The 72,089-nt window shown below is 42.4% G+C and overlaps 2 protein-coding genes across 2 annotated transcripts; both read left to right on the forward strand.

Moving 5' to 3' along the window:
- The first annotated feature begins 9,163 nt into the window (after positions 1-9,163).
- On the forward strand, positions 9,164-38,071 carry LOC120020346 (glutamate decarboxylase 1-like). Its single transcript, XM_038963937.1, has 17 exons — positions 9,164-9,395; positions 10,672-10,816; positions 12,613-12,666; positions 22,707-22,859; positions 23,066-23,308; positions 26,428-26,518; positions 33,525-33,637; positions 34,023-34,138; positions 34,265-34,344; positions 34,438-34,492; positions 34,701-34,817; positions 35,004-35,068; positions 35,158-35,236; positions 35,327-35,476; positions 35,647-35,754; positions 35,921-36,013; positions 36,105-38,071. Exons 2-17 carry the CDS (start codon positions 10,741-10,743, stop codon positions 36,276-36,278), a joined length of 1,767 nt encoding a protein of 588 aa, XP_038819865.1. The 5' UTR covers positions 9,164-9,395; positions 10,672-10,740; the 3' UTR covers positions 36,279-38,071.
- Positions 38,072-53,169: 15,098 nt separating this feature from the next.
- On the forward strand, positions 53,170-60,249 carry LOC120020180 (Golgi reassembly-stacking protein 2-like). The gene is made up of 10 exons (XM_038963668.1): positions 53,170-53,328; positions 54,076-54,156; positions 54,715-54,918; positions 55,001-55,087; positions 55,220-55,350; positions 55,430-55,565; positions 57,647-57,770; positions 58,117-58,215; positions 58,327-58,422; positions 58,592-60,249. The coding sequence occupies exons 1-10, from the start codon at positions 53,266-53,268 to the stop codon at positions 58,855-58,857; spliced, it is 1,287 nt and encodes a 428-aa protein (XP_038819596.1). The 5' UTR covers positions 53,170-53,265; the 3' UTR covers positions 58,858-60,249.
- The last annotated feature ends 11,840 nt before the right edge of the window (positions 60,250-72,089 follow it).

Genomic DNA, 72,089 nt, shown 5'->3' on the forward strand with positions numbered 1-72,089 from the left:
GCTTAATCCAGTATAAACTAATGTATAGAATTTAGTATACAACATTTTTTTTTTAAACACAAATTCTACAGCCCAAAGGCAGAGTCATGTCTTTAGTGTAAAGTTAGAAAGTTAGTTAGGAAGTTAGATTGGCTGTCGGACCTCCCGAGTGGCGCAGCGGTTTAAGGCTGCGCCTTAAAACCCGAACCCAAGTCACTACAGACCTGGGTTCGATCCCGGGCTGTATCATAACCGGCTGTTATCGCAAGTCTCATAGGGAGGTGCACAACTGTCCCAGCATCGTCCGGGTTAGGGGAGGGTTTGCCCGGGGGGGCTTTACTTGGCTCATCATGCTCTAGTGTCCCCTTGTGGCAGGCCGGGCGCCCGCCGACTGACCTCGGTCGTCAGTTGAACGGTATTTCCTCCGACACATTGGTGTGGCTGGCTTCTGGGTTAAGCTGGTGGGTGTTAAGAAGCGTGGTTTGGCGGGTCATATTTCGGAGGACACATGACTCGACCTTCGCCTCCCGGGTCTGTTGGGGAGTTGCAGCGATGAGACAACATTGAAAAAGGGGGTAAAAACCATAATAATAATACAAAAAGCTGTCTGTCAGAAGTTTTACAATTTAAGATTTATTTGAATCCGTCTATCTGCATTTTTCATGGCACATGAGGGCAAGGTGTTCAGTTCAACCCAATGGGTTGGACCATACTTTTCTCATCAATCATTTTGAAGAAACGTTTACTTAAAAACTGGAAATCAAATGATCCTCCATTGTTAAGACAGTGGATGAATCAAATGCATTATAATTTAAATATTGGAAAAGAAGGGCTTCAGAGGGAAATAGAATAGCGCAATTTGATTCGAGGGGAACAATGGAAAAATGCAGTGGAACTGGCTTCAAGGTCCAGAGTTGGTGTTTAAGGGGCATAGAGTGTTACAAGCACTGGAAACGGCCAAGGTATGAACAATGAGAGGGAATGTTGGAGTGAGACCAACGGAATGGGTATGGATGCTGTGGGAACATGTGGGTTTGAACAGGTGTGATGTCATTGATGTTTGTTGGCATTTGTGTCCATCTGTCTATTATATTCTGTCTATCTATGTTTTCTGTTGTTTGAAATTGAATCGAACGTTCTGGTAATGGTACAGGATACTTGCTTGGCTTAAAAACATTCTCAGCACATTTAAGGATTTGACAGAATAACATTATTTGCTGGGTATTTCATTACTTTAATAGAACGTTTCCTAAAAGTTCAAACATGGTTACATTTCATCACATTTGAGTAACGCTCCAACTGGTTTGACATTGGGAATGTGCTCAGATAGTTCACAGGTCTTTAAAAACAACGTTCTTCTGTGGGAAGTTCAGTTCTTCAGCATCAAGTCAAATCCAATCTTATTAGTCACATGTGCCGAATACAACAGGTGTTCCCAGAACCACAGGAAACCAAAAATGTACGTTCCCACAGCTTCCAAGGAACCAACATAACTGATATGTTGGATTCAAGTTAAAGAATAGGACTAAATTAAATCAAACTTTAAATGCACTTTAAAAGGTACTGTATGTAATTAGCCTACTCCGTGTGTAAAGATCTGGTATGCAGGGTGAAACAAACAACCTGTGCTTTCCATTCTACCCTGACCTGGATGAGTTGGTTTCAGACTGATGACTCCCTTAACTTATTTTTTTGTTCTAGAAACAGTGGAAGCAAAACTTATTGTTGCCACACCCATGTAAGGATTCACCAGTTCTAACTACACCATTCAACATCCGACATGGTGTTGAATTCCCATGTGATGCATAAATGTGTTTTTTGTTTTTCAGAAGGAACCTTCCTACACAAGCAGTATCACATCCTGTGAAGGTAGGTAATCGACACTAAGAAAGCACACACAAAAATACTAAGCTATTGCATTTATCATTTAATAGACTGCATATGTCATGTGTTATTCTCTCACTCAGGACTCTCCACCTGTGAGATTGGAAGTGCTCTGTGCAGGAGGTGAGAATGAAATTAGTGTTGATTCCGCTGGATCGCCTGTGATCCTCAGCCATGACCTGAAGATGAAGGACATTAAGAAACCCCAACAGTCGGCTTCAGCTGTAACGGGTGAGTGGAGTATGACAGGAACAGTAGTAGAGCTTAGCCTTGGCTATAGATAGTTCAGCTGTAACGGGTGAGTGGAGTATGACAGGAACAGTAGTAGAGCTTAGCCTTGGCTATAGATAGATTGGTAGATTGGAACATCTGAACAATCTGTTGTCCACCAATGTTTTTAATACGTTTTGCATGACTGCTGAAAAAATGTAATTACCTTTGAAGTTCAGTTCAGACCAAGTCCCACATTGCGCTGATTGGAAATGAATAGATTAATATCAGCCAGAGATGTAATTGTCCCTGATTAATCGAGGAATCACGATTTCTGGTAAAAAATGAGTGGGGGGGGGGGGGGTCTACCTGGATGCACTGTGACTTACATCTGTGTCTGTGACTTCAGTTCCTCAAGTCTGTGATGGAGAAAGACGTTGTGCTGGCAAAGAAACTGTGTCAAATGAGTCAGCCTGTTTGTCAAATAAGTTCTGTCATTCATTGTTTGATTCTTTCCGTGCCTTTTGTTCACTTCTCTCTCATTGTGTAAATCAATCAATCAATCAATACATTTATTAATTAGCCAACCTGTGAACGATTAATGTATCTGTGCTTTGTTGTTCCAGTTCTGATCTATGAACCAGAGAATCCAGAGACCAGACAGTTCATTCCTCTCATCCAGGAGAACCTGCAGAGAGGCAAGTGGCTCAGGCCAACACACACACACACACACACACACACACACACACACACACACACACACACACACACACACACACACACAAAGGTTATTGCGGAAAGAAGACTTGGCTGTGTGACAATGGTTTCAGGTTGGATTCAAGTGGTCACATCTCTGGTTCTGAAGAGTACAATGTATACAAGCTTTTGTTCGAGCCCAGCACTGACACACCTGATATAGCTTATCAAAGTGGTAATGAGTAATTGATTAGTTAAATTATGTGTGTAGTGGATACTCTCAAACATACCCTTGACTTTGCTTTGTTCCTATATAATGTTCCCTCAGAGCAAAAGGAGAAAAGCCAAGATGAGGAAACGTATTATGGTGATGATGGTTCAGACTCTAGTGATGAAGATGACTCAGAGGATTCTGGGAGCTATGAAGACTCTGTACAGAGCTCCGACAGCTCTTCTTCCCTCTCCTCATCAAATTAAGAAGAGGAAAAGAAGCTGGGGAGACATAAACCATGTTCACCCTCTCACCTTACCCCATAGCTGTCACCAGCACACTGCCCAGTCTGACAGTCAAAACACCCGGTAGTTACTTTCCCTTTTATATGAATATATAAAAACGTAAATGTAGTTGTTTTTTATTTCACATTCTTATATTGTCTTGGTGAGGCAGTCACAGCACACACATGTTTGTACCTGTTTAATCTTCATGTGCACTGTCACGACTCCCGCTGAAGGTGGCTCCCCTGCCTGTTCGGGCGGTGCTCGGCGGTCGTCGTCACCGTCCTACTAGCCGCCACCGATCCCTTTTCCCTTTTCTGTTAGTTTTGTCTTATTAGTTGCACCTGTTCCGTTTTGTGTTTTCTTGATTTGCTTCCCTATGTAAGCGTGTGGAACCCGCCCTTTGTTGTGCGGGATTATTTTTGTGTTCACGTTTGTGTCGTAGGTGTTGTTGTGCTCCGGACCGTGTTGACCCTGTGTTTGGGTTGGTCAGTGTTTTGTGCCCTGTGTTTTGGGCATTACCATTTTCGGTGCCGGAATAAAGTGCATTTTCCCCCTGGAACTCTCTGCTCTCTGCACCTGATTCCTACCAACACACCTAGTCAGCCGTGACATGCAGTGCCTTCAGAAAGTATTCACATCCCTTGACTTTTCCCACATTTTGTTGTGTTACGGCCTGAATTTAAAATGGATTGAGACTTTGTGTTACCCGTCTACACACAATACCCCATAATACCCCAATGTCAAACTGGAATTAGGTTTTTAGAAATTATTACAAATGAATTACAAATGAAAAGCTGAAATGTCTTTAGTAAATAAGTATTAAACCCCTTTGTTATGGCAAGCCTAAATCAGTTCAGGGATAAAAATGTACTTACAAAGTCACATAATAAGTTAAATGGACTCACTCTGTGTGCAATAATAGCGTTTAACGTGATTTTTGAATGACCTGCCTATATTCAGCCCAAACATCGATGTCTATAATTGGTTCAAATTTGGTCCAGTACAGACCGGCCTTGATTTGGCCCAAACAGACAACGATGATTGGTTCAGGATTGGTCCGGTCCAGACTGGACTAAGTTTGGACAGCGCAGTACAGTAGATCACAGGAGAGTACAGTAAAGAAAAGTAAAGACAAATATAGTACAGCACAGTAGAGTAGAGTATAGTACAGTATAATATACTGTATTGTACCCTCCTTTACTCTAATGTACTCTCTACTGTACTGAACTAAACTGTACTGTACTCTTACTGAATTAAACTCTACTGTACTGTACTCTACTAAATTAAATACTGCTGTACCGTACTATACTCTACTGTACTCTACTGTGCTCTAGTGTACTGAACTGTGCAGTACTGTACTGAACTGTGCAGTACTATACTGTGCTGTTCAAACTTGTGAAACATAGCTTTCTAGGCAGAGTTGCAAAGAGAAAAAGCCATATCTCAGACTGGCCAATAAAAAGAAAAGATTAAGATGGACAAAAGAACACAGACACTGGACAGGGTAACTCTGCCTAGAAGGCCAGCATCCCGGAATCGCCTCTTCACTGTTGACGTTAAGACTGGTGTTTTTCGGGTACTATTTAATGAAGCTGCCAGTTGAGGACTTGTTCACATCTCTGTATCCCACACATGCAATGATCTGTAAGGTCAGTGGAGCAGTGCATTTCAAAAACAGATTAAACCACAAAGGCCAGCGAGGTTCTCAAATCCCTCGCAAAGAAGGGCATCTATTGGTTGATGGGTAAAAATAAGAAAGACAGACATTGAATATCCCATTGAGCATGGTGAAGTTATTAATTACACTTTGGATGGTGTATCAACACACCCAGTCACTACAAAGAAACAGCTGTCATTCCTAACTCAGTTGCCAGAGTGGAAGGAAACCGCTCAAGGATTTCACTATGAGGCCAATGGTGACTTTAAAACAGTTACAGATACAGTGGATCAACCACATTGTAGTTACTCCACAATACTAACTTAAATGACAGAGTGGAAAGGAAGCCTGTACATAATGAAAATATTCAAAAACATGCATCCTGTTTGCAATAAGGTACTAAAGTAAAACTGTAAACATTGTGGCGAAGAAATTTACTTTATGTCCTGAATACAAACCGTTATGTTTGGGGCAAATCCAACACAACACATCCCTGAGTACCACACTTCATATTTTCAAGCATGGTGGTGGCTGCATCATGTTATGGGTATGCTTGTCATCAGCAAGGACTAGGGAGTTGTTATGGATAAAAAATAAATGGAATAGAGCTAAGCACAGGCAAAAACCTAGAGGAAAACCTGTTTCAGTCTGCTTTCCAACAGACACTGGGAGACAAATGAACCTTTCAGCAGGACAATAACCTAAAAGAAAAGGCTAAATATACACTGGAGTTGTTTACCAAGACGACGTTGAATGTTCCTGAGTGGCCTACTTAGAGTTTTGACTTAAATCGGCTTCAAAATCTATGGCAAGACTTAAAAATGGCTGTCTAGCAATGATCAACAGCCACCTTGGTAGAGCTTGAAGAATTTTAAAGTGAATAATGTGCAAATATTGTACAATCCAGGTTTGCAAAGCTCTTAGATATTTACCCAGAAAGACTCACAGCTGTAATCACCGCCAAAGGTGATTCTAACGTGTATTGACTCAGGGGTGTGATTACTTATGTAAATGAGATATTTCTGTATTTTATTTTCAATGCATTTGCAAAAATTTCTAAAAACATGTTTTCACTTTGTCATTATGGGGTGTTGTGTGTAGATAGGTGAGAAAAAAATAGATTTAATCAATTTTGAATTCAGGCTGTAACACAACATAATGTGAAAGAAGTCAAGGAGTATGACTACTTTCTGAAGGCACTGTAAATAACACAAAGTTCACTGTTCTAATATCTGTGTCTTTCCGGCTTCTTCAACACAAAGGGTTAATTTCGCAGTAACTACTCCTGTACTATGTCGAAACTTGCTCTTTAGATTTCTGCAAGTAGAACCGGAATCATTAAAACAATCACATCCCACTCAGTATGGACCGGCACCTACGTCTTTTGGGGGTCTTTTCTTTGGTCCTGACGTCTTCTGGACCAGCTGTCTTTTTTTGGTCATGACCAGCCTTGATTTTGGTGCGGTGCGGACCAACATAGACGTCTATGTTTGGTTCAGATTTTGTCTGGATCGGCCTTGATTTGGCCCTGTTTTATTTGGCCCCAGATTTAGTATTTAGTATTTTATGAGGATCCCCATTAGCTGTTGCCAAGACAGAAGCTACTCTTCCTGGGGTCCAAGTAGAAATAAATATTACAAGACATTGTGCATCAATTGGACTTGATTTCAACGTCCACAGACGTCCGGTCCGGACCTGCCTATATTCAGCCCACACATAGATGTCTATAATTGGTTCAAATTTGGTCCAGTACAGACCGGCCTTGATTTGGCCCAAACAGACAACGATGATTGGTTCAGGATTGGTCCGGTCCAGACTGGACTAAGTTTGGACAGCACAGTACAGTAGATCACAGGAGAGTACAGTAAAGAAAAGTAAAGACAAATATAGTACAGCACAGTAGAGTAGAGTATAGTACAGTATAATATACTGTATTGTACCCTCCTTTACTCTAATGTACTCTCTACTGTACTGAACTAAACTGTATTGTACTCTTACTGAATTAAACTCTACTGTACTGTACTCTACTAAATTAAATACTGCTGTACCGTACTATACTCTACTGTGCTCTAGTGTACTGAACTGTGCAGTACTGTACTGTGCTGTTCAAACTTGTGAAACATAGCCTTCTAGGCAGAGTTGCAAAGAGAAAAAGCCATATCTCAGACTGGCCAATAAAAAGAAAAGATTAAGATGGACAAAAGAACACAGACACTGGACAGGGTAACTCTGCCTAGAAGGCTAGCATCCCGGAATCGCCTCTTCACTGTTGACGTTAAGACTGGTGTTTTTCGGGTACTATTTAATGAAGCTGCCAGTTGAGGACTTGTTCTGTTTCTCAAACTAGACACTCTAATGTACTTGTCCTCTTGTTCCATTGTGCACCGGGGCCTCCCACTTCTCTTTCTATTCTGGTTAGAGACAGTTTGCTCTGTTCTGTGAAGGGAGTAGTACACAGCGTTGTATGAGATCTTCAGATTCTTGGCAATTTCTCACATGGAATAGCCTTCATTTCTCAGAACAAGAATAGACTGATGAGTTTCAGAAGAAAGTTATTTGTTTCTGGCCATTTTGAGCCTGTAATCGAACCCACAAATGCTGATGCTCCAGATACTCAACTAGTCTAAAGAAGGCCAGTTTTATTGCTTCTTTAATCAGAACAACAGTTTTCAGCTGTGCTAACATAATTGCAAAAGGGTTTTCTAATGATCAATTAGCCTTTTAAAATTATAAACTTGGATTAGCTAACACAACATGCCATTGGAACACAGGAGTGATGGTTGCTGATAATGGGCCTCTGTACACCTATGGAGATATTCCATTAAAAATCAGCCATTTCCAGCTACAATAGTAATTTATATTGTATAGTCATATATATTGCTATATTGCAATTATTTCGTCACTATGTCCTATTTATTGCCTTACCTCTCTTATCCTACCTCATTTGCACACACTGTATATAGACTTTTCTATTGTATTATTGACTGTATGTTTGTTTATTCCATGTGTAACTCTGTGTTGTTGTTTGTGTTGCACTGCTTTGCTTTATCTTGGCCAGGTCGCAGTTGTAAATGAGAACTTGTTCTCAACTGACGAAATAAAAAATATTTAACATTAACAATGTCTACACTGTATTTCTGATCAATTTGATGTTATTTTAATGGACAAAAAAATTGCTTTTCTTTTAAAAAACAAGGACATTTCTAAGTGACCCCAAACTGTTCAACGGTAGTGCAATTTAATCCATTTTAGAACAAGGCTGTAAGGTAGAAAATGGGGAAAAGGGGAAGGGGTCTCAATACTTTCCAAATGCACTGTTTATAAAGGTCTGTTCTGACAGGGTGAAGAGAGAACAAGTGGAAAGGAAGAGAAAATCCCAAAAGAAGGGGAGCGGTGAAAGACGAAAGAGAGAGTGAAAGCAGGGGCATTAGGCAGGGGAGTGGACTGTGGAGAGAACACTTCCCATTGGAGCCCTGCTGCTTGGGATAATGGGGTTGATAGGTCAATTCCCTAAACTTCCTCAGGTGTGTATACCATGCTAATATTTTTCTTGTTTTACTATTCAGCCTATATAGGCTAGGAGGTATAGGATATTTATTTGGACATGTTCCAAACAATATGTTGTTCAGCACAGCATAGGCAAGAGATTACATGGTTTTCACCATTTTGGAAATAAATTCCATCAACGCTGCCTGACCACAGAGATCTGTGAACGCAGTCGAGGCGCCCCCTCGTGTCTAGAGTCATCATATCAGTCTAGCGTCGCAATCCACAAAACTACATCTGGACAACAGCACAGAAGAAAATGAATAGGCTAGCACTTGTCCATTTCTTTGTGATAACATTTCATCGATATGCCTAGCCTTCTGAGCAAAATGGAGTCCATCTTAAGTCCATATCTGCTAGGCTACTAGTGTTGGCCAACACAATTTTGTCACATTTTTCCTTTGATTGACAGGTGCCAGTGACGCAAATAAAACCTCCGTTGTTATTTTTGGTCGTGTTGAACATCACCTAGGTTAGTAAGTAGGCTATTGAGGACTTGATTGCTATCAAACTTCCTAAGAGTGACACTTCGTGATTGGGGATCGTAATGGAGCTATGCATTTCTCATGACAATCAAACCTGCTGAAATAAAGTATCCCACTCACAGAAAAGGGGACACGTCAGTGGTCGTGAAGAAGCTTAATTTCGTGCCAGAGGGAGGTAATGCTATGACTCACGTGTGCGTGCGTAAAAGTGGATAAATAGGCGATTCAGGCGCTCAGAAATAAAATTAAAAAATGAAACATTCTTGAGGGAAAAAAAGGTCACTCGCACGCTGCTGGATGGAATTTTTCGTACTCCATTGGTATTCCGGTGTTGTTGGTTTTGGACTGTCTTGCGTCTCAGAACGTTGGGTGGATAGAGAACTGTAATTCGGTTCTTTGGTGATAGTTTCTGGACACGACAACCTGTGCACCCGCAGACGGTAAGGTAGCCTATAGTCTCATAGCGCGAGCGCTCTCACGTTTCCGAACAGCCTATATTGTAATATTGATTTATTTTTCCATAATATAACAGTGAGTTTATGTTTTTTAATGCTGCACAGCGCTCAACAACTGCTACATTGTTGCGATGCTCATTCTTATTGGAGTCGAAAAAAGTATGAGATTGGTTTAGAAAAGCATAAATATTTTTGCAAAAGACCTGTCACTTGAATGTTCAGATTTCCATATCTCTCTCGTTCAAACGTTTGTAATTAAGAAACAATTAACATGTTATGAGCAATGGTAGGCTATTGTTATTTATAGCCTATATGAGTAGCACGATTCCATCATTAGCCTAACTATTCCTTATTAACAATGACATTGACTGATGCTGGCTTCGCCGTGGTTATTCAAAGATCATCATAATTAAAAATCGATATGCTATGTCAATCCATTTTCCAACGGATTTCAGTAGGCTGCCCAATCAATTATATATGTATCTTACTAAACCAATAATTATTTGGCAAAATGTGTCAAATAATTCCATTGCACATCATTGTGATAGGGTTTTTCGTTTAGCATATTCCTCATTATGAATAGGTCTGTTAAGGATGATTTGTTTGTGGATTAGACCTAGGCCTATTTATTTGATTTATATTGAAGGCACGAAAATCCTTTGTTTTCGTGCTCTTTGATCTAATTAAGTAGACTGAACGGTCTGGTGCTCATCGCTTAGCTCGAGCGCCCAAGACTGATGGCTCCGAGATGGGGATGATTTCGCTTTAACGACCCATAAAAACTTCACTAGGGACAGTTTTTCGTTGGTGTTTATAGGCTAAGCTTAGAATAGCGTAGCCTTAAATTTCTGTCAGATTTGCAGACTATATTTGTGTCCAGTATTGAATGCCCGCGATGTTATCGTCCGAATGCATTTCTGCATTTGACAGAGGGACCCACGCGCCCGGGTAGGCCTACGTGTGTGGCGCGAGACAAATCTTCTCAAAACGATCACCACTGATTTATCTCCCTTCGATCGGCAAATGCTAGCCATGTTCTAGAATAAATTATTCCCGTCAAAGAGGCAGATAATACAGCAAATGATGCATCATCCTCTTCGTTTATGGTCACTGCACGGATATTTAAAGCTCAATTTCATTGATCAAATTCAACTAATGTTGCCTATTTTAGGCTATGTAAATAGACAAACTTTCAAACATGAATGTTATTTAGTTGTTTAATATTAGCCATCTATCTTAACACTGGGCCGTTTGTTTGCAGCAACCGGTTGGTTGTTTTCGTTGATAATCTGATAAGAGTCCCGGAGCGCACGGGAATAACGGAGGACTGATGGCCACGTCTGAACCGACAGCCGCCGGCGGGGACCAGGACCCCAACTCCGCCAATTTACGACCTTCATCCACAAGTAGGTCTCTTTCTTCTCATTCCTCTCTCTCCCTCTCCCTACCTCACTCCCTCTCTGCCTGATAAAAACGAGTCTCACTCTGGCTATTTACCGTGTGGGCGACGTCGTTAATCATTCCGGTTAAAAACAGAGCTATCACAGCTGCCTGCCGCTGTCTAACGGATCAGCGGCGCGCACTGAGAAACGGACCTCCTGTAATTGCCTCATAGAGCGTCGTTATGTATTCAGCACATGGCATCGGGAAGGAATTATTTTTGGAATAGAAAACACAATTATTTGGAATAAGCCTATCGAATTTCCTTAGGTTATGCCTTTTTTAAATTTGGCCTATCAAATAATGTTTAAAATATTCTCGATTTCAAAATAGGCCTAATAACCTAAACACTAAATGTAGGCCTATGCTATTATTTATTGGCAAAATATATATTCTGAATATTAGCATTCAAATTCGTGATACATTTTTTAAATAATTTCAATTATTTCTCCTCAAAATCTTTCCAATGTGTGGTCCTGCATCACTAAGAGAGCTCTTACCAGCGCAATTACGCAGGGAAATGGCTGATAATTGCAGGCACTCCGTTGCTCGTGATGATGGCTTGCTTTCGTTTTCTATGACATTGGCGAAGTGTACGCGGAGGAGGGATGTCAATGTGTTGGCCAATTTTACCATCGAACACTGAAAGAAGAGGGCATTCAGTAGGTATTACTGAAATTAGCCTTTTAGTCTACCACCGACAGTTACATTTTAGTTAAGAAAAAACCCCAAACCCTCTTCTCTTTAGACCTAGGCCAAGTCATATTTGTTTTAGAAAATGGAAGCCTAGGCCTTGTTAATCAGCCTAAAATTTCTGCCAGTAAAGCCATTGGCCTTATATGGAAAATTTACTTCATTTGATAGGCTATTTGACAGAGGAAGAATGTGTTTGACAGGTTTTACAGAATGCATAACCGTTTCAAAAAGCCTGTGATGTTGTTTATACTCTGCCTGTTTCTCTGCTGCTACTGTTGATTGTTGCCATTATCTCGCTGCCACGCTCTGTCTCGCACACATACCTGAGGCTGCCTGTGGTTCCTGTGTGCGAGTGTGTCTCGGGCAGCGCTTACCTTGCGCTCTGAGTGACACCTCGAGACAAATATCACCACCATAAGGCTCATATTCATATAGATGTGCCTTGATACCGTCCCATTGCTTGACTCTGTGTGCTTGTGTTTTTGTGTGGCTATGATGCCATTTTCCATCTGTATGTTCATGCAATACCAAAATACGAAGCCTATAGGTTGTTTTCCCTATGCTGCAGTAGTTCTCCCTATACTGCCTGGTGTGTGCGTGCGCGTGTGTGTGTCCAAACGGCCAGCCAGACATCACCATCTCGCGCCAGTCAAAATACTGTGTTTCACCCAATTAATTTCTGCTCTCCTTCGCGAGCTAATTTCACGGGTGTTTGTTTAAAACGTCCCCTTTGCCGGGTGCGTGCCAGTGTGGGCCTCTAATGGCCCATTTTGTTTGGACTGTGTGGATTCGGAACAATTCGAATGTTCAGGAATAGGCTAATAACCGCACTGATCTAAGGTCAGCGCTGCTTTGTTTCCTCCCAATGGGGTTTGAGAAGGGGTGGCGTGAGGTGTAGAGGCTGCTGCTTCTTCTGCATGATAGTCTGCTTCGTGCTTCTTCACTCCGTTGTGCCATACACTGCCACCATACGCTTTATAAAAACGAATCCACTGTCACCCAAATCACACCATTCATTATTCCAGAATCGAATTTTCAAACATTCTCCCCAAACATTCTGTTTTAGACTATGACGCGTGGATGCAAGGATGCACGCGGAAACTGGGGATGAAGATATGTGGTAAGTTTTAGACCTATGAACCATAAACAACGGCAATCTAATTTGATTCACTGCAATAGCCTACGCGAAACGTTGTCATTTGACTTTGTAGGCATATGAAGCCTCATAGGCCCGTCTCCATACCCAGCATAATGATGCTATAATATGCTAATATTAGGGCAAGGCCGTCGCTGACTGTCACTCCACGTTCTCATCTCCTAAAGGTCAGTTGGCAATTAGCTTTAGGCCAAGCACGACGCGCCGGGGTTCCCGCCCCGACCCCGCGAGGCACCCCATGTCCCTTCCTATCCATATCTCTGCAGTTGGCAAAGGATAGGATACAGGCCTACACTACAGCAAGTAACAATTCGCCTCAGAAATGTAGAAAATGCCTAAACATTGAATATTTGTCGAGATAGAGCTGTCCAATAGGTTTTTAATGCAGAATTAGCTGCCAACATGGTGTGTGCATAAACTAGGGCTATAGACGAAATAATAAATGTTCTAATTCCAGTTTTGTATTTTATTTTATCAACGACTTATTATTTTTTTAAACATTAATTTCCTCGCCTTTCCGTTTGGAGGTGGTATGGATTTGGGTCCCTTTATGCAAAACGTATTTTTTTATATACCTTATAAAATGAGATGTGATGACGTCGATGAGATGACGTGGGAGGGCGTGGGTTTGGTAAATCTGGGAGGTTCCATAAAGCCTCTGTTATGTTAGCCAATCCAGCTAAAACAAGGTGAAACGATTGAATCCAGTATTTTTCCAACAGGAATCTTAGAGGACCTTTTTTCCCTGGACACTGTATATTTAATCGTTTTTCGATTACATCTAGGATTGGTTTGACGTCATCACACATTGAGAAAAATATATTTGCTTTTAGAAATCCTTCCTACTTTCATTGATTTCAGTCCAACATGTTTTGGTGGCAGGGTTTTGATAATGTCAAGTTAACATTTAATTGCAAAAGTATGCATTGTCCTACCATTGGTTCAATCCAAAAACAAAGAAGAGGATGTCATTAGCCTAAGAATAAATGGGTTTTAGCTCGAGAGTTACGATGCAGAACTATAATTCGTACCGAGGGCCCAAATAATTAGGTAACCTGCCCCGTAATGAGGACGCCCCCTGCCGGATAAAATTAACACAATTTAACCTCCCTTACAACCCTGCAAATAACCTTAATAACGAAATAATTTACCGCAATGTACGAGGAAACATGTTTATTCAATAAACTGACTGATTCATTTTATAGAGGACATTGCTTTGGCCTTATGAGTCATTTTCAAATGTCTGTTCATTATGCACCAGGCCCAATAATTTACCCTCGTTTCTATAATATCCCCTTTGGGCTGATAAGGAATCGCTTTGTGCTCGGGGTTGAAATAAAAAAAATTGTGGGGAGGAGAAAACTGAAAAATCCCTCTGTGACAACAGTCTTCAGAAAATTGTGCTGAGTTGTTAGATGTTGGCCTATGTCAGTGTTGGATTTACAGGCCGTTACAGTCGTCAGCTCCTTTCAGTAAAGAGACGCGTCCTGTGGATGAGAGGGAAGATTAACGAGAACCAACCAGCAGTTGTCGAGGCTGCTGATCTTGTCAAATAATCAGTGCCAATTTGCCATCCAAGATTAGGGGAGTACATTTAAATGAAAGGATCTCTGAAGCTCTGAAACAGAAAAAGGGTTCTGTTTGAGAGAGCCTTGTCTGTTCGATATTGAGGGTCTTGTCTGTTCGATATTGCAAAACATTTTAACATCCGATTTTGATATAATTTACTTAAAACTGTATGACGTGAAAATAAATGTTTAAATCCTTCCATTATGACCTTTTCTGATGGTAGTCTGCTATAGTTTTTTCTCTAAAATCAATGGGCTATTAATACACACGGACTTTAGTAAAAAAAATAGACTAGCCTATCCAGAGCCCGTTAAATGTCTCTCATCCATCATTAACCCCAGTCTGATTCGAATGAGTTGGCCTAAATGCGGAGACACATTTTGGTAGAATCAATTCAGTTGTTCAGATAACTAGTTATCCCCTTTCCCTTCCATAATGTCTCCTCTACACAAACATTTTTGGCTGCCTTTAGGATTGCTCTATCATATTTTGTTAACATTACACGAACAATTCATGTTTTATGGCGGAATGTAATTGTTTCTTGTAGAATTTACTGATTTAACTCGGTGGAATTGGATGTGCACCAGATTCATTCACGTAGAAATTAACTGAGCAAATTTTGTTTGGTCAAAGAGTTTGTCTTTTTAGGGGGCAGAGCTCATTAGATTAATCGTCAGCATGCTTTCCACAACTGTACATTTGTACATTTACATTTTGGAAATTTGGCAGACGCTTTTATTGAGAGCGACTTCAGTCAGTGCGTTCAACTAAGGTAGATTTTAACAACCACATGTTCTAAGTTTATGTAACCGTAACTGATTATGTCAGTGTAGATAAACTGGTCTGTAGGTTAGTTCAATTGACAGACTGCAGGCTCAGGAACTGGCAATGCACTTCATGGTTGAGTAAGAAGTAGATGGGACCACAAAGCTCCCTACTGACCTCTTCACTGTACCATTGTTAATTGGAAATTAAACTTTGTAATGTATTGGTGTTTTTTATTTCATTAAGTAGTTATGACAAATGCAACTAAAAAAGAGCTAGAGCTGACACAATTGATTCATTTGGGAGGTACTTGTTCAAATTCAACTGAAACGTGATTACCTGAATACATTTTGTCAATCTGACATAATACTTTCTAATACTTTTTTCTCAATAGTGTTTCAATAGAACAATTAAATTAAGTAGATATGTATTAATAATTTCATATACAAATACCCTGTTTCCAATAGGTGTAACTACCATACAAAATAACGTGTTTCCATTAGGTGTAACTACTGTCCGAAATGACAGATTTCCATTAGGTGTAACTACTGTCCTAAAGAACCTGTTTCCATTAGGTGTAACTACTGTCCAAAATCACCTGTTTCAATTACGTGTAACTACTGTCCAACATAACCTGTTTCCATCAGGTTTGACAATTGGTCAAAATAACCTGTTTCCGTTAGTTGTAAATACTGTCCAAAAATAACTTGGTAGCATTAGGTGTACCTACTGTCCAAAATAACCTGCTTCCATTAGGTGTGACTACTGGCCAAAATAACCAGCTTCCATTATGTGGAACTACTGTCCTAAATAACCTGCTTCCATTAGGTGTAACAAGTGTCCAAAACAACCTGTTTCCATTAGGTGTAACTACCGTCCAAAACAACTTGCTTCCATTAGGTGTAACTACTGTCCAAAATAACCTGCTTCAATTAGATTTGACAATTGTCCAAAACAACCAGCTTCCATTAGGTGGAACTACTGTCCAAAATAACCTGGTAGCATTAGGTGTACCTACTGTCCAAAATAACATGTTTCCATTAGGTGCAACTACTGTCCAAAATAGCCTGCTTCCATTGGGTGTAACTACTGGCCAAAATAACCAGCTTCCATTAGTTGTAAATACTGTCCAAAATAATCTGTTTCCATTAGGTGTAAATACTGTCCAAAACAACCTGCTTCCATTAGGTGTGACAAATGTCCAAAATAACCAGCTTCCATTAGGTGTACCTAGTGTTCAAAATAACCTGTTTCCATTAGGTGTAACTACCGTCCAAATCAACTTGCTTCCAATAGGTTTGACTACTGTCCAAAATAACCTGCTTCAATTAGATTTGACAATTGTCCAAAATAACCTGTTGCCATTATGTGCAACTACTGTCCAAAATAACCTGCTTCAATTAGGTTTGACAATTGTCCAAAATATTCTGTTTCCATTAGGTGTAAATACTGTCCAAAATAACATGTTTCTATTTGGTGTAAATACTGTTTAAAACAACCTGCTTCCATTAGGTGTAATTACTGCCCAAAATAACCTGTTTCCATTAGTTGTAAATACTGTCCAAAATAACCTGTTTTCATTAGGTGTAAAAACTGTCCATAATAACCTGTTTCCATTAGGTGTACCTACTGTCCAAAATAACCTGTTTCCATTAGGTGTAACCACCGTCCAAAACAACTTGCTTCCATTAGGTGTGACTACTGTCCAAAATAACCTGCTTCAATTAGGTTTGACAATTGTCCAAAATAACCTGTTTCCGTTAGTTTTAAATACTGTCCAAAATAATCTGTTTCTATTAGGTGTAAATACTGTCCAAAATAACCTGTTTCCATTAGGTGTACCTACTGTCCAAAATAACATGTTTCCGATAGGTTTGACAATAGTCCAAAATAACCTGTATCCATTAGGAGTAAATCATGTCCATAATAACATGTTTCCATTAGGTGTAACTACTGTCCTAAAGAACCTGCTTCCATTGGGAGTAACTACTGTCCAAAATAACCTGTTTCAATTCGGTGTAACTACTGTCCAAAATAACCTGTTTCCATCAGGTTTGACAATTGTCCAAAATAACCTGTTTCCGTTAGTTGTAAATACTGTCCAAAATAACCTGTTTCCATCAGGTTTGACAATTGTCCAAAATAACCTGTTTCGGTTAGTTGTAAATACTGTCCAAAATAACCTGGTAGCATTAGGTGTACCTACTGTCCAAAATAACATGTTTCCATTAGGTGTAACAATTGTCCAAAATAACCTGTTTCCATTAGGTGCAACTACTGTCCAAAATAGCCTACTTCCATTAGGTGTAACTTCTGTCCAAAACAACCTGCTTCCATTAGGTGTGACTATTGGCCAAAATAACCAGCTTCCATTTGGTGTAACTACTGTCCAAAATAACCTGGTAGCATTAGGTGTACCTACTGTCCAAAATAGCCTGCTTCCATTAGGTGTAACTACTGTCCAAAACAACCTGCTTCCATTAGGTGTAACAATAATCTGAAAAACCTGTTTCCATTAGGTGTAACTGCTAGCCAAAATAACATGTTTCCATTAGGTGTAACCACCGTCCAAAACAACTTGCTTCCATTAGGTGTGTCTACTGTCCAAAATAACCTGCTTCAATTAGGTTTGACAATTGTCCAAAATAACCTGTTTCCATCAGGTTTGACAATTGTCCAAAATAACCTGTTTCGGTTAGTTGTAAATACTGTCCAAAATAACCTGGTAGCATTAGGTGTACCTACTGTCCAAAATAACATGTTTCCAATAGGTGTAACAATAGTCCAAAATAACCTGTTTCCATTAGGTGCAACTACTGTCCAAAATAGCCTACTTCCATTAGGTGTAACTTCTGTCCAAAACAACCTGCTTCCATTAGGTGTAACTACTGTCCAAAATAACCTGGTAGCATTAGGTGTACCTACTGTCCAAAATAGCCTGCTTCCATTAGGTGTAACTACTGTCCAAAATAACATGTTTCCATTCGGTGTGACTAATGTCAAAAATAACATGTTTCCATTAGGTGTAACCACCGTCCAAAACAACTTGCTTCCATTAGGTGTGACTACTGTCCAAAATAACCTGCTTCAATTAGGTTTGACAAATGTCCAAAATAACCTGTTTCCGTTAGTTTTAAATACTGTCCAAAATAACCTGTTTCCATTAGGTGTAACTACTGTCCAAAATAACCTGCTTCAATTAGGTTTGACAATTGTCCAAAATAACCTGTTTCCGTTAGTTGTAAATACTGTCCCAAAAAAATCTGTTTCTATTAGGTGTAAATACTGTCCAAAATAACCTGTTTCCATTAGGTGTACCTACTGTCCAAAATAACATGTTTCCGATAGGTTTGACAATAGTCCAAAATAACCTGTTTCCATTAGGAGTAAATACTGTCCAAAATAACCTGTTTCTATTTGGTGTAAATACTGTCCAAAATAACCTGTTTCCATTAGGTGTAATTGCTGCCCAAAATAACCTGTTTCCATTAGTTGTAAATACTGTACAAAATAACCTGTTTCCATTAGGTGTACCTACTGTCCAAAATAACCTGTTTCCATTCGGTGTGACTACTGTCAAAAATAACATGTTTCCATTAGGTGTAACCACAGTCCAAAACAACTTGCTTCCATTAGGTGTGACTACTGTCCAAAATTAACTGCGCTTCAATTAGGTTTGACAATTGTCCAAAATAACCTGTTTCCGTTAGTTTTAAATACTGTCCAAAATAACCTGTTTCCATTAGGTGTAACTACTGTCCAAAATAACCTGCTTCAATTAGGTTTGACAATTGTCCAGAATAACCTGTTTCCGTTAGTTGTAAATACTGTCCCAAAAAAATCTGTTTCTATTAGGTGTAAATACTGTCCAAAATAACCTGTTTCCATTAGGTGTAATTGCTGCCCAAAATAACCTGTTTCCATTAGTTGTAAATACTGTACAAAATAACCTGTTTCCATTAGGTGTACCTACTGTCCAAAATAACATGTTTCCATTCGGTGTGACTACTGTCAAAAATAACATGTTTCCATTAGGTGTAACCACAGTCCAAAACAACTTGCTTCCATTAGGTGTGACTACTGTCCAAAATAACCTGCTTCAATTAGGTTTGACAATTGTCCAAAATAACCTGTTTCCGTTAGTTTTAAATACTGTCCAAAATAACCTGTTTCCATTAGGTGTAAATACTGTCCAAAATAACCTGTTTCTATTTGGTGTAAATACTGTCCAAAATAACCTGTTTCCATTAGGTGTACCTACTGTCCAAAATAACATGTTTCCGATAGGTTTGACAATAGTCCAAAATAACCTGTTTCCATTAGGAGTAAATCATGTCCATAATAACATGTTTCCATTAGGTGTAACTACTGTCCTAAAGAACCTGCTTCCATTGGGAGTAACTACTGTCCAAAATAACCTGTTTCAATTACGTGTAACTACTGTCCAAAATAACCTGTTTCCATCAGGTTTGACAATTGTCCAAAATAACCTGTTTCCATTAGTTGTAAATACTGTCCAAAATAACCTGTTTCCATTAGGTGTACCTACTGTCCAAAATAACATGTTTCCATTCGGTGTGACTACTGTCAAAAATAACCTGTTTCCATTAGTTTTGACAACTGTCCAAAATAACCTGTTTCCTTTAGGAGTAAATACTGTCCATAAGAACATGTTTCCATTAGGTGTAATTACTGTCCAAAATAACCTGTTTCCATCAGGTTTGACAATTGTCCAAAAGAACCTGTTTCTGTTAGTTGTAAATACTGTCCAAAATAACCTGGTAGCATTAGGTGTACCTACTGTCCAAAATAACCTGCTTCCACTAGGTGTAACAATTGTCCAAAACAACCTGCTTCCATTAGGTGTGACTACTGGCCAAAATGACCAGCTTCCATTAGGTGTACCTACTGTCCAAAATAGCCTGCTTCCATTCGGTGTAACTACTGTCCAAAACAACCTGCTTCCATTAGGTGTAACAATTGTTCAAAATAACCAGCTTCCATTAGGTGTAACAATTGTCCGAAAAACCTGTTTCCATTAGGTGTAACTTCTAGCCAAAATAATGTGTATCTACTGTTCATAATAACCTGTTTCCATTAGGTGTAACTACCGTCCAAAACAACTTGCTTCCATTAGGTGTGACTACTGTCCATAATAACCTGCTTCAATTAGGTTTGACAATTGTCCAAAATAACCTGTTTCCGTTAGTTGTAAATACAGTCCAAAATAATCTGTTTCCATTAGGTGTAAATACTGTCCAAAATAACCTGTTTCCGTTAGGTGTAAATACTGTCCAAAATAACCTGGTAGCATTAGGTGTACCTTCTGTCCAAAATAACATGTTTCCATTAGGTGTAACAATTGTCCAAAATAACCTGTTTCCTTTAGGTGCAACTACTGTCCAAAATAGCCTGCTTCCATTAGGTGTAACTACTGTCCAAAACAACCTGCTTCCATTAGGTGTGACTACTGGCCAAAATAACCAGCTTTCATTAGGTATAACTACTGTCCAACATAACGTGTTTCCATTAGGTGTAATTACTGTCCAAAATAACCTGCTTCAATTAGGTTTGACAATTGTCCAAAATAACCTGTTTCCGTCAGTTGTAAATACTGTCCAAAATAATCTGTTTCCATTAGGTGTAAATACTGTCCATAATAACCTGTTTCCATTAGGTGTAAATACTGTCCAAAATAACCTTTTTCTATTAGGGGTAAATACTGTCCAAAATAACCTGTTTCAATTACGTTAAACTACTGTCCAAAATAACCTGTTTCCATCAGGTTTGACAATTGTCCAAAATAACCTGTTTCCGTTAGTTGTAAATACTGTCCAAAATAACCTGGTAGCATTAGGTGTACCTACTGTTCAAAATAACCTGTTTCCATTAGGGGTAACTACCATTAAAACAACCTGTTTCCATTAGGTGCAACTATTGTCCAAAATAGCCTACTTCCATTAGGTGTAACTACTGTCCAAAATAACCTGCTTCCATTAGGTGTGACTACTGGCCAAAATATCCAGCTTCCATTTGGTGTAACTACTGTCCAAAATAACCTGGTGGCATTATGTGTACCTACTGTCCAAAATAACATGTTTCCATTAGGTGTAACTACTGTCCAAAATAGCCTGCTTCCATTAGGTGTAACTACTGTCCAAAACAACCTGCTTCCATTAGGTGTAACAATAATCAGAAAAACTTGTTTCCATTAGGTGTAACTACTGTCCTAAAGAACCTGCTTCCATTAGGTGTAACTACTGTCCAAAATAACCTGCTTCAATTAGGTTTGACAATTATCCAAAATAACCTGTTTCTGTTAGTTTTAAATACTGTCCAAAATAATCTGTTTCCATTAGGTGTAAATACTGTCCAAAATAACCTGTTTCTATTTGGTGTAAATACTGTCCAAAATAACCTGTTTCCATTAGGTGCAACTACTGTCCAAAATAGCCTGCTTCCACTAGGTGTAACAATTGTCCAAAACAACCTGCTTCCATTAGGTGTGACTACTGGCCAAAATGACCAGCTTCCATTAGGTGCAACTACTGTCCAAAATAGCCTGCTTCCACTAGGTGTAACAATTGTCCAAAACAACCTGTTTCCGTTAGTTGTAAATACTGTCCAAAATAACCTGTTTCCATTAGGTGTAAATACTGTCCAAAAACAACTGTTTCCAATAGTTGTAAATACTGTCCATAATAACCTGTTTCCATTAGGTTTAACTACTGTCCATAATAACCTGTTTCCATTAGGTGTACCTACTGTCCAAAATAACATGTTTCCATTAGGTGTGACTACTGTCAAAATTAACCTGTTTCCTTTAGGTTTAACTGCTCGCCAAAATAACATGTTTCCATTAAGTGTATCTATTGTTCAAAATATCCTGTTTCCATTAGGGTTAACTACCGTCCAAAACAACTTGCTTCCATTAGGTGTGACTACTGTCCAAAATAACCTGCTTCAATTAGGTTTGACAATTGTCCAAAATAACCTGTTTCTGTTAGTTGTAAATACTGTCCAAAATAACCTGTTTCCATTAGGTGTAAATACTGTCCATATGAACCTGTTTCCATTAGGTGTACCTATTGTCCAAAATTGCCTGCTTCCATTAGGTGTAACTACTGTCCAAAACAACCTGCTTCTATTAGGTATTGCTACTGTCCAAAATACCTTGTTTCCATTGGGTTTGACAATTGTCAAAAATAACCTGTTTCTATTAGATGTAAATACTGTCCATAAGAACCTGTTTCCATTAGGTGTACCGACTATCCAAAACGACCTGTTTCTGTTAGGTGTAACTACTGTCCAAAAAAAACAATTTCCAGCATGGCTGGGTTATGGGTTGATGTCACTGTGCAGAGTTGGGCAGGGCACCCATGCAAGCATACACACACACTCACATACACATACACACAGAAATACACAGGCAACCCTCATCCATACATTGATCCATAACCCTCCTGCTATATGGGGATTACCACCCGGGTATATAAGCGCTGTCTGAGAGAGGACACCACAAGACCTGTGTTGCATTTGTAACTGATAACAAGGATAGATATAACTCAGGTCTTTGAATAAAAGTTATTATCAAGTTATTTATCTAGCGATGTTGGGCAGTGGTAACCAAGCGTGTTCCCCCACTCTTGCCCCTCCGTGCAACACCCTAGGGTTCCTGCAGAAGAATAACAGTCTAGGGGAGGAAGGCCGGCTCGCAGGCTCGCTCTCAGAACGCCAGAAGAACCTGTTCTCCTGTGTCAACAGCGACCGGGATACGCGCTTCCGCCGCACTGAGACCGATTTCTCCAACATGTTTGCGAGAGGTAAGAGAAGCTTATTCTTGCCAGACTTTCAATATAGGCCTACTCTTTTTTATCTTTCATTTTCTAGACATGTAGTGAATGCTGGTCTAGACCTACAATGTTGCTAGTTTGTTATAGCCGTTACAGGCCCCCTTATCTATGAGGGAATCCAGCCTCTACATACATTTGTTTTCGTTTTGTAAATGCTTTTCCCCTAATTCTACTAGATTTACTTCCCGCCAAAAATGGAGAAGAGGCGACTATGCAGTTCTTATTGGAACTTGTGGACATCCTCACCAACTACGTCAGGAAGACGTTCGACCGTTCCACCAAGGTTCTGGACTTCCACCATCCGCATCAGCTGCTCGAGGGCATGGAGGGCTTCAACCTCGAGCTCTCTGACCAGCCAGAGTCCCTTGAGCAGATCCTTGTGGACTGCAGGGACACGCTCAAGTACGGCGTGCGAACAGGTACGTACTGTACACCAAAGACCACTAAACTGGCCACAACATAATCCCGTGAAATATGTTACAAGTTTTAGACCAGATGTTTGCTTTTCATGCTTTTAGGACAGTTTTTGTGTGTATAACTTTTTTATTCTTTGTATTTCTTATAAAATCAGTTCTCTCACCAAGCCAGGCAGACTAAAAGCTTTTCATTGGAAAAAAGCCTTAACTTATAAAGCTAATTAAGATAGGCTGTTATTTCTCTCCTTCGTTAATTGGAAATTAGATTAGAAATAAAGACAGTAAATTCTGCTCTTTAAAGCTACTTTCCAATCCAAAACAAACAAGATTGCTGTAAGCTTAAATGGTTAGGTTATATGAAACTAAACCAACCTATATAGTAGGACTATAGCCTATAATATTTTTATATTGTATAGGCTATCTGGAAGTGTTTAATGCACTGTTTTATTGAACATATTGCATGTCATGTTTTTCACGTTAATTAGTGCATTGGGCTACAATATGTTTAACTTTGTCACGGTCATCTGCTAGTGTTCACACCACATGAGCAAAATGGAATTCTACACCAAACCATTTAAGCATAAGCTTTTCCCTCGATAGGCTACAACCAATCACAATGACGGGTTGCTATTCCCCTGGTAATTCTGTTGACAACCTCTTCTCCTTCTCTCTTCTTATTAAACCAAGTACCGCCGGCAGGGATGCAAGCCTGCATGTGCTTTTACAAGCCGTTAGGAACAACAACACTCAAGCTGTCCCTTGGGTTTTCCTTCCTAAAGACCTTTAGCTTAAATCATTTATCATTTACACACACAAGGTGATGATAGCTAAGAAAAAATTGTCTGTGTTAATTAGCCTACCGCAGTTGATTCCCATGCCTTCATTCCAATGACTCTCTGTCCACGGTGCTGCACTATGCCAACAGAGAGGGAGCAAATCCGCTTCGCCTTTCATATCTCCGATATTGCGCTCTTCAGCCAGTCAGTCAGTCTTTCAGTCAGTCCGTCTAGGGGGCTACATGACATACAGTTGAAGTCGGGAAAATTTACTTACACCTTAGCCAAATACATTTACACTCAGTTTTTCACAATTCCTGACATTGAGTCCTAGTAAAAATTCCCTGTCTTAGGTCAGTTAGGATCACCACTTTATTTTAAGAATGTGAAATGTCAGAATAATAGTAGAGAGAATGATTTATTTCAGCTTTTATTTCGTCCATCACATTCCCAGTGGGTGAGAAGTTTACATACACTCAATTAGTATTTGGTAGCATTGCCTTTAAATTGTTTAACTTGGGTCAAACATTTTGGGTAGTCTTCCACAAGCTTCCCACAATAAGTTGGGTGAATTTTGGCCCATTCCTCCTGACAGAGCTGGTGTAACTGAGTTAGGTTTGTAGGCCTCCTTGCTCGCACACGCTTTTTCAGTTCTGCCCACAAATTTTCTATAGGATTGAGGTCAGGGCTTTGTGATGGCCATTCCAATATCTTGACTTTGTTGTCCTTAAGCCATTTTGCCACAACTTTGGAAGTGTGCTTGGGGTCATTGTCCATTTGGAAGACCCATTTGCGACCAAGCTTTAACTTCCTGATTGATGTCTTGAGATGTTGCTTCAATATATCCACATAATTTTCCTACCTCATGATGCCATCTATTTTGTGAAGTGCACCAGTCCCTCCTGCAGCAAATCACCCCCACAACATGATGCTGCCACCCCCGTGCTCCACGGTTGGGATGGTGTTCTTCGGTTTGCAAGCCTCCCCCTTTTTCCTCCAAAGATAATGATGGTCATTATGACCAAACAGTTCTATTTTTGTTTCATCAGACCAGAGGACATTTCTCCAAAAAGTACAATCTTTGTCCCCATGTGCAGTTGCAAACCGTAGTCTGGCTTTTTTATGGCGGTTTTGGAGCAGTGGCTTCTTCATTGCTGAGCGGCCTTTCAGGTTATGTCGATATAGGACTCGTTTTACTGTGGATATAGATACTTTTAGATATAGATACCGGTTTCCTCCAGCATCTTCACAAGGTCCTTTGTTGTTGTTCTGGGATTGATTTGCACTTTTTGCACCAAAGTACGTTCATCTCTAGGAGACAGAGCGCGTCTCCTTCCTGAGCGTTATGACGGCTGTGTGGTCCCATGGTGTTTATATTTGCGTACTAATGTTTGTACAGATGAACGTGGTACCTTCAGGCGTTTGAAAATTGCTCCCAAGGATGAACCAGACTTGTGGAGGTCTACAATTTTTTTTCTGAGGTCGTGGCTGATTTCTTTTGATTTTCCCATGATGTCAAGCAAAGAGGCACTGAGTTTGAAGATAGGCCTTGAAATACATTCACAGGTACACCTCCAATTGACTCAAATGATGTCAATTATCCTATCAGAAGCTTCTAAAGCCATGACATCCCTTTCTGGAATTTTCCAAGCTGTTTAAAGGCGCCGTCAACTTAGTGTATGTAAACTTCTGGAATTGTGATACAGTGAATTATAAGTGAAATAATCTGTCTGTAAACAATTGTTGTAAAAATTACTCGTGTCATGCACAAAGTAAATGTCCTAACCAACTTGCCAAAACTATAGTTTGTTAACAAAAAAATTGTGGTAGGTTGAAAACGAGTTTTAATGACTCCAATCTAAGTGCATGTAAACTTCCTACTTCAACTGTAAATACAACAGTAGTAGCCTAGTGATGATGATTGTTGTTTGTTTAATATCTTTCAAACTTAAACTTCAAGCTTTGTGAGCATCTTCATGTGAACTCAGACAAAGTGGTTGTCATGTAACCTTGTTATCAGTGGAATACGTGCTTTGTGTCCCCAGTATAGTTTCTCTGCACCTCCAAGGCAAATGTTTCACTGCGGCTCGGGACACAATAGGAATACAGAGAAGAGTGAATGTGTTTTTTTCTTTTTAACTTAAAGTGGTTTGTTTTAATAGCAGAAAAGAACACACACAGTGTTTCAGCCCCCAGGGCGAAGAAAACACGGTGTGTTTTTATAAGGTTATAGAAACCATCCAGGCAAATATTCCACTATGTTCTTTTGTTTCTTTAGGAACCTTTATTTAATCCAGGAAGTCCCATTGAGATAGAATCTCTCATCTCTCTCTCTTTGTGTCCCAGGTCATCCGCGGTTCTTCAACCAGCTCTCTACTGGGCTGGACATCATTGGGCTGGCTGGAGAGTGGCTCACATCTACAGCCAACACAAACATGTGAGACATACACTGCTGTTTTTGTGTGTGTGTGTGTGTGTGTGTGTGTGTGTGTGTGTGTGTGTGTGTGTGTGTGTGTGTGTGTGTGTGTGTGTGTGTGTGTGTGTGTGTGTGTGTGTGAGTGTGTGTGTGCGTGTGATGTGGACATCACAGTGCTGGCTAGCCAACGTTTGCTGGAAAGCCCCCGTGGGTTGTGATTGACATTTAAACGATTTCCGCCATGTAGCAAAAAATATAATAAAATCATTATTTCTCAGGAAGTCTGGTTCCCCTCAGACCTGCTCAGTACAGAATCGGAATCGGAAATCTTTAACCTCGGGGGTTAAACGAAGGCCAGGGCCTCTGATTAGTTAGGTCAAAGGTGTTTAAAATGAAGTTCATATAAGACCGTTGTATACAATTTGGGTTTTGACCTGACTGATGTTGGCATTGTACCAACCGTGTATCGAACAGTATGCCTGAATACTGTACATCTCAGATAACACACACACACGCCCCACGGGCTGGTTATTGAACATTGATCAGAACTCAGTTTTAGTTGGTGGCCCACTCTGACAGAGGGCATGAAGCCCTGCAGAGCTAAACAACACAGGATACAGGACACACAATACAGGACTGGGCTACAAGAGAGAATGCAACGACAACACATATGTAGAGAGGAGAAACGGGTTAATAACTTAATAGTAATACAGGACCGTGAAAGACCAAATAAATAACAAAGAGAAATGACTACAACATTACAAGAGAGAGCAAGCAGGGCAATGCCAGAGCTGCAAGAGAGAAATACACATACAAGAGAGATCACAGACAATACATGATTATAAACTGGGTGGTTCGAGCCCTGAATGCTAATTGGCTGACAGCCGTGGTATATCAGACTGTATACCACAGGTATGACGAAACTTTTATTTTTACTGCTCTAATTACGTTGGTAACCAGTTTATAATAGCAATACGGCAGCTCGGGGGGTTGTGAGAAATGGCAGATATACCTCGGCTAAGGGCTGTGTCCAGGCACTCCGCGTTGCATCATGCATAAGAACGGCCCTTAGCCGTGGTATATTGGCCATATACCACACCTCCTCAGACCTTATTGCTTAATTATAAACTGTGTGGTTTGAGCCCTGAATTCTGATTGGTTGACAGCCATGGTATATATATATATATATTCCTTTTATTTTGTTTTTTTATTTTACCTTTATTTAACTAGGCAAGTCAGTTAAGAACAAATTCTTATTTTCAATGACAGCCTAGGAACAGTGGGTTAACTGCTTTGTTCAGGGACAGTCGTGACTAAGAACAGCCCTTAGCTGTGGTATATTGGCCATATATCACACCCCCTCGGGCCTTATTGCTTTATTAGAACACAGGATTTTGAGAGACCAGACATGTTCATTAATGGTAATAAAACAAGAAGAATTCAAGATCAGAGTTTGATAGTAACAGAACAAGATTGAAAAGAAGAGACGCTTCACTTCTTTCTTAAACATTAGCTTAGGCAATCACCCTGCTTGGAAAACTCCATCTCATCTCTCGGTTGGAAACTTGGAACCATGCTGAGAGAGAGAGACTCAGAGAGCAGGAACACTAAATTGTGATACACACGCACACACACACACACACACACACACACACACACACACACACACACACACACACACACACCACACACACACACACACACACACACACACACACACACACACACACACACACACACACACACACACACACACACACCAGTTCAGCCTGGCCCAGATTCAGGAGATAGTGTTAACGCCCCATTGACTGCAGGCTCATTGTGAGCTGGTCTTAGCAGATAGCCCAGCTGGGCCCCACACACAATGGCCGCCCGGCGGCACTGAAAATCCTGTCACACTCAGCGACTGACTGCCCCGGCTCCCTGTGGAGGACTCATTCTGGCTCTATTGTCCCTGTAGATAAAGACTGATTTTCCTTTGCACTTGCACACACAAACACACACACACACACACATGCACACAACTGACACAATGGTGCTCAGAGTCACTTAGGGGGTCTGGGTTGGGGATAATATGAGGGCATTTAGGGGCTGTCCCATAGGACAGGCAGGTGACTGAAGGGTAATTTTCACCCTGAAAAGACCAATGATTGGCTGTGATTGTGATAATGATCGCCATTATAGATATTATTGCCCGAGATTAGGAAAAATGATTATCCTTTGTTCTCAGCCAAAATCGGCAGATTTGTCAAAATATTCTGTCTTCCTTATATAAGATTGTGCTCTGCTTGTAAGTAAGGCAAATAGGATGTTCTAACAGTGACATTTTGTATATTTTGTATATATATACAGTATACACACACACACACACAGTACCAGTCAAAAGTTTGGACACGCCTACTCATTCCAGGGTTTTACTTTATTTTTACTATATTCTACATTGTAGAATAATAGTGAAGACATCACAACTATGAAATAACATATATGGAATATTTTAGTAACCAAAAATTAAAAATTGTTAAACAAATAAAAATATATTTCATATTTGAGATTCTTCAAAGTAGCCACCATTTACCTTGATGACAGCTTTGTACACTCTTGGCATTCTCTCAACCAGCTTCATGAGGTAGTCACCTGGAATTCATTTAAATTAACAGGTGTGCCTTGTTAAAAGTTAATTTGTGGAACGTCTTTCCTTCTTAATGCGTTTGAGCCAATCAGTTGTGTTGTGACAAGGTAGGGGTGGTATACAGAAGATAGCCCTATTTGGTAATCAGCTCAAATAAACAAAGAGAAACGACAGTACATCATTACTTTAAGACATGAAGGTCAGTCAAATTTCAAGAACGTTGAAAGTTTCTTCAAGTGCAGTCGCAAAAACCATCAAGCGCTGTAATGAAACTGGCTCTCATGAGGACCGCCACAGGAAAGGAAGACCCAGAGTTACCTCTGCTGCAGAGGATAAGTTCATTTGAGTTAACTGCCCCTCAGATTGCAGCCCAAATAAATGCTTCACAGAGCTCAAGTAACAGACACATCTCGACATTAACTGTGCATAGGAGACTGCGTGAATCAGGCCTTCATGGTCGAATTACTGAAAAGAAACCACTACTAAAAGGACACCAATAATAATAAGAGACTTGCTTGGCCAAGAAACACGAGCAATGGACATTAGACCGGTGGAAATCTGTCCTTTGGTCTGATGAGTCCAAATTGGAGATTTTTGGTTCCAACTATCGTGTCTTTGTGAGATGCAGAGTAGGTGAACGGATGATCTCTGCATATGTGGTTCCCATCGTGAAGCATGGAGGAGGAGGTGTGATGTTGTGGGGTGCTTGCTGGTGACACTGTTGTGATTTATTTAGAATTCAAGGTTTAACACTTTTTTGGTTACTACATGATTCCATATGTGTTATTTCATAGTTTTGATGTCTTCACTATTATTATACAATGCAGAAAATAGTGAAAATAAAGAAAAACCCTTGAATGATATGGTTTGCCTGGTACTGTATATATATATATATATATTGCCTGCTAATATTGTACAATCTGTGTGTCGCTTCATTGGCCTGGGCTATTCATTGTTTGAATTGAAGACCAGATTGATCTCAGTTTGTCAGTCAGAGTTGCCAATCATTTTTTTTTTAAACAAAGCCCCGGGACCTATGATTTCTTAATCCGGCCATGTGTGTGTGTGTGTGTGTGTGTGTGTGTGTGTGTGTGTGTGTGTGTGTGTGTGTGTGTGTGTGTGTGTGTGTGTGTGTGTGTGTGTGTGTGTGTGTGTGTGTGTGTGTGTGTCTGTCTGTCTGTCTGTCTGTCTGTCTGTCTGTCTGTCTGTCTGTCTGTCTGTCTGTCTGTCTGTCTGTCTGTCTGTCTGTCTGTCTGTCTGTCTGTCTGTCTGTCTGTCTGTCTGTCTGTCTGTCTGTCTGTCTGTCTGTCTGTCTGTCTGTCTGTCTGTCTGTCTGTCTGTCTGTCTGTCTGTCTGTCTGTCTGTCTGTCTGTCTGTCTGTCTGTCTGTCTGTCTGTCTGTCTGTCTGTCTGTCTGTCTGTCTGTCTGTCTGTGGTGTGTAATTAGGGCCCATCAGTCATAATCTGTGCTGGTGTATTGACTGGCACCTAATGTTCTAATCAAACTCTCTCCAGGATGGCTGCTACAACCAGAATAAATGCACATTAATTATAGGGCTGCTGCCGAGATTTATCTATCTCGCTCTCTCTCTCTCTCCCTCTCTGTTCTCTCGCTCTCATTCTCATTTCCTCTCCCTTTACTTTTCTCTCCCTCCTTCCTCCTTCTTCTTGGGGCGGCAGGTAGCCTAGTGGTTAGAGCGTTGGGCAGTAACTGAAAGGTTGCTAGATTGAATCCCTGAGCTGACAGGGTAAAAATCTGTCGTTCTGCCCCTGAACAAGGCAGTTAACCTACTGTTCCTAGGCCGTCATTGTAAATAAGAATTTGTTCTTAACTGGCTTGCCTAGTTACATAAAGTTTTTTTTTTTAAATGCTCTCTTCCCCCTATCCTCTTTGCCACAAATGTCTTCCATTCCTCTCTCGGCCATGTCTTATTCCCCTTCCCCTGTCTCTTCCTCCCCTCTTCTGTGTGTATTTGTGTGTCTGTCAGTGCGGCTCCTCTGTCCCCAGATGATGAGGGGAGGGCTGTGAAGGGTAGAAGGGGGGTTGTGTGTGTGTTGTGTAACTGGCCTTGTTATACAGTAGTGGTGCTTTCCCAATGAGATTTACCCCCAAAACTAGTGTGCTGCTAATGTGATCATGTTTCCATCAGGAGTGTGACACTAAAGACTTGTGACGAGCAGAATCAACAGCCTTTGCATCATTCAAGACTTTTGCTTTTGTGAGAAGGTGTCAAAGTTCACAGTTAGCCATTGTTATGTAAATGCTAGCTGAAATATACCCAGGGCCTTGCCTTGGCTCCAATTTAGTCCACCAGAGCTATGGCGAAACACGGGTGCCGGCACTCGTAAGTGGAAACAGAATAGTCTGAGCCTTTTGGGTAAAACTCTGGGGTAAATTGTCATTGGAAATGCGCCATAGGTGGAGGGGTGAGAGAGGCGGGGAAGGAAGGGGAAGGATGTGGGGAGGTCAGGCATCAGAGGTACATAGCCTTAGGGCCACAAAATTCACACAACCCAACCCAGAGTCACTTACAAATGTCATAGATCATTTCAGTCAACCAGAGATTTTGCCCTCTCTTTCTGAAATGATCAAATCACAACATCTCAGCCAGGGTGGGGCTCAATTTAGAATGTTTGAATTGACTCCTGTTCAACTCATTGAAATTTGAATTGAATTGGCCACTCCCCACAGGATGTAGAAGTTTAATTTGAATAACAGGAAGTAGAATTCAATTCAGTGCATTTCAAATGAATTCCACTCAGTCATAGAACATGAGAGTTTCATTGAATCTTAAAGGTCACACTTCCAGATACCAAAGAATATATCACTTTCCTCTGGAAACAATGCTCATACTGTATACCTTTTAACCTTAGTGCTTAGAATAGACTATTCTTTTTCCACCAACCATTTCATTTGTTTTGCTTCTTTTTGAAGGCCTCGGGGTCAACTTGAGGGTTAAACTAATGCATTCTGGGAAATGTTGTATTTTCCCCATATTGAAAAATGTAAGTGATTAATTAAATATAGTAACTTAGAATATTCGTATCACAGGAGGTTGGTGGCACCTTAATTGGGGAGGGCAGACTTGTGATTATCGCTGGAGCGGAATTGGTGGAATTGTATCAAATACATCAAATAGATGGTTTCCATGTGTTTGATGCCATTCCATTAGCTCTGTTACAGCCATTATTATGATCCGTCCTCCCCTCAGCAGCCTCCACTGATTCGCTTACAAGTTGTGTCGTCCTTGACCATTAATTTGAAGATTAATTTCAATTTTTTTCAACAATATTTTATATGCATGTATATAACGACCTGTTTGATGTTTTATGTACAAGATGTATATTTGTATAGACTACACATAATGTGTAGTTTCACTGAATTCAATTATTTTTCCATTGATTCAAATTTTAATTGTGATTCTGTGTCCTGTTTACTACTTCAATTCAAATGTAATTCAAATTCAAGAATTGAATTGGAATTTATGAGGCATTCTCAATTCAATTCTGAAATGAGCCAAACCCTGATCTCAATATTCAATAGAGGTTGAAACAAAAGCCTCTCTGTTGTCATCTCCGTCTCCTCTCTCCCTCTGTCTCTACATCTGCATCTTGTCTTCCCTTTTCTCTCCATTCCATTGGTTCCACATCTGTGCTCCCTCTCTCTCTCCTTCGCTCTCTCCTTCATTCTCTCTTTCTCTTCCTCCACTCTGAAGCAGGAAATAGATTTGGGGCTAAAGCCTTCTTATCTCTCCCCAACACAAGCCCCCCCTCCCCTCCCTCCCTCCCTCCCTCCCTCCCTCCCTCCCTCCCTCCCTCCTCACACACACACACACACACACACACACACACACACACACACACACACACACACACACACACACACACACACACACACACACACACACACCCTTCAGCCAGTCGCATCAAAGCCTCTGTTGTGATTGACAGAATTGACAGATAGCCATCAGAGCTTTGTGTGCTTTAATTAAACGCTGGCTGATACTTTAAAGGGATTTGAATATGAATGTCTGTTCCCTGTCTCATATCAGGCAGATTTTAATTAGTTCAACTCTGTCAGCAAAATTTGCTTGTGTGCGTAAATGTGTGTGTGTGTGTGTGTGAGGCTAATTTAATGGAACGTTGAGTCCATAGGGTCGTCTTGCAGTTCTAGCAGTAGCTCTGGGTCCTCAGCTCAGTTTAGCCGTGCAAAAATAACATCCTTGAATATGTTTAACATTTGTTCACCTGAAGTAAAGCCTTAGCTGGAACGTAGGAAAAGGGTCAAAGGTCTATGTGACCGAAATATTTTAAGTGAAATGTTGCAATAAATATTGTTTTGAGTGAATTGATAGTTGTGTGAATTGATTGATTCGTGTATTAATATATTGACCGGCAGGTTCACCTATGAGATCGCTCCAGTGTTTGTCCTGATGGAGCAGCTGACGCTGAAGAAGATGAGAGAGATGATAGGCTGGCCCTCAGGAGAGGGGGACGGCATATTCTCACCAGGTATGTAGGATATGGAGTGTGTGTGTGTGTGTGTGTGTGTGTGTGTGTGTGTGTGTGTGTGTGTGTGTGTGTGTGTGTGTGTGTGTGTGTGTGTGTGTGTGTGTGTGTGTGTGTGTGTGTGTGTGTGTGTGTGTGTGTGTGTGTGTGTGTGTATGCAGGCATACAGTATGTGAGTACGTTATGTGTGTTACTACATGTCCGATACTGTTTGATATCTTTTCAATATAGAAGTGATCATGTACAACAGGACTGGATACCTTTATTGTCCTGTCATGTGGAAATGTATCATTGGATAGTGCGAAAATCAGGTGGTCATGTCTGCCTGTATTGGACTAGCTGCTGTCCAGGGTCCTGTACTGACCAGTCATTCTCTCTCTGTCCACAGGTGGTGCCATCTCTAACATGTACAGTGTGATGATCGCTCGCTACAAGTACTTCCCTGAGGTCAAGACCAAGGGCATGTCTGCCGCTCCCCGCCTGGTGCTTTTCACATCAGAACATGTACGTCACACGCACACGCGCACACACACACACACACACTCACAAGCAAAAACACACTCTGAAGAAATCCTCAATAATGTTGGTTTTAAGTTGTTTAAGTTCCTGTATTTTCCTGTAATCCCACAGAGCCACTACTCTATCAAGAAGGCAGGGGCAGCTCTGGGCTTTGGCTCAGAGAACGTGGTCCTGCTGAGCACAGATGAGAGGTACACTACAGCTACACACAAAGGTCGCACCTGACCCACTGTAGATATACATTAAGATAGATCAGCTGATTCTCTGTTCCTGTTCTTTCTCAGGGGGAGAGTTATTCCTGCTGATCTAGAAGCTAAGATCCTCGATGTCAAGCAGAAGGTGATTCTCTCTCTCCTTCCCTCTGTCTCTGTATCTCTCTCTCTGTCTCTCTCTGTCTCTCCCTCTGTCTATCTATCTCTTTTTGTCTCTCTCTGTCTGTCCGTCCGTCCGTCTCTCTCTCTCTCTCTCTCTCTCTCTCTCTCTCTCTCTGTTTCTTACATGAAGGGTTATGTCACTTTGCGACTCCTGTGATATTGTGTTCCTCCAGGGTTATCATCCACTGTTTGTGAACGCTACAGCTGGTTCCACTGTTTACGGAGCATTTGACCCCATCAATGAGATCGCTGACATCTGCGAGAAATACAACATGTGGTTGCACGTAGACGTGAGTACAGTGTGTGTGTGTGTGTGTGTGTGTGTGTGTGTGTGTGTGTGTGTGTGTGTGTGTGTGTGTGTGTGTGTGTGTGTGTGTGTGTGTGTGTGTGTGTGTGTGTGTGTGTGTGTGTGTGTGTGTTTGGGGACAATATAGTTTTTTCCTATTGTTCTAATGGTGAGTGTGTTCTTTTTCCAGGGTGCATGGGGAGGTGGTCTCCTGATGTCCAGGAAGCATCGCCATAAGTTCAGCGGCGTGGTGAGGTACTGACACACACACACAAGCACACACACACACACACACTCCTTAATTCACACAACAAACACAGTAACGACTGCTGTTCCTCTTTTAGGGCTAACTCTGTCACGTGGAATCCTCACAAGATGATGGGAGTGCCTCTACAGTGTTCCGCCATCCTGGTCAGAGAGAAGGTCAGGACAAACACACACACACACGTACACACACACACACACACACAGACACTCTCGCTCTCTATATAACCCTGTAATTTCTCTCTGTAGGGTATTCTGGCGGGCTGTAACTCGATGTGCGCAGGGTACCTGTTCCAGCCTGATAAACAGTATGATGTCAGCTATGACACGGGTGACAAAGCCATCCAGTGTGGGCGCCACGTTGACATCTTTAAGTTCTGGCTCATGTGGAAGGCCAAGGTGAGTCAATGTTACATGAATCTAGTATTTGGTCATATCCAGGCTTCTAATTACATATAGACCCCACAATGGGGTTTCAACACTTATAGGAATGCCCTGCTGTCCCCAGCCAGCACCTCTGTTTTTTCAGCTCTTATTAATCATTGTAATATTTATCTTTTTTTCCGCAGGGCACCGTAGGATTTGAGCAGCACATTGACAAGTGTCTGGACCTGTCTCAGTACCTCTACGACAAGATCAGAAACAGAGATGGATACGAGATGGTGTTCGAGGGAGTAGTAAGCAACTGTCCTAGTTTTTCCTTTCCTCCCTCAGTCCCCCCCCCTCCCCCCCACCCCTTCCTTCCACAGCCGCAGGGAAGTAGGGGTGCTGAAAAAATTATAGTAATAAAACAAATCCTTAATTAAGGTCCAAATATTCTAAATGTGTGTCTTCTCTCCGTAGCCCCAGCACACCAATGTGTGTTTCTGGTACATTCCACCCAGCCTGAGAGGCATGGAACACAACAGCAAAGAGTATCGAGAGAAACTTCACAAGGTCATTGTTATACAGTCTTCTATCTTTTCAAATGTTCCAGACACGTAATTCCAGTATTCTAAAGATGTTCTATTCCCCTCCCATCCTCCAGGTGGCGCCCAATATCAAAGCAATGATGATGGAGTCTGGTACGACCATGGTGGGCTACCAGCCTCAGGGCCAGAAGGTCAACTTCTTTCGCATGGTCATCTCCAACCCTGCAGCCCTCCAGTCAGACATCGACTTCCTTATTGACGAGATCGAGAGGCTGGGGCGTGACCTGTAGATGGCGCCAACACAGTAGCCGGAGGCCCGGAACTGCAGTTTTCAATGTTTTACCTGTGACCACACTAATCGGGCTCTGAGAGAATTTTGGAGCTGTTCTTGATTTGTCCTAAACAATTCTCTCTGTAGGTAGGATATGTAAACCACAGCTTTTATGGCATGATGGGTGCACACTCCAATACTAAAGTTTGACTAATGTTTGTATGTGTGTGTTTGCAGTAGAGTACTGTGTTGTGTGTGTGTTCAAGTCCGTAAAGCAGTCATTTGTCTGTGTTGCACAGTAGATTCAGTAGATTCAATTATGTAAGGTAAGGTAACACAGGGAAACCCTCTACATCGGTGTGTGTGTGTATGCGCGTGTGTGTGAAAACGAAGAAATGCCTGAGAGCACATATAATATACAATATACTATGATATATGAATATTATGATATACACGATGCATCACTTGCGCTCAGCATATATATAATTCTAGAGACAGATGCACCAACCCTTTCTCCTAGTGTTAAACCTTGACCTCCAGTGTGTGTTTCGTGGAGAAGGTGTGTGTGTGTGTAACAGTGTATGTATCCCATGCTGTAACATAATGCTGTATTGACCTTTGAACTATGACCTTAGTGTTGACTATTGGCAGAAAATGCCCCTAGTTACTGATCAAGGGTCAGTATTATGTTTTTCTCCCTAATGGTTAATATTATTAATTTTAGGTATTGGGGAGGGTAAGCTGATCCTGGATCTGTGTCTAAAGGCAAATTATACTTGCAGAGTGTAAAACACTGGCTCCTGGCCTGTGTGGAACAAGCAAACTGTATTTCATTTTTGAAGATGTTTAAATACTAATATGATAACTATAAATATATATGAAGTTAAAATATTATTTATGACATTACCAGTGTTTCAAAAGTCAAGTATTTTCCTCCATTTGTAAATGTATATTTGATGTATATTCTATAGCCTCTATGTAATCTGTATGTTTTGATTAATAATGTTATTAGTCAATGATATATTAATATATTATAGTGAATATGTGAGCCAAAGAAAGTGAATTGGGAACGTACGGCAATCCACAGCCCTTGAGATTGCAGAAATACACTAAATCACATGTAAGATATTCTAAATATGTTACTTAATTACCCTGATCCTCAGTGCAATCTGTATAGTGTGTATCTGTGATTGTGTCTCTCTGACTGAATGTTTTGCAGTGATCAGATTGACTGTATGATACTTCATTATTATAAGATTATAAGGAGATTATACATCTATTCATATGCCAAGAGCCATATATATGGTACTGATGGTGTCAATTGAGAAACAACCTTACTGGCTTCGGTGTCAACTCTGGTGTTAACTTGCCAGTCCTTCATCTAGCAAGAAGCACAAGGCTATCGAGTGGGGAATGTACTCTTCAAAGAAGGAGAGAAAGAGGATTGTTCCTGTCTGACAGAAATATAATTACAAAAATGTAATATACTTACTTATATATGTATTATGTTACATATTTACTGTACCTTCAGTGTTTTGGGAACTCATTGGAAAATCTAAGAGTTTCAGTTAGTGTCTTTGCACAGTAATATTCTTCTTTATTTCTTCCATTTTAAATGGATGTGTATTGCAGTAATTTAAGAATGATGTGTTTATAGAAATAGACTGAATATCTTGATGGTATGTAGGGACCAGCTAAGTAAACTGCACAGTGACCTCAACCATGTGACCAATCTTAATGTGTATGAAGCCGTAGTGGGAGAATTGTCTTTAGGAAGGTACAGTAGGCACTTTAACTCACAATCATGCAATGTGCAGCTACAATAAAGTATATTAAGAAACAGAGTGTGTCTTATTGTTTCAACTGTTTCTGGTAGGATAGGAGTGTGTAGACTGTACCTGTTGGATAGGGGTGTGTAGACTGTACCTGTTGGATAGGAGTGTGTAGACTGTACCTGTTGGATAGGAGTGTGTAGACTGTACCTGTTGGATAGGAGTGTGTAGACTGTACCTGTTGGATAGGGGTGTGTAGACTGTACCTGTTGGACAGGAGTGTGTAGACTGTACCTGTTGGATAGGATTGTGTAGACTGTACCTGTTGGATAGGATTGTGTAGACTGTACCTGTTGGATAGGAGTGTGAAGACTGTACCTGTTGGATAGGAGTGTGAAGACTGTACCTGTTGGATAGGAGTGTGTAGACTGTACCTGTTGGATAGGATTGTGTAGACTGTGCCTATCGGATAGGAGTGTGTAGACTGTACCTGTTGGAAAGGATTGTGTAGACTGTACCTGTCGGATAGGAGTGTGAAGACTGTACCTGTTGGATAGGATTGTGTAGACTGTACCTGTTGGATAGGATTGTGTAGACTGTACCTGTTGGATAGGATTGTGTAGACTGTACCTGTTGGATAGGATTGTGTAGACTGTACCTATAGGATAGGAGTGTGAAGACTGTACCTGTTGGATAGGATTGTGTAGACTGTACCTGTTGGATAGGATTGTGTAGACTGTACCTGTTGGATAGGATTGTGTAGACTGTACCTGTTGGATAGGAGTGTGTAGACTGTACCTGTTGGATAGGAGTGTGTAGAAGACTGTACCTGTTGGATAGGATTGTGTAGACTGTACCTGTTGGATAGGATTGTGTAGACTGTACCTGTTGGATAGGATTGTGTAGACTGTACCTGTTGGATAGGATTGTGTAGACTGTACCTGTTGGATAGGAGTGTGTAGAAGACTGTACCTGTTGGATAGGATTGTGTAGACTGTGCCTATCGGATAGGAGTGTGTAGACTGTACCTATCGGATAGGAGTGTGTATACATTTGCATCATTCCACAGGTTTTCGCTCCTGCCTTGTACCTGATTGATGAAGTAAGGTCACTGATCAGTAAGGAACTCCCCTCACCTGTTTGTCTAGGTCTTTGATAAATGTCTTTGATAAATGTACAGAAAACACACATACACACACAAAATAGACTCACACCTCATTCCAGAGTGACACATGACAGCATATTGCAAAATGAACTTCCATCTAGAAGAAAGAAGACCTCCTTTACAGTCAGAAGCCAGTTCTCTCTTATCGTTTTCACTTCTCTTTCTCTCTGTACCTCTGAAGGAAACTTCACTCCTCTGTGTCCTACCCACAGTGTTCTCTCCAGCTCCAAAATCTCAGTGGTAATCACCCCAATTGCCCTTATGCTATCACACACACACACCTAATCACCCAGGGAAATGATTTGGTTGGCCCCAGCTGTCTACCGCTGCCTGATGAGCTGTTGACAGCTCCCCATCTTCTCTCAGCCTCCTCACCTCTCTTCCTCTCCTCTCCTTTTAATCAGCCTACTCTCCTCCACCTTTATTCCTCTCCGCTCCCTATGGCTGTCAGCCACCCATCTGAGTGGCGTGATGCGACATGACTCCCCCTGGTGGTGGCTCTAGACCGTGCGTCAATCAGAGGTACTCAAGTGTGCCGATTGCCGAATAAGGAACCCTGTGTAGTTCTGACATGTCTACATCAGAGTAATGAAGATATAGATGTCTAGTGAATTGAGATTCCTATTCAAGAACAGAAACATTGTCATTGACAATGAATTCCACTTTTCAATTGTTGATTTGGAATTCCATTGAATGTTCTATGTTGACGGTAACCAAAGAGCCTATCAGCAGCTCACACACAGTAGAAAGTGTTAATATAGTCTGGACTGTAATTGGTCATTACAGCAGTAATTTGGAAGCAGGTGTTCCAAGCCTGCAATAACAATAATAACTAATGAATATGGAGGAGGCAGTAGAGCGAGAGAGAGAGAGACGGAGAGAGAGAGAGCAGACAGATACCACATTTTCTGTCTGAAATGGGTATGTTACCTGTAAAAAAAATATAAGTTAATGTTTATATGACCCCCTTTCCTTATTTACCATCATGGGTGCTGTTTGCAGTTCAAATGAAGGAGGTGTTAAACAATGGAAGGGTTAACTAATTTACCTGCCAAATCAAATTGTGTTCGTCACATGCTTCGTAAACAACAGGTGTAGACTAACAGTGAAATACTTACTTACGGGCCCTTCCCAACAATGCATAGAGAGAGAAAATAGAGAAATAATAGAAAAGTAATAACACGTAATAATAATAAAAGTTATAATAAATACACAATGAGTAAAGATAACTTGGCTATATCTCTAGAGAGACCTGAAAATAGCTGTGCAGCGACACTCCCCATCCGACCTGACAGAGCTTGAGAGGATCTGCAGAGAAGAACGGGAGAAACTCCCCGAATACATGTGTGCCAAGCTTGTAGCGTCATACCCAAGAAGACTCGATGCTGTAATCGCTGCCAAAGGTGCTTCAACAAAGTATTGAGTAAAGGGTCTGAATACAGTCTCCTGAGTGGCGCAGCGGCCTAAGGCACTGCATTGCAGTGCTTGAGGCGTCACTACAGACCCCAGGCTGTGTCACAACCGGCCGTGACCAGGAGTCCCATAGGGTGGTGCACAATTGTCTGGGTTAGGGGAGGGTTTGGCTTGGGGGGCTTTACTTGGCTCATTGCGCTCTTGTGGCGGGCTGGGCAATTGCAGGCTGACTTTGGTCATCAGTTGAACTGTGTTGCCTCCAACACATTGGTGCACTGGGTGAAGTGGGTGGGTCTTAAGAAGCGCGGTTTGGCAGGTCGCCTTTCCCAAGCCTGTTGGGGAGTTGCAGCGATGAGACAAGATCGAAAAAGGGAGTGAAATACAAAAAATGGGTCTGAATAGATTTCTAAAAATGTTTTGCCTGTGTTTCATTATGGGGTATTGTGTGTAGATTGATGAGGGGAAAAAAACTATTTAATCCATTTAAGAACAAGGTTGTAACGTAACATCATGTGGAAAAAGTCAAGGGGTCTGAATACTTTCCGAATACACTGTATAACTTAGAATAAAGTGACTAGGCAACAGGATAGATAATAGACAGTAGCAGCAGCGTATTTGATGAGCCAAAAAGGTTGATGCAAAATGGGTCAATGCAGGTAGTCCGGGTAGCTATTTGGTTAACTATTTAACTATTTTAGGTTGGTGTGTATGGACTATGAGAGATCCTTACCCTCTGTAGCGCCTTGCGGTCGGATGCCCAGCACTTGCCATACCAAGCAGTGATGCAGCCAGTCAAGATGCCTTCAATGGTGCAGATGTAGAACTTTTTGAGGATCTGAGGGCTCTGCAGTGCCCTTGCGGTCGGATGCCAAGCAGTTGCCATACCAAGTAGTGATGCAGCCAGTCAAGATGCCTTCAATAGCGCAGATGTAGAACTTTTTGAGGATCTGAACGCCCATGCTAAATCCTTTCAGCCTCCTGAGGGGGATGAGGTGTTGTTGTGCCCTCTTCACAACTTTGTTGGTGTGTATGGACCATGATAGATCCTTAGTGATATGGACACCGAGGAACTTGAAGCTCTCAGCCAGTTCCACTACAGCCCGGTCGATGTGAATGTGTACATGCTCGACCCTCCATTTCCTGTAGTCCACGATCAGCTCCTTTGTCTTGCTGACATTGGAACCACACTGCCAGGTCCCTGACCTCCTCCCTATAGGCTGTCTCATCTTTGTTAGTGATCAGGCCTACCACCATCGTGTCGTCAGCAAACTTAATGATGGTGTTGGAGTCGTGAGCGACGACGAACTCATGGGTGAACAGGGAGTACAGGAGGGGACTAAGCATACACCCCCGTGGGGCCTCCGTGTTGAGGGTCAGCGTGGCAGGGGTTATGTTGCCTACCCTCACCACCTGGGCCCGTCAGGAAGTCCAGGATCCAGTTGCAGAGGGAGGCATTCCTGTCCCAGGGTCCTAAGCTATATTAGTGTGTAGCCCAAACCGTTCGAACGCTACAGACATTTTCGTGAGAAGACTGATTTTCGGGATGTCTCATGGTCTGACAAACTACGCTCTAGCTCTGCCACCTTTTACCGCAGATGAAGAACGACGATATCGTCAGATACGGTGGATTGAGATGCAGCCCATGCTCTATCATAAACAGACGGATGAGGGGGGCGTGGAAATTGTAGGCTAAGGGTTGCCATAACCAGCCTCTCAAAGCACTTCATAATTACAGATGTGAGTGCTACAGGGTGGTAGTCATTATGGCATGAAGCCTTTGAGTTCTTGGGAACAGAAATTATGGTGGTCAAGGGAGAGGTTGAAAATGACTGTGAATATACCTGCCAGGTGTTCTGCGCATTCTCTGAGAGCACGCCCTTGAATACCATCGGCCTTGTGGATGTTGACCTAATTAAAAACTCAAGTCGGCTTCGGAGAGCAAGATCTCCCAATCTTTTGGGTCGTTGGCGGGCCTCACATCAGATCACGGCTGGGTCTTCCTTTGTAATCACATCGGCTACGGAGATTGTGATCCCGCAGTGATCCAGAACAGCTGGTGCTCTCATGCATGGTTCAGTGTTGCTTGCCTCGAAGCGAGCATAGAAGGCATTTAGCTTGTCTGGTAGGCTTGCATCACTGGGCAGCTCGCAGCTGGGTTTCCCTTTGCAATTTGTAAACTGGTAGAACATAACAGGCATGGTAAATTAGTGGGATTTTGGTCTGTGTATCACTTATCCCTTTCATACACAGACCAAAATCCCACTAATTAACCATGCCTACATTTTTATACCAGCTTTTTGTATATCTCCCGAGTGGCTCCCGAGTGGTGCAGCAGTCTAAGGCACTGCATCTCAGTGCAAGAGGAGTCACTAAAGTCCCTGGTTTGAATCCAGGCTGTATCACATCTGGTCATGATTGGGAGTCCCATAGGGCGGTGCACAATTGGCCCAGCGTTGTCTGGGTTTGGCCGGGGTAGGTTGTCATTGTAAATAAGATTTTGTTCTTAACTGACTTGCCTAGTTGAATAAAGGTTACATTTTAAAAATACATTTAAAAAAACACTCTGAAAGGGGTAGGGGGTAAAAAACATGGTCAAATAAAATCCACCTAAAGACCTAGTCATGATTCCTACATTTTCACAGATGTATAACAAGATGCATAACAAGAGTTCTGTCCGTGGTACTGAATGCACAGTGTACTTTATCCTCCGTGTAGTTCATTGCATGTTTAATAATGAAATTACCTACCAAAAGGAGAACATGGATGTGGTATATTTATGTGGTTTAACAACACCCCACCCTTCCCAATTTGCCAGTTACCCTCTGATATGTATGAAAAAGGGTATATCAATCAAATGTATTTATAAAGCCCTTCTTATATCAGCTGATGTCACAAAGTGCTGTACAGAAACCCAGCCTAGAACCCCAAACAGCAAGCAATGCAGGTGTAGAAGCACGGTGGCTGGGAAAAACTCCCTAGAAAGGCCGGAACCTAGGAAGAAACCTAGAGAGGATCCAGGCTCTGAGGGGTGGCCAGTCCTCTTCTGGCTGTGCCGGGTGGAGATTATAACAGAACATGGCCAAGATGTTCAAATGTTCATAGATGACCAGCAGAGTCAAATAATAATAATCACAGTGGTTGTAGAGGGTGCAACAGGTCAGCACTTCAGGAGTAAATGTCAGTTGGCTTTTCATAGCCGATCATTCAGAGTATCTCTACCGCTCCTGCTGTCTCTAGAGAGTTGAAAACAGCAGGTCTGGGACAAGATAGCACGTCCGGTGAACAGGTCAGGTTTCCATAGCCGCAGGCAGAACAGTTGAAACTGGAGCAGCAGCACGACCAGGTGGACTGGGGACAGCAAGGAGTCATCAGGCCAGTTGGTCCTGAGGCATGGTCCTAGGGCTCAGGTCCTCCGAGAGAAAGAAAGAAAGAGAGAGAGAGAAAAGGAGAGAGAGAGAGCATACTTAAATTCACACAGGACACCAGATAAGACAGGAGAAATACTCCAGATATAACAGACTGACCCTAGCCCCCTGACACATAAACCATTGCAGCATAAATACTGGAGGCTGAGACAGGAGGCGTCGGGAGACACTGGGGCTTCGTCCGACGATACCCCCGGACAGGGCCAAACAGGTAAATAATAGGCTGTTTGAAAGTTACAATTTTACAGGTAATATACTTCTGTCTGAAATGGGTATATAAGCTGCACCAGAGGCTGCTTAGGGGTAAACGGCTCATAACAATGGCCGGAATGGAGTGAATGGAATGGCATCAAACACATGGAAACCATATGTTTGATGTATTTAATACCATTCGACAGATTCTGCTCCAGCCATTACCACGAGCCCGTCCTCCCCAATTAAGGTGCCACCAACCTCCTGTGGTAAGCTGTCATTCTCTGACCCCGATAATAACACATAACACATTCACGCACACCTTCAGACTCCATCCTAGCTGGAGGGGTGCTCTCATCTTATCTACCAACATAGACAGGGCTCTAACTCCTCTAGTTCCACAATGAAATAGGGTGCAGGCCAGGCAGCAGGCTGTTAGCCAGCCTGCCAGCTTAGTGGAGTCTGCCACTAGCACAGTCAGTGTAGTCAGCTCAGCTATCCCCATGGAGACCGTGTCTGTGCCTCGACCTAGGTTGGGCAAAACTAAACATGGCGTTGTTCGCCTTAGCAATCTCACTAGAAGAAAGACCTCCTCCATTCCTGCCATTATTGAAAGAGATCGTGATACCTCACATCTCAAAATAGGGCTACTTAATGTTAGATCCCTCACTTCAAAGGCAGTTATAGTCAATGAACTAATCACTGATCATAATCTTGATGTGATTGGCCTGACTGAAACATGGCTTAAGCCTGATGAATTTACTGTGTTAAATGAGGCCTCACCTCCTGGTTACACTAGTGACCATATCCCCCGTGCATCCCGCAAAGGCGGAGGTGTTGCTAACATTTACGATAGCAAATTTCAATTTACAAAACAAAAACAGACGTTTTCGTCTTTTGAGCTTCTAGTCATGAAATTTATGTAGCTTCTAGTCATGAAATCTATGTAGCCTACTCAATCACTTTTTATAGCTACTGTTTACAGGCCTCCTGGGCCATATACAGCGTTCCTCACTGAGTTCCCTGAATTCCTATCGGACCTTGTAGTCATAGCAGATAATATTCTAATTTTTGGTGATTTTAATATTCACATGGAAAAGTCCACAGACCCACTCCAAAAGGCTTTCGGCACCATCATCGACTCAGTGGGTTTTGTCCAACATGTCTCTGGACCTACTTACTGTCACAGTCATACTCTGGACATAGTTTTGTCACATGGAATAAATTTTGTGGATCTTAATGTTTTTCCTCATAGTCCTGGACTATCGGACCACCATTTTATTACGTTTGCAATCGCAACAAATAATCTGCTCAGACCCCAACCAAGGAGCATCAAAAGTCGTGCTATAAATTCTCAGACAACCCAAAGATTCCTTGATGCCCTTCCAGACTCCCTCTGCCTACCCAAGGACATCAGAGGACAAAAATCAGTTAACCACCTAACTGAGGAACTCAATTTAACCTTGCGCAATACCCTAGATGCAGTTGCACCCCTAAAAACTAAAAACATCTGTCATAAGAAACTAGCTCCCTGGTATACAGAAAATACCCGAGCTCTGAAGCAAGCTTCCAGAAAATTGGAACGGAAATGGCCCCACACCAAACTGGAAGTCTTCCGACTAGCTTGGAAAGACAGCACTGTGCAGTATCGAAGAGCCCTAACTGCTGTTCGATCATCCTATTTTTCCAACTTAATTGAGGAAAATAAGAACAATCCCCCCAAAAAATTGATACTGTCGCAAAGCTAACTAAAAAGCAGCATTCCCCAAGAGAGGATGGCTTTCACTTCAGCAGTAATAAATTCATGAACTTCTTTGAGGAAAAGATCATGATCATTAGAAAGCAAATTACGGACTCCTCTTTAAATCTGCGTATTCCTCCAAAGCTCAGTTGTCCTGAGTCTGCACAACTCTGCCAGGACCTAGGATCAAGAGAGACACTTAAGTGTTTTAGTACTATATCTCTTGACACAATGATGAAAGTAATCATGGCCTCTAAACCTTCAAGCTGCATACTGGACCCTATTCCAACTAAACTACTGAAAGCTGCTTCCTGTGCTTGGCCCTCCTATGTTGAACATAATAAACGGCTCTCTATCCACCGGATGTGTCAAACCTTGAAAAAGCCAAACCTTGACCCAGAAAATATAAAAAACTATCGGCCTATATTGAATCTTCCATTCCTCTCAAAAAATTGTGAAAAAGCTGTTGCGCAGCAACTCACTGCCTTCCTGAAGACAAACAATGTATACGAAATGCTTCGGTCTGGTTTTAGACCCCATCATAGCACTGAGACTGCACTTGTGAAGGTGGTAAATTACCTTTTAATGGCATCAGACCGAGGCTCTGCATCTGTCCTCGTGCTCCTAGACCTTAGTGCTGCTTTTGATACCATCGATCACCACATTCTTTTGGAGAGATTGGAAACCCAAATTGGTCTGCACGGACAAGGTCTGGCCTGGTTTAGATCTTATCTGTCGGAAAGATATCAGTTTGTCTCTGTGAATGGTTTGTCCTCTGACAAATCAACTGTAAATTTTGGTGTTCCTCAAGGTTCCATTTTAGGACCACTATTGTTTCCACTATATATTTTACCTCTTGGGGATGTCATTCGAAAACATAATGTTAACTTTCACTGCTATGCGGATGACACACACACAGCTGTACATTTCAATGAAACATGGTGAAGCCCCAAAATTGCCCTCGCTAGAAGCCTGTGTTTCAGACATAAGGAAGTGGATGGCTGCAAACTTTCTACTTTTAAACTCGGACAAAACAGAGATGCTTGTTCTAGGTCCCAAGAAACAAAGAGATCTTCTGTTGAATCTGACAATTAATCTTGATGGTTGTACAGTCGTCTCAGATAAAACTGTGAAGGACCTCGGCGTTACTCTGGACCCTGATCTCTCTTTTGACGAACATATCAAGACTGTTTCAAGGACAGCTTTAGCTTTTTGCCATCTACGTAACATTGCAAAAATCTGAAACTTTCTGTCCAAAATTGATGCAGAAAAATGTATCCATGCTTTTGTTACTTCTAGGTTAGACTACGGCAATGCTCTACTTTCCGGCTACCCGGATAAAGCACTAAATAAACTTCAGTTAGTGCTAAATACGGCTGCTAGAATCCTGTCTAGAACCCAAAAAATTGATCATATTACTCCAGTGCTAGCCTCCCTACACTGGCTTCCTGTTAAGGCAAGGGCTGATTTCAAGGTTTTACTGCTAACCTACAAAGCATTACATGGGCTTGCTCCTACCTATCTTTCCAATTTGGTCCTGCCGTACATACCTACACGTACGCTACGGTCACAAGACGCAGGCCTCCTAATTGTCCCTAGAATTTCTAAGCAAACAGCTGGAGGCAGGGCTTTCTCCTATAGAGCTCCATTTTTATGGAATGGTCTGCCTACCCATGTGAGAGACGCAGACTCGGTCTCAACCTTTAAGTCTTTACTGAAGACTCATCTCTTCAGTGGGTCATATGATTGAGTGTAGTCTGGCCCAGGAGTGTGAAGGTGAACGGAAAGGCTCTGGAGTAACGAACCGCTCTTGCTTTCTCTGCCTGGCCGGTTCCCCTCTCTCCACTGGGATTCTCTGCCTCTAACCCTATTACAGGGGCTGAGTCACTGGCTTACTGGTGCTCTTCCATGCCGTCGATCCAGAACATCCCAGACTTGCTCAATGGGTGACATGTCTGGTGAGTACGCAGGCCATGGAGGAACTGGAACCCGCTGTCGTACATGTCGAGCCAGAACATCCCAGACGTGTTCAATGGGTGACATGTCTGGTGAGTACTCAGGCCATGGAGGAACTGGAAACCCGCTGTCGTACATGTCGATCCAGAACATCCCAGACGTGCTCAATGGGTGACATGTCTGGTGAGTACTCAGGCCATGGAGGAACTGGAACCCGCTGTCGTACATGTCGATCCAGAACATCCCAGACGTGTTCAATGGGTGACATGTCTGGTGAGTATGCAGACCATGGAGGAACTGGAACCCGCTGTCGTACATGTCGATCCAGAACATCCCAGACGTGCTCAATGGGTGACATGTCTGCTGAGTACTCAGGCCATGGAGGAACTGGAACCCGCTGTCGTACATGTCGATCCAGAACATCCCAGACGTGATCAATGGGTGACATGTCTGGTGAGTATGGAGGCCATGGAGGAACTGGAACACGCTGTCGTACATGTTGATCCAGAACATCCCAGACGTGTTCAATGGGTGACATGTCTGGTGAGTATGCAGACCATGGAGGAACTGGAACCCGCTGTCGTACATGTCGATCCAGAACATCCCAGACGTGCTCAATGGGTGACATGTCTGCTGAGTACTCAGGCCATGGAGGAACTGGAACCCGCTGTCGTACATGTCGATCCAGAACATCCCAGACGTGATCAATGGGTGACATGTCTGGTGAGTATGGAGGCCATGGAGGAACTGGAACACGCTGTCGTACATGTTGATCCAGAACATCCCAGACGTGTTCAATGGGTGACATGTCTGGTGAGTACGCAGGCCATGGAGGAACTGGAACCCGCTGTCGTACATGTCGATCCAGAACATCCCAGACGTGTTCAATGGGTGACATGTCTGGTGAGTATGGAGGCCATGGAGGAACTGGGACATTTTCAGCTTCCAGGAATTGTGAACAGATCCTTGTGACACGGGGCCGTGCATTATCATGCTGAAACATGGAGGTGATGGCGGCGGATGAATGGCACGACAATGGGCCTCAAGATCTCATCACGGACGCCATACACGTGGTCTGTGGTTGGACGTACTGCCAACACGTGGAGGCCGGTTGGTCCAGTGGAGGCTGCTGAGGGGAGAACGGCTAATAATAATGGCTGGAACAGAGTTAATGGAATGGCACAAACTTGTGGAAACCATGTGTTTGATGTATTTCATACCATTCCACCTATTCCGCTCCAGGCATTACCACAAGCCCGTCCTCGACAATTAAGGTGCCACCAACTCCTGTGGGTTGGACGTACTGCCAAATTCTCTCAAACGACATTGAGAGAGGCTTATATTAGAGAAATTAACATTAAATTCCCTGGCAACAGCTCCGGTGGACATTCCTGCAGTCAGCATGCTAATTGCACGCTCCCTCAAAACTTGAGACATCTGTGGCATTGTGTTGTGTGATAAAACTGCACATTTTAGAGTTACCTTTTTATTGTCCCCAGCACAAGGTGTACCTGTGTTATGATCATGCTGTTTAATCTGCTTCTTGATATGCCACACCTGTCAGTGGATGGATTATCTAGGCAAAGGAGAAATGCTCACTAATAGGGATGTAAACAAATTTGTGCACAATATCTGAGAAAAATAAGCGTTTTTGTGCTCATAAAAATGTTTGGAATATTTTATTTCAGCTCATGAAACATGGGACCAACACTTTACATTTTGTGTTTATATTTTTGTTCAGTGTAGATTACAACATTTCCTTTGCAACTTTGTGTAGAAAACTAATAGATCCTCACAATTCGAGCCAGTACTCCATTTAAAAAGAAATGTAGTTTGTACTTCTCTTAGCAACCGACTGCTTCAACCCAAATCTCCTTGAATAGTCCAAAAGTGTCAGCTCTCTGAGAGGACTGTCCCTATGGTACAATTCTCATATGAAAACGTTTGATGGAGAAATGGGCTAGGGATTCAACTGCGGTGACAACCCTAATAAAATAATACTATTATAAACCATTGCATGGCAGTCTTGTGTTTTTCAACAATATTTTTTGAAAACAGCTCTATATATAGTGTGATTAGTGACATTTACCATTAAACCCAACCAACCCAAACTCCATTACAAAATACTATACAGTGTGTGTTTGGGAATTTACTGGCTTTAACTGTCAGGACAACCACTCAATTTATTTTCATCATGTGCAAAAGCTATTGGTTTACTACCCAAAGTTGAAAGGAAATGTTGTGATCTATTTAATAAACAGAAGAGACCAGCAAAATGGATAAAAGAGATTGACACTATAGCAGGAACAGTGGCATCTTGCACACTGATTCATGGTAAATAATGCAAGCGACTTCAATGACTAATTTCTCTGAACTGGGGGGAAAAAACATCACCAGATTCACAGGGAATACATTACATAGTGTGAAGAAGCAATTCTCCAAACCGCAGCTTCATACTTCTTGTCAGACATCTATACTGATATGGTATACTGATTGTTGGGGTGGGATCGATGTGGGGAGTCCGAGGGTGGCTTTTGATATTTTTGGGGGATTCCTCATGTCTTACTCATTGGTAGGAGGACGTGTGGTCCAAATCGGATGTTGGGTTCTATATTTTTTTAATAATATCTGAATCCTATAAATTAAAAACACCAATTTGTGTGCAATTAATTAGCTTAATTTCTCAGATATAACATTAGATTTCAACAAAGTAATGTTTTATGAATGCTAATCATAAATGTTACTACAGATAACTACAGAAGCCGGGCTAGATAATCTGGACCCTTTCTTTCTAAAATTATCTGCTGAAATTGTTGCCACCCCTATTACTAGCCTGTTCAACCTCTATTTCGTGTCATCTGAGAATCCCAAAGATTGGAAAGCAGCTGCGGTCATCCCCCTCTTCAAAGGGGGGGACACTCTTGACCCAAACTGCTACAGACCTATATCTATCCTACCCTGCCTTTCTAAGGTCTTCGAAAGCCAAGTCAACAAACAGATTACCGACCATTTCGAATCCCACCATACCTTCTCCGCTATGCAATCTGGTTTCAGAGCTGGTCATGGGTGCACCTCAGCCACGCTCAAGGTCCTAAACGATATCTTAACCGCCATCGATAAGAAACAATACTGTGCAGCCGTATTCATTGACCTGGCCAAGGCTTTCGACTCTGTCAATCACCACATCCTCATCGCCAGACTCGACAGCCTTGGTTTTTCAAATGATTGCCTTGCCTGGTTCACCAACTACTTCTCTGCTAGAGTTCAGTGTGTCAAATCGGAGGGTCTGTTGTCCGGGCCTCTGGCAGTCTCTATGGGGGTGCCACAGGGTTCAATTCTTGGACCGACTCTCTTCTCTGTATACATCAATGATGTCGCTCTTGCTGCTGGTGAGTCTCTGATCCACCTCTACGCAGACGACACCATTCTGTATACTTCTGGCCCTTCTTTGGACACTGTGTTAACAACCCTCCAGGCGAGCTTCAATGCCATACAACTCTCTTTCCGTGGCCTCCAATTGCTCTTAAATACAAGTAAAACTAAATGCATGCTCTTCAACCGATCGCTGCCTGCACCTGCCCGCCTGTCCAACATCACTACTCTGGACGGCTCTGACTTAGAATATGTGGACAACACCTAGGTGTCTGGTTAGACTGTAAACTCTCCTTCCAGACTCACATCAAACATCTCCAATCCAAAGTTAAATCTAGAATTGGCTTCCTATTCCGCAACAAAGCCTCCTTCACTCATGCTGCCAAACATACCCTTGTAAAACTGACCATCCTACCAATCCTTGACTTCGGTGATGTCATTTACAAAATAGCTTCCAATACCCTACTCAATAAATTGGATGCAGTCTATCACAGTGCCATCCGTTTTGTCACCAAAGCCCCATATACTACCCACCACTGCGACCTGTACACTCTCGTTGGCTGGCCCTCGCTTCATACTCGTCGCCAAACCCACTGGCTCCAGGTCATCTACAAGACCCTGCTAGGTAAAGTCCCCCCTTATCTCAGCTCGCTGGTCACCATAGCAGCACCCACCTGTAGCACGCGCTCCAGCAGGTATATCTCTCTGGTCACCCCCAAAACCAACTCTTCCTTTGGCCGCCTCTCCTTCCAGTTCTCTGCTGCCAATGACTGGAACGAACGACAAAAATTTCTGAAACTGGAAACACTTATCTCCCACACTAGCTTTAAGCACCAGCTGTCAGACCAGCTCATAGATTACTGCACCTGTACATAGCCCATCTATAATTTAGCCCAAACAACTACCTCTTTCCCTACTGTATTTATTTATTTATTTATTTTGCTCCTTTGCACCCCATTATTTCTATCTCTACTTTGCACATTCTTCCACTGCAAATCAACCATTCCAGTGTTTTACTTGCTATATTGTATTTACTTCGCCACCATTGCCTTTTTTTTGCCTTCACCTCCCTTATCTCACCTCACTTGCTCACATTGTATATAGACTTATTTTTCTACTGTATTATTGACTGTATGTTTGTTTTACTCCATGTGTAACTCTGTGTTGTTGTATGTGTCGAACTGCTTTGCTTTATCTTGGCCAGGTCGCAATTGTAAATGAGAACGTGTTCTCAACTTGCCTACCTGGTTAAATAAAGGTGAAATAAATTAATTAATTAAAGAATTGATTTCAGAACAATCTAAGATGGCGAGTGTCGAAATCTTCTTTCTTGTGCTCTTTAAGGTGGAACGACCCTGAAAGTCTTTCCAACAATTACATGTTAACACACCAGAAGGTGACTAAGTGAAATATTACACTGGTAGCATAGTCTAGTTGTAGAACCATGAAAACATATCAAATAGCTTTGTTTTATGATTATCGGTTTATAATATGACACTGTTGTAGTGTATTTTATCGGTGACAGTTTAGATTCACTATCAATCTAAAAGGTGAACATTTCACAGCATATATACTTATCTTTTATGATTCATATCAATATAATGTAATATATCAATATAATAATATCAGTATATTTATACCAATATCATATATCACAATTAAAAAGCAGCACCTGAAGAACTACACCTGCGCACGTCACGTCACCAGCCTACACTTGCCCCAACACACTGATCTTATGTCAGTTTTGCATTTCCCCCCCACTAGTGAATAAGTTAGAATTTGGGGTGGATAAACTGATTCCAGATCTGCGGTTAGGGAAAACTCCCATCAGCCTTGTTTCCTGGTGGTCTGCCACGTAACAACACAAGCGCTCAGCTGGCAGAGTGGGCGACGTGTACCGGGTAGCAATATTACCGAAGCAGGAAAATATCTCAGAATAAATCCTAAATACGATATATACTAGGGGTGTCATGGGGGGATTGCAGAGTGTCGAGATACCGGGAGGAGGATCCGAAGGCTACCATGTTCTTCGGGTAGCTATGTGTTTGGTTTTATTTTTTATGTCTGCAAAGAATGTTAGCTCGCTAGCAAGAATCCGCAGTAGTGGTCCCTCAGCAGGACCTACTGCAATTGTTGCCTCACGGTCAAATAGAGGCCGGGGATCACATTCTGGCCTACATGTAGCTAATACTAATAAGCAGTGTTAACGCTATTTTCCCCAGCATTTGCTACAGTGGCATTTTGGAATTGTGCAAGTCAAACGTTTGAAAGGTATTTGTTTTATTGGTTGCATGTATTGTTTAGCAAACAAGGTTAGCTGTAAAAACAACCAGACAGATACGAATGGGGTTTGAATGAGCTAGCCAGCTCAACGCTAGCTAGTTGTCAAAACAATAGCTTTTATAGGGGCAGCCACGTTGCTGACAGAATCCTCAGCGTCACAGTATCATGCCTCTTTCTACACATTTGTCTGACCTCCATGTTCAGACCTTCACATGAATATGTTGATGTGACAAGCATCTATTTGATGTTGAGATAGACAACCTTCGGGTATTACAGGTGAAGCTTGTAATAAATACCTGTTTAATTCTAAGGCTACTGCTAAATGTTCAAAGGTGATGTGAAGCTCCCTAACCTCTGCAAAGAAGACTGGGCCTCATGGCACAGGCAGTAGTGTGACTACCCTGTAACTGCTCCTTGTTCAAGCCTTGCTCCAGCTGCTCCCTTTCAATCTCAAAATGCAGTTGTTACAAGTCATGATGTCTCTGTCTTCTCCCAAGGTTCAGGAGAACTCTCCAGGACACCGGGCAGGACTGGAGCCTTTCTTTGACTTCATCGTCTCCATCAACAATGAAAGACTGGTATGTGTAGACATGCTGTCGGATAAGCATGTTCAACACACTAACTGTATGCACATACACAAACCCCCACTGACGGTGAGGATGCTGGTGTATAATACATAGCTCAAATGCAGGGATGGGGAAACTTTGATTGGGGTGGGGGCCAACAAAAAAAAACGGAACTCATCATGAGGTGGCTCCATTACAACCCCCCCAACCCCCCCCCCCCCCCCCCCCCCCAGCTTGTGAGCAAAACATTTTAGCGGCCCCCCTGCAATTCCACACATTTTGCCATAGGGTGGAATATGATAACTGATGATCATTTGGCCCCACCCCAGTTGGCAATTAGATTGCTTACTACAAGTTTAGATAGCTGACCGCTAGACTAATTTACCAATGTGCTGCACAACCACATTTCTAAATTGCACCTTGTGTATTGTATTATTCTAACTCTCAACAGTAAGTTTTAATTGGTCCGCGGGCCTACAAAAGGAGGGGGCCGCCAATTGCCCATCCCGGCTCTAATGGATGTCCGTTCTACTCATTCTAATTCTATAATTGATCCTGTCTCTGTTTCAGAACAAGGACAATGACACCCTGAAGGACCTATTGAAGGCCAGTGTGGAGAAGCCGGTCAGGATGTTGGTCTACTCCTCGAAGACCCTGGAGCTCAGGGAGTCCACCGTCATCCCTAGCAACCTCTGGGGTGGCCAGGGCCTGCTGGGAGTCTCCATACGCTTCTGCAGCTTCGAGGGAGCCAATGAGAACATCTGGCACGTGCTGGTGAGTAGCCAGTAGCCGAAAGGTGTGCCCAATTTAGGTCATACCAGGCAGGTGTAATTCTTGGTATCTTTCTCTTTCTCAGGAGGTGGAGCCTAACTCTCCAGCAGCCCTGGCTGGCTTGCGGCCCCACACTGATTACATCATAGGAGCCGACACCGTTATGAACGAGGTGCGTATAGTGACAAAACTACACCATGCGTTCTACTCTAGGAGTAAAGACTGCGAGCTTCACAAACTAGTCAATAAGCATTTTGATATAAGTCATTGAAGTTTCTCCCTCCCTTCCACCTCTCTCCCTCAGTCGGAGGACCTGTTTTCTCTGATAGAGACCCATGAAGGGAAGGGGCTGAAGCTGTATGTATATAACACAGACACAGACAACTGCAGAGAGGTGGTCATCACCCCGAACAGCGCCTGGGGAGGGGAGGGCAGGTAACAAACATACAGTGCACACACACACACACACACCTCAGTCTGACGAGTGACATCATCTACTGTTCTCTTGTTCCAGTCTGGGATGTGGGATAGGATACGGATACCTGCACAGAATTCCCACCCGACCATTTGAAGAGGGGAAGAAGATCAGTTTTCCAGGTCCTCTTCCCAGTGGTGAGCCCATCAGCCCACTCAAGGATGGATTCACTCAGGTTAGTATCAACCCAGAACTTGACCCAAGAATCAGAACAACTAGAACTGCCTGGACAGCCAGTAGACAATCAGTCACTTTATGCTTTTTTTTGTCATCCTTTTTGCAATAACATACAGTGGGGCAAAAAAGTATTTAGTCAGCCACCAATTGTGCAAGTTCTCCCACTTAAAAAGATGAGAGGCCTGTAATTGTCATCATAGGTACACTTCAACTATGACAGACAAAATGAGAAAAAAAATCCAGAAAATCACATTGTAGGATTTTTTATGAATTTATTTGCAAATTATGGTGGAAAATAAGTATTTGGTCAATAACAAAAGTTTATCTCAATACTTTGTTATATACCCTTTGTTGGCAATGACAGAGGTCAAACGTTTTCTGTAAGTATTCACAAGGTTTTCACACACTGTTGCTGGTATTTTGGCCCATTCCTCCATGCAGATCTCCTCTAGAGCAGTGATGTTTTGGGGCTGTTGCTGGGCAACACGGACTTTCAACTCCCTCCAAAGATTTTCTATGGGGTTGAGATCTGGAGACTGGCTAGGCCACTCCAGGACCTTGAAATGCTTCTTACGAAGCCACTCCTTCGTTGCCCGGGCGGTGTGTTTGGGATCATTGTCATGCTGAAACGCCCAGCCACGTTTCATCTTCAATGCCCTTGCTGATGGAAGGTTTTCACTCAAAATCTCACAATACATGGCCCCATTCATTCTTTCCTTTACACGGATCAGTCGTCCTGGTCCCTTTGCAGAAAAACAGCCTCAAAGCATGATGTTTCCACCCCCATGCTTCACAGTAGGTATGGTGTTCTTTGGATGCAACTCAGCATTCTTTGTCCTCCAAACACGACGAGTTGAGTTTTTACCAAAAAGTTATATTTTGGTGTCATATGGTCAGATGAAATTCTCCCAATCTTCTTCTGGATCATCCAAATGCTCTCTAGCAAACTTCAGACGGGCCTGGACATGTACTGGCTTAAGCAGGGGGACATGTCTGGCACTGCAGGATTTGAGTCACTGGCGGCGTAGTGTGTTACTGATGGTAGGCTTTGTTACTTTGGTCCCAGCTCTCTGCAGGTCATTCACTAGGTCCCCCCGTGTGGTTCTGGGATTTTTGCTCACCGTTCTTGTGATCATTTTGACCCCACGGGGTGAGATCTTGCGTGGAGCCCCAGATCGAGGGAGATTATCAGTGGTCTTGTATGTCTTCCATTTCCTAATAATTGCTCCCACAGTTGATTTCTTCAAACCAAGCTGCTTACCTATTGCAGATTCAGTCTTCCCAGCCTGGTGCAGGTCTACAATTTTGTTTCTGGTGTCCTTTGACAGCTCTTTGGTCTTGGCCATAGTGGAGTTTGGAGTGTGACTGTTTGGGGTTGTGGACAGGTGTCTTTTATACTGATAACAAGTTCAAACAGATGCCATTAATACAGGTAACGAGTGGAGGACAGAGGAGCCTCTTAAAGAAGAAGTTACAGGTCTGTGAGAGCCAGACATCTTGCTTGTTTGTAGGTGACCAAATACTTATTTTCCACCATAATTTGCAAATAAATTCATTAAAAATCCTACAATGTGATTTTCTGGATTTTTTTTTTCTCATTTTGTCTGTCATAGTTGAAGTGTGTACCTATGATGAAAATTACAGGCCTCTCTCATCTTTTTAAGTGGGAGAAATTGCACAATTGGTGGCTGACTGAATACTTTTTTGCCCCACTGTATTTTGGAACTAGAGGGCTGAAATGACCAGACCAAGTCTACAGTACCCATACTGTGGCTTTAGTCCCAGCCTCATAATAGTATGCCATCGATTTGAAGTGTCTACTTATCTGCATTCCCCCCCCCCCTTATTTGATTCCCTTCCACCCCCTTATCAGGGAAGGCTATGAGAGGCTCATTATGTCAGAATGTCACTCCTGACGCAGACAGGCACGTCAGAGAGGAAAGATGTTCATTCAAATGAATAATTACTTGTTTAAATGCACTTGACCTTACCTGTTCATCAAACGCCCCTCTCTCATATTCCTCCCTCCCTCTCATCTCTTTTTTTTTCTTCCCTGTCTTATTTCTCTCCCCCGCTCAGGTTCAGCTGTCAGCTGTAACCCCTCCGCCTGCCATGCATTTTGTCCCCACGGGGCTTGAGGATTCGCTGTCCGGCCTGTCAATCAGCTCAGCCCCGCCCACTATCCCAAGCGAGTTTCAGACAGGTACCTCATCTCTCTTACTCTTTCGCAACATAATATGGTTATGGAATGTGACACCAGGGTTAAACTTATATTTTTTGACTCTGCTCCAGATGGCCTCCCTGCTCCTATCAAACTCCCATTGGAAATGAATGATCTAAGTCAATGCTATGGATGGTCAAAAAAGATCCTCTCTCTCCAATGCATTTTTGTTCTGATGACTAGGGTTGAGGTCAATTCCATTTCAATTCAGAAAGTAAACCCAATTCTACTTTCCTAATTGAAAGCATTGAAGAGAATTGGAGTTTCAGTGTTTGGAATTCACTGGAATTGACCCCAACCCTGCTGACGGCTCATCTTTCTCTCCCAGGTCTCCCCACTGTTCCCCTGCTGCCTACCTCTATCAGCCCCTCCCTGAGCCCCCTAAACCCTGCCGCCACGACCTTCAACCCCGCCACCACGCTACCAGGTCAGCACACGTTTCTCCTCAGAATTTAGTTTTATGATCAAATTGAAACGATCAAATCATACACTTTTCTACACTGACTAAATATATATGTTTATTCGTGTGCTATTGTAGGTCTGATGCCTCTCCCGGGCAGCTTCCCCCTACTTCCAAACCTCACCAACCTCAACCTCGGCGCACTACCAGACCTCAGCGCTGTGTCGTTAGCAGGTATTAATGGGCTACCGCCACCTGGAACAGCGGGTTTATACTACCAGCAGCTAATGTTAGCAGCTATTGTTAACCCCTGGGGGCAGTAACTCAATGTTAACATGATGTATTAGTGTACATGTTCTAGTGTTCACTTACAGATCTCTCTCTTCTCCACGCTCCATTGCAGGTTTCCCTCCACTCGCCCCCTTCCCTCCTCTGAACCTGCCCGGTGTCGCCCCCCTCCCTGCCATGCTGTCCCAGCTACCACTCCTGCCCCCAGGGGTAACATCTTTTCCCCCGGTCGACCTCTCTTCCTTCACCCTTCCAACAGTCGCCCCAGAGAAGCAGACCCTCCCTGATGCCACAGTTCCCTCTACTGCCACAGAAACAGCTGTCGCCTCGGAAACCGCCCCCACGGAATCACAGGCTTCCACGGAGACAACGTCGTCGTAACACAGGAAGAGTCTCAGACCCAGAACCAAACCTACCAGTTTCTCTGTCTCCTTCTCTCTCTCTTTCGCCCTCTATTTATTTAGCCAGGAGGGAGAGAAGCATATTTCCAGCAGTGAGGCTGGCGCACTCAGAAGGCAGTCAGTTGGAAACGTGGAGCAGAGGAATGAATGATGGACAGATGGGATGAAGGAGTGGCAGTGGCTAGAAGCAGAGTAGCCCTACCAGCCTGCCTGTCCCACCCGGCCTCAGTTTCATACCAAATACATCAGCTTTTTTTATAACCTCCCAACCCTTTAGTAAACCCAGAAATCTCTTAGTTAGATATTCCTTCATATATTCATTTTTGTTAAATTGCTTAGATTGTTTCTGTTAAAGGGGCAATCTGCAGTTGTTACATACATTTTTTGACTTATAAATTAATTATATGTACCCATTAATTCTTGAGCCCCATTCTACCCCAAAATATAAGCTTGTTTTACACCAATGTTGGTAAACAAAGTAGATGTAATCAAACACAAAACATGCCTAAAACTAACTTTAATTTTAATATCATGAATGTTCATTCCTTGCATTTCCCCATCCCTAAGCTTTTTACCGAAACCGGGGCAGGGAGTACGGTTTGTTTCAACTGCTGATTGCTGCTTTAAAGAATGAAATCTGCATTATTTTATGCCACATTTGTCTGTTGAAATCATTAGGCATGCATGCTTGTACCTATGGAATACGTTTCTATGCACCGTTCGTTTAAACAAAACTCTGAACCCTTGTGAGGGTGCTAATCACTAGATGTCTATACCAGACGTGACCGAAATTGAGATCTCGTCAGAACTATGAACATGAACCATTTGTGGCTGGGGTAGGGTATCTGGTTAAAATCATATCTGTTACGCGCTGTAGTACTATCGCAGATAGAACAATGAGACAGATGTCTAACGGTATGTATAAATCTGAAGCATCCAGTTGGCATTTCCTCTCGCCTCCAAATATGGTGTTGAGAGGAAGCCCAGTGTCCAGCAGTTGGTGAAGATGGCCTGAGATGGATTCTGCCTGACATTATGCACATTTTCTCAGCGATTTTTAAACACTTGATCTCAATACAGTTCTGTTCCCAAAACTCGAATATGTTACAAACAGAGGGGACTAACTACCCTTTGCAAAAGTTTTTAAAAATAGGAGTTGTTTAGAAGTGCAAGGACGAATTGAGTTATTGCACACACGCACTTCAGAGTAGACGTTCCTTAATGGTAATATGCAAAAACATGCTAGAACACGCCAATAGGATCTTGCTAGCTCTTGCTTGGCTCTGCCCACCTCCTTTATTGTTCTGCCCACTATGATTAATTTGCTCCCATTGGAAATGACAGGCTGTGGTCTATCTTGGGTTAGTTATTTAAGCAATAAGGCATGAGGGAGTGTGGTATATTGGCCATATACCACAAATCTCCAAGTTGCCTTATTGCTATTATGAACTGATTACAAACATGTTTTGTCATACCCATGGTATATGGTCTGATATACCACGGCTTTCAGCCAATCAGCATTCAGAGCTCGAACCACCCAGTTTATAAAGTATTTGGTACCGTCCTCTGGCATGGCCAGATGGTTGGAAATGGAAGGCGCAGTGGGGCTGTTCAACCAAATGAGGGCACTGTGTACCAACTTTATGTTAACATCCTGTGCATACATACTCGAGCAATAAAGCCAATGGAATTTTACACTACATTTTATTTGTGTGTTTTTTATATTGTTTTTAAAAAGATGCACTTTTGTTGACTTAATTTTTTAAAAACATTTTATAGAATAGCCTACTTAAGTTTTTGCCTTGCATGTTCCATTGTCTGCTTAAAATGTACCCTGAAGAAAAATATGAACGCAACATGTAAAGTGTTGGTTGCATGTTTCATGAGCTGAAATAAAATAACCCAGTAATGTTCCATACACAAAAAAAGCTTTTTTCTCAAATGATTTATATCCCTGTTTGTGAGCATTTCGTCTTTGCCAAGATAATCAATCCACCTGACAGGTGTGGCATATCAAGATGCGCAATAAAAAGCAGGACCATTACACAGGTGCACCTTGTGCTGGGGGCAAAAAAGCTACTAAAATGTGCAGTTTTGTCACAACACAATGCCATAGATGTCTTAAATTTTGTGGGAGAGTGCAATTGGCATGCAGACTGAAGGAAAGTCCACCAGAGCTGTTGCCCGAGAATTTAATGTTCTCTACCATAAGCTGCTTCCAATGTCGTTTTAGAGATTTTGGCAGTACGTTCAACCGGCCTCACAACCGCAGACCACTTTGAAACCAGGCCAGGACCTCCACAACCATCTTTTTCTCCTGCGGGATCGTCTGAGACCAGCCAGTCGGACAGCTGATGAAACTGTGGGTTTGCACAACTGAAGAATTTCTGCACAAACTGTCAGAAACCATCTCAGGGATGCTCATCCAAGGTCTTGACCTGACTGCAGTTAGGCGTCATAACGCACTTCAGTGGGCAAATGCTCCCTTTTGATGGCCACTGGCACTCTGGAGAAGTGTGCTCTACATTGATGAATCCCGTTTTCAACTGTACCAGACAGTTTGCAGACAGCTTGTTTGGCGTCGTGCGTGCGAGCAGTTTGCTGGTCTCAACGTTATGAAACACAGTGCCCCATGGTGGAGGTGGGATTATGGTATGGGCAAGCATAAGCTATGGACAACAAACAAAATATTTGTTTATCAATGGCAATTTGAATGCACAGATTTACCGTGACTAGATCCTGAGGCTCATTGTCGTGCCATTCATCCACCGCCATCACTTCCTGTTTCAGCATGATAATGCACGGCACTATGTCGCAAAGATCTGTACACAATTCCTGGAATCTGAAAATGTCCCAGTTCTTCCATGGCCTGCATACTCACCAGGCATGTAACCCGTTGAGCTTGTTTGGGATGCTCCGGACTGGCGTGTACGACAGTGTGTTCCAGTTCCCATCAATATCCAGCAACTTCGCACAGCCATTGAAGAGGAGCTGGACAACATTCCACAATCAACAGCCTGATCAACACTATGTGAAGGAGATGTTGCGCTGCATGAGGCAAATGGTGGTCACACCAGATACTAACTGGTTTTCTGATCCATGCACGTCCCTACCTTTTTTTCAAGGTATCTGTGACCAACAGATGCATATCTGTATTCTCAGTCATGTGAAATTCATAGATTAATGAATTTATTTCAATTGACTGATTTCTTTATATGAACTGTAACTCAGTAAAATCTTTAAAATTGTTGCATGTTGCATTTATATTTTTGTTCAGTGTTGCTACACAAGAACAACTAGAAAAGAGCCATTGTATTTGAATAAGTATAGCCTAAAAACTCATGAAGAAACCACAACTTTATCTGTATTATTGCAAGATATTGACGCCTGAGCCGAGTGTACTCCCCTGTCTGCGTTCCATTGGATGTTATGCACGGCAAGTGGATTTAGGTCAGTTTATCCTGAAAAACAGGAAAAAAACGCAAGACAACATGGCTTACGGTAGAGTAGTAAAATAACAAATCAATAGACACCTGTTGTTGGGAGAGAAGTGGGAGATAAGTGGTCGCCAGCGCAGAAACTGAGCCAGGGCCGGTTTCCCAAAGGCATCGTAAGGATAAGTTAATTGCTAGAAGTTAGAACCTTAAACTTAGCCTTAAGATGCTTTTGTGAAACCGGGCCCAAGTCCTTGGATTCAAACCTTGACTCGCATGCGTCCCAGACAGGTATGAAAACACTGACTTGGAATTCACTCAGCTGTGATGGTATACCTCATTGTATGGGTGTGGGACTCACACCCAGGGGCCGATTCAATCAGATACGCTTTAGCCGACATCCGCATTGCAGATGTTTTGATTGTGCCGGAGGTGGAACTCCGTTAGCTGTCAAATCCACAAGCAGGTCCCGGCATTATTGCCTAAAGCGAACATTTCCATTGGATGCACGGAGTTGCATGAAGAGAAATCCAATGCAGCCTTCACCCGGATCTGGCTGATAGAAATCCTCATTATTTTGTTTAATCATTTTCAATTTGAGCAGAACAGATTTTAACATGTAAATCTTGGTGGGGCAAACCTTTTTTTGGGGGGGGGGGGTGCATGCCAGCAAAGCCACTACACAACACTAAACAATACATTCATTGAACTATAACAGTGACAAACGGTGCCCACAAACTGTCATGGCCTACATATAGCTGTCCCAACAGCGGAGCTTTTCAGCACCATGTAGTGAATCCTTACTACTGCTACACCTGGTTATCAGCAGAGCCTTGTTTGGCAGCGAAACAGTTCATTCAGCCTCATTTCCTTCCTTTTTTAAAAACATAGCTGATATGGCTGACTTGCTTAAACAAATGTGGTTTCTACTGACAATTGAGATGTCATTCCCTTATGCCATAGTTTGTACGAGCGGATAAGAGGCAATCAGTAATTTCGATTAAGACAACGAGCGAACTAGGACGGACCTAGTCAATATAACTATTTGTTCAGCACTTTTGAAATGTACAGCGACAGAATTCAGAACATGAGCCGTTCTCACAGTGTTCTCCCTGTACACCAATAAATAAAGGGGGCATAAAAGCAGACAATGAAAGCTCTTACAATATTTGATGATTATTAAGTTATGAGGGGGGAAAGGGACCAAATGATTTGGGTGCGGCACATGGGCTACTAACAGCTTACTACACAACATACACTTAGTATTACTTTCTTGGCTACAGTATACATATCTCCCTTGCATATTACATCATTTATGCAGCACCATACAATACATTTTTGGACTCACCTTGTTGTACTCTGCTCACTTGAACAGGAAGGTGACGTGGCGGTCCTTCTTGTGGGCTCTAGAAAGAGGCCCGAGTTCCCGATTTGGAATTCTGAGTTGGATGACCGTTCAAAATTATTTTCCCAGTCTGAACTAGTTTTGTTTCAGAGTTACCATTTGTCTTGAACTCACTGATGTCTGAGATTTCCTAGTTCAGAGTTCCCAGTTGTTTTGAATGCAGCAGAAGTCATGCTGGATTGAATGCATTTTACCAATTGGATATTACAATATTCGGGAGAAAGGGGGTAAAAAAAACAGGATAAACATTCACGTGACGCCATGGGCCAGAATTTACGATCTTGTCTCATCGCTGCAACTCCCCTATGGACTCGGAAAAGGTCGAGAACCAAGCCGCACTGCTTTTTGACACACTGCTTGCTTAACCCGGAAACCGGCCACACCAATGTATCAGAGGAAACAGTCTAACTGATGACTGAAGTCAGCTTACAGGCACCTGGCCCACCACAAGGAGTCACTAGAGCACAATAAAACAAGGAAATCCCTCCCCTAACCCGGACGACGCTGGGCCAATTGTGCGCTGACTGTCACGACTTCTGCTGAAGTCGATGCCTCTCCTTGTTCGGGCGGTGCTCGCCTGTCGACGTCACCGGTCTTCTAGCCATCATTGATCCATTTTTCATTGGTTTTGTCTTGTCTTCCTACACACCTGGTTCCAATCCCATTCATTACCTGTTGTGTATTTAACCCTCTGTTTCCCCTCATGTCCTTGTCAGAGATTGTTTGCTGTTCATTTATCGTGTTGTTTGTATTGGTGCGCGACGGGTTCTCGTACCCACTTTGTTTTGATTATTGTCATGGTTTTGGAGCTATGTTTTTAAGTTATTAAACTACTCCATTTTACCAAGTTCGATTCTCCTGCGCCTGACTTCCCTGCCACCTATACACACGTCTATGACACTGACCCATGGGTCTCCCGGTCACGGCCGGCTGTGACACAGCCTGGGATTGAACCCGGGGCTGCTGTCGCACCCCAGCACTCATTGTTGAATTTGAGATTTCCAACTTGTTGTGTACTGTTTATGTCCAATGGCCGATGAGCACTGATACATTTTATCTATAATTTCTCTTCATATGACAAGGATTGAAAAGGATTTACCAATAGATTGATGACTTGATTCACGATGATGACTGCTTGTCTAGCTTGCTAGCTAAGATTTTGAAAGTATGATGTGGACATGATCAGTCCAATCAAAGCTACGGTAGATATAATGTGATCTGATGTCATTTTATCTGTGGCCAATGACCTTGAGCCTTCTTGAACGGGCAAGTCTATGGCAGCACCCAAGGGGCTTGAATTGTCGAGCTTTACCCGTAGATTTTGCAGTGATGGAGTGTCCCCATGAGTGACAGAACACTGAGCCAATCACGGTGCAACTAGAGAACATTACCAACCCCTACGCTCCGTATTTTCAGCTGGCTGCCCCAACACCACAGAAAGCACTAAGCTAGGCGGAAACACCTGCATTTTGGAGCTGCCTCGCTCAAGAAAGCAAAAAATAGACTACATTTGTATGCAGCTTTTTTTGTATGCAGCTTTATAATTCTATATTTTTTTTACATTGTTTGCAAACTGATATGTCACTAATGCCAAAATAACATGCAAAACAGGCCCCCCAAAAAACTTTTTTTTTTTTTTTGCTAAACAGGTGGGGCTCAAAACAGGTGTGGCTGCTCACCTGCCCTGAATGACGCGTCGCCAATGAATTTGCTCATCATTATTTCTATATAGCCTAAACCAAGGCTCTCAAATCCTGTTCCCAATGAGCTATCATCCTGTAGGTTTTCCCTCCAACCCTAGTCTAGCACACATGATTCTAATAGCCTACCCTAATTAGCTGGTTGATAAACTGAACCAGGTTAGTTAAAACTGGGGTTGGAGCAGGATAGTAGCTCTCCAGGAACAGGGTTTGAGACCCCTGGGCCCTACCACAAAAAGATCCGATTTGACAGCTCACTGTTACACCTCCAACACCACAAAAACATCAGCTACCCAGCAGCATACCACGCTGCATTCCACTGCTGGCTTGTTTCTGAAGGTAAGAAGGGTTGGTCCCTGGATGGGAGACCAGATGCTGCTGGAGGTGGTGTTGGAGGGCCAGTAGGAGGCACCCTTTCCTCTGGTCTAAAAAATTATATCCCAGGCCAGTGATTGGGGATATTGCCCTGTGTAGGGTGATGTCTTTCAGATGGGATGTTAAATGGGTGTCCTGACTCTCTGTGGTCACTAAAGATCCCATGGCACTTATTGTAAGAGTAGGGGTGTTAACCCTGGTGTCCTGGCTAAATTCCCAATCTGGGCCCCATACCATCATGGTCACCTAAACATCCCCAGTTTACAATTGGCTCATTCATCTCCCCTGTAACTATTCCCCAGGTTGTTGCTGTAATTGAGGATGTGTTCTCAGTTGACTTACCTGGTAAAATAAGGATTAAATAAATAAAATATTTTTTAAAAGCTACATGGGTGCTGGTTAATGCTTGACCTAATTGAATCTAGGCTACTGCTTTGGAGGTTATGCTTTTCGTTTGAATAAGAAAGTTTTATGTCAACTTAAGTTCAGTAAAACCATGTCAAACTGGTAAAAAAAAGTAACCCACATTAGTATTTATTTTATTTTATTGTTAAACACCTCACCTGTAGTGTTGGCCTACACATTTGTTGTAATAACTGCCACAAGTGAATAAAGGTAATAAAGTTATTTCTTCTACTATATTATTTTAGCCATCTTCTTGGACAAAGAGGGGAGTTCGGCAGGGGTTCTCGAGGAGGACAAGGTTGTTGCCTCGCAGGCTGTTCTATTCGCCATAGGGAGAGAAGCTCTGATCTCTGAACCTCTTCTAAACAAATATACTGTCGCCAGTGAACTGTATTCTGATTATGTGATATGTTTATACCCAGTAACTTCAGAAAAAAGCTCATTGTATTGACTTTAGTCACACTTTTTTTTGTTTCGGTTCGCTAGCAACACGCATCATACGCGGAAGCACATGCCTCCCAGGCGGTAGTTCGGTTAGACCCTCTTCAGTGATTGAGATTCCACATAACCATGACTGCATTTGAATGTCGTGAAATAGGGCAGAAATGCAGTCTTGCAGCAAAGAAACATCTAAGCACTTTATAAAGGCACAGATCTGATGAAAATCATATTATGTTTAATAGTCGTGGTTGGATTTTTATAATGATTAGAACCTATTGTCAAATATGCTCATGTATAATATTTAAATGGTTATGACTTTAATTTAAAAGATAATTCAAACAGATTGCCAATGCAAGTAATTACTGGGTTAGTTTCATCGCATATTCCATAATATATATCCCATATTGGAGACTCAATGAAAGTTTAACATGCTGTTTCCATTATGTAGCCTACCATTTTGAAAATACACATACATCACACACGTAATAATGACATTTATCCCATAAAGGACCGTTTCAAATATTTAGTCAGCAAACTCAATGTATTTATGTCTTACAACTACTCAATCAGTCAAATGTATTTTATAAAGCCCTTTTTACATCCGCATTTGTCACAAAGTGCTTATACAGATACCAAGCCTAAAAGCCCAAAGAGCAAGCAATGCAGATGAAGAAGCACAGTGGCAGGAGCCTAAGAAGAAACCTAGAGGGTGGCCAGTCCTCTTCTGACTACGCCAGGTGGAGATTACAACAGTACATGGCCATTGAGGGCAGATCGTTCGTCAACATGTTCAAATCAGCAGGGTCAAATAATAATAGCAGTGGTTATAGAAGGTGCAACAGGTCAGCTTCTCAGGAGTACAGTGCATTCGTAAAGTATTCAGACCCCTTGACTTTTTTGTTACGTTACAGCCTTATACTAAAATTGATTAAATTAGACCCTTTGCTATGAGGCTCGAAAATGAGCTCAGGTGCATCCTGTTTCCATTGATCATCTTTGAGATGTTTCTACAACTTGATTGGAGTTCACCTGTGGTAAATTCAATTGATTGGAAATGATTTGGATAGGCACACCTGTCAGTGCATGCCAGAGCAAAAAGCAAGCCATGAGTTTGAAGGAATTGTCCGTAGAGCTCCGAGACAGAATTGATTTGAGTCACAGATCTGGGGAAGGGTACCAAAAAATGTCTACAGCATTGAAAGTCCCCAAGAACACAGTGGCCTCCATCAATCTTAAATGGAAGAAGTTTGGAACCAACAAGACTCTTCCTAGAGCTGGCCGCCCGGCCAAACCGAGCAATCGGGGGAGATGGGCCTTGGTCAGGGAGGTGACCAAGAACCCGATGGTCACTCTCATAGAGCTCTAGAGTTCCTCTGTGGAGATGGGAGAACCATCCAGAAGGACAACCATCTCTGCAGCACTCACCAATTAGGCCTTTATTGTAGAGTGGCCAAACGGAAGCCACTCCTCAGTAAAAGGCACATGACACATCACCCTTCCTTCCCCTGCCTCCCCTGCCTCCCCTCAATTTATCTCGCCCCTCCCCCCACATCCCCAGCCAGTGTCTCTCCCAGTGTATCCTACTCCTACAGCTCTGTCCTGTAGAGCTACACCCTCACCCCTCAGAGGTGGCAGGTAGGTATGACACACACACATACACATCAACAAACACACCAAATATTATACACACAAACAACGTCTCTCTCTCTCTCTCTGTGTCAGACACCAGCTCTGCACCGTGTGGAAGAGTACAACAGGGAGGATCCAGGGAAAGAGGAGAAGAAAGCGGGAGAGTAGATGATAGGGGGAAGAAGAGAGGAGGTGAAGAGAACAGTGACAGTCTTATTCTGCCCTGTGTAGAAGAGACTCCGGGGTCACAACCCCTACCCACCAAGCCTCATTCTCCTCAGCATGACAGTACAGCCACAGAGAGAGGTGGGTGCAGCATTTGACACATAATAAAGCAGTGCCTTGAATTGGAATATCTTTTCTACGATGGAAATTATGACCAAGGAAAAATGTGAAGCTTTAGCCTGTCTTTGCCGTGTGCTCACCATGTCAGGATGTTTGTGTGTGTGTGTGTGTGTGTGTGTGTGTGTGTGTGTGTGTGTGTGTGTGTGTGTGTGTGTGTGTGTGTGTGTGTGTGTGTGTGTGTGTGTGTGTGTGTGTGTGTGTGTGTGTGTGTGTGAGAGCCTGTCTTTGCTGTGTGCTCACCATTTCAGGATGTTTTGTGTGTGTGTGTGTGTGTGTGTGTGTGTGTGTGTGTGTGTGTGTGTGTGTGTGTGTGTGTGTGTGTGTGTGTGTGTGTGTGTGTGTGTGTGTGTGTGTGTGTGTGTGTGTGTGTGTGTGTGTGTGTGTGTGTGTGTGTGTGTGTGTTAGGAGGAGCGAGAAGGGCAAATTATTGTCTGAGCAGGGTGGACAGACATCGGGCCAAAAAAGACACACTGAAGGTTGGACCCAATTATCATACTTTACCATATGAGGATGTCACAGCCTTCTTGATGAGCGGTTGTTGTTGTTCTTGTGTGTTTTTGGTCATTGATGCTGTTGTTTGTGAGCAGAAAAGAGAGAAAGTCTTTAGGAGAAGTGCCTCGTGGTCCTCTGAGGAGAGACAGGTAGGAGAGGGAAAAAAGGAGGAGAGGGAAGTGAAGGGGAAGAGCGGAGTTGTCTAGCCCCAGACTGTCCTGACTCCTCATCCACATTCCCAGCACTAGCAGCACTATGAACAGGAGGGCTGGACGCCAGGACATCAACTACCAGGTACACTTCTATTCTGGCTTTAGTTTAACTTCTGTTAATCACTCAGGCGGTGTCACACGAAGGCCCGAAAAATTGCCAAAGACTTCAGCCACCCAAGCCATAAACTTTTCACTCTGCTACTGTCCGACAAACGATACCGGAGCATTGGCATTCAGACCAACAGGCTCCGAAACAGCTTCTACCGCCAAGCCATAAGGCTGCTAAATTGTTTATCAAATGGTTACCCAGTCTATCTGCGTTGACCCTATCGTGCAGTGACTTTCTGTACACTCACAATACTATAAATACACTCACACACAAAAAACTAAAAGTCTCACACCCCCCCACACACACACTCACACACACTACATATGCATACACACACACACATACTGACGCCAAAAACACACACATTATATACACACACTTTCACACATCATATGCTGCTTCTACTCTGTTCTTTATTTTACTCGTATTATTATCTACCTGGATGTCTAGTCACTTTACCCTGCCTTTATGTACAGTGCCTTCAGAAAGTACTCACACCCCTTGACCTTTTCCATATTTTGTTGTTACAGCTGGAAATCGATTAAATTGAGATTTTGTGTCACAATACCCCATAATGTCAAAGTGGAATTATGTTTTTAGAAATGTTGACAAATTAATTCAAAGCTAAAATATCTTGAGTTAATAAGTATTCAACCATTATGTTATGGCAAGTCTAAATACTGTAAGTTCAGTAAAAATGTGCTTAAGTCACATAATACGATAGTAACACTATAGCAATAACAGTGTTTAACATGATTTGTATATGAATACCCCACCTCTGTACCCCACACATACAGTACAATGATCTGTAAGGTCCCTCACTCAAGTAGTGAATTCCAAGCACCGATTAAAGCACAAAGACCAGGGAAGATTCCCAGTGGTTCGCAAAGGGCACCTATTGGTAGATAGGTAAAAAAAGCAGACATTGAATATCCCTTTGAGCATGGTGCAGTTAATAATTACACTTTGGATGGTGTATCAATACACCCAGTCACTACAAAGATACAGGCGCCCTTCCTAATTCAGTCGCCGGAGAGGAAGATAACCACTCAGGGAGTGGTTATTTTAAAACAGTTAGAGTTTAGTGGCTGTGATAGGAGATAACCGGGGATGGATCAGCAACATTGTAGTTACTCCACAATACTTACCTAAACGACAGCGTGAAAAGAAGGAAACCTGTACAGAATAAAAATATTCCAAAACATGCATCCTGTTTGCAATAATGCACTAAAGTAATATGGGGCAAACTTTTTGTCCTGAATACAAAGCGTTATGTTTGGGCCAAATTCAACACAACATATCACTGAGTACCACTCTTCATATTTTCAAGCATGGTGGTGGCTGCATCATGGTGTGGGTATGCTCGTCATCGGCAAGGACTAGCGATTTTGGGGGAGGGGATAAAAAGAAACGGAATAGAGCTAAGCAGAGGCAAAATCCTAGAGGAAAACTTGGTTCAGTCTGCTTTCCAACAGTCAGCAGGAGACAAATTCACCTTTCAGCAGGACAATAACCTAAAACAAAAGGCCAAATATACACTAGAGTTGCTTACCAAGATGACATTGAATGTTTCTGAGTGGCCTAGTTACAGTTTTGACTTGAAAATCGATGGCAAGACTTGAAAATGGCTGTCGAGCAATGATCAACAACGCTGCATGACCAAAAGTATGTGGGCACCTGCTCGTCGAACATCTCATTCCAAAATCAGGGGCATTAATATGGAGTTGGCCCCCCTTGGCTGCCACAACAGCCTCCACTCTTCTGGGAAGGCTTTCCACTAGATGTTGGAACATTGCTACGGGGACTTGCTTCCATTCAGCCAGAAGAGCATTGTGTCCCACCACCCGCCAACCCCTCTTTTTACGCTACTGCTACTCTCTGTTCATCATATATGCATTGTCACTTTAACCATACCTACATGTACATACTACCTCAATAAGCCTGACTAACCGGTGTCTGTATATAGCCTTGCTACTGTTATTTTCAAATGTCTTTTTACTGTTGTTTTATTTCTTTACTTACCTACACACACACACACATACCTTTTTTTGGCACTATTGGTAAGTAAGCATTTCACTGTAAGGTCTACACCTGTTGTATTCGGCGCACGTAACTAATAAACTTTGATTTGATTTGACTCTGACGTTTGACATTGCGCATGGTGATCTTAGGCTTGTGTGTGGCTGCTCTGCCATGGAAACCCAATTCATATAGCTCCCAACAAACAGTTATTGTGCTGAAGTTGTTACCGGAGGCAATTTGGAACTCGGTAGTGAGTGTTGCAACCAAGGACAGACAATTTTTACGTCCTACAAGCTTCAGCACTCTGCAGTTCTATTCTGTGAGCTTGTGTGTCCTACCACCTGCCACTAAGCCATTGTTGCTCTTCTACGTTTACAATTCACAATAACAGCACTTACAGTTGACCAGGGCAGCTCTAGCAGGGCAGAAATTTGACGAACTGACTTGTTGGAAAGGTGGCATCCTATGATGGTGCCACATTGAAAGTCACTGAGCTCTTCATTAAGGCCATTCTACTGCCAATGTTTGTCTTTGGAGATTGCATGGCTGTGTGCTCAGTTTTATACACCCGTCAGCAACGGGTGTGGCTAAAACTGCCAAATCCACTAATTTGAAAGGTTGTCCCAATACTTTTGTATATATA

This window comes from Salvelinus namaycush, chromosome 25 (genome assembly GCF_016432855.1).
Source record: "Salvelinus namaycush isolate Seneca chromosome 25, SaNama_1.0, whole genome shotgun sequence".
NCBI classification, from domain to species: Eukaryota; Metazoa; Chordata; class Actinopteri; order Salmoniformes; family Salmonidae; genus Salvelinus; species Salvelinus namaycush.

Coding starts and splice junctions, on each gene's coding strand:
- LOC120020346 (XM_038963937.1), top strand. CDS start 10,741: ATGGCCACGTCTGAACCGACAGCCGCCGGCGGGGACCAGGACCCCAAC. Junction 35,237..35,326: donor CCATCCTGGTCAGAGAGAAG/GTCAGGACAAAC, acceptor TTCTCTCTGTAG/GGTATTCTGGCGGGCTGTAA. Junction 36,014..36,104: donor ATCGAGAGAAACTTCACAAG/GTCATTGTTATA, acceptor CCCATCCTCCAG/GTGGCGCCCAATATCAAAGC.
- LOC120020180 (XM_038963668.1), top strand. CDS start 53,266: ATGGGGGGATTGCAGAGTGTCGAGATACCGGGAGGAGGATCCGAAGGC. Junction 53,329..54,075: donor AAGGCTACCATGTTCTTCGG/GTAGCTATGTGT, acceptor TCTTCTCCCAAG/GTTCAGGAGAACTCTCCAGG. Junction 55,088..55,219: donor CCGACACCGTTATGAACGAG/GTGCGTATAGTG, acceptor TCTCTCCCTCAG/TCGGAGGACCTGTTTTCTCT.